This window comes from Apium graveolens, chromosome 9 (assembly GCF_009905375.1).
Source record: "Apium graveolens cultivar Ventura chromosome 9, ASM990537v1, whole genome shotgun sequence".
Taxonomy (NCBI): domain Eukaryota; kingdom Viridiplantae; phylum Streptophyta; class Magnoliopsida; order Apiales; family Apiaceae; genus Apium; species Apium graveolens.
Window position 1 is genome coordinate 242,461,318 of NC_133655.1, and position 72,089 is coordinate 242,533,406.

The following is a 72,089-nucleotide window of genomic DNA, read 5'->3' on the forward strand; positions in this document are numbered from 1 at the left end:
GATTTGGTGGGAAATAACTGATTGGAGGCATTCAAAATCAGGGAACCACTTGTAACCGCTGGCAGTTGCTTCTGCTGGGGCTGTGGGGCTGCGTTGGCAGTTGGTTTTGTTGGGGATGTGTGGATCAGACTCCTATATAGAAATAGATAGGCATTATGAGAATGTAATCGATGCATGTAGGCTTGTATGCACTAAATATGTATCCATATGTTAGGTCGTAGGGAAAAGTTTGTAAACGTATGTTGGGTTGTATTATTATGCTAGGAAGTAGCACAAGTCTGTAAGCATAATCGATTTGTATCCTTATATTATTGGTCAATAGGTGGTTGGGCATTTAGGCTCGTAATCTGTTGTGTCTTACATTTGCTTGCTAATTAGACACACTTAGCACACACGATTAGTTCCTGTTGTGCGTTAGTTCAATATCATATTCGATGTGCTTGGGTTTGCTGGAGTGCTGGTGCTGTCGGGGCTGTTGGGGGCTGCTGGGCGACAACCTCTCGGAAGGCTGACTGCTTGGGCGCCTAGGTCAGCGACCGAGTAGGCCGCATGGATCAGAGAATTCAAAGTTGAAAATCTAACCCCGTGACAAGTGGTATCAGAGCTGCGTTGATCAGTTCGGGATTTGAGATGATGGCTGGATCATGTGGGAGAAAAGTGGATTTTGGTGGGTTTCAAAAAGTTCTAGGCGAGTCCATGGTCAGTAATTTGGTTCTATTGATAAGGAAATGCAGGGCCATGAAGTATGATCTGGGTGAATTTAAAAATGCTATTGGAGATCAGTTTGATACCATAGAGAGAAAGTTCGAGGAGATCTCTTTTCGAGTTGGGATGTTGGCTGATCGTTGGTTAAGCGAAGTAGAACGAATTGAGTTTTAACTGAAGTTATCAAGGCGGGATGCTGGAGACATTTTGGTGGGTGATGATGGAGATCATTCTAGGCTTGAAACTTCTATTCAAGGTGGGGAAAGTACAAGGATTGCACAAAAGTCGTCTCTCTTTGGTGGAGGCTTATCTGATTTTTGAGGCAGTCATGGCGACTGTGGCACAGCGTGGGGGTGTTAGCGTCAAGGTTCAGCGACGGGGGCTGGACTATGTTACAGATTTGGGGACAAGTTTTGGAAACACTAACCATGGTTATGTGATGTGCAGATCGGTGGTGGCTGATTTGTTTATGGTGATTGGCGTGCATCATGGGTATATGATTCTTCCGGGGACATGTCTTGTTAAGGAAGAGCGCTGATCTTGGGTTTTGGTTATGTTGGCTTTTGGATAGTTAGCATTGTTGGGCTATTTTAGCCTATGGTCGCTCATATGGATTGAAGTGACTTGGAGGAACATGATCATGGTTGAAACATATTCATGATTTGAGATGGCTGAGTTCCTATTGGTTTGAGAAGGGTAAGAAGAAAATGCAGAAGTTGTGGGTTGTTCAAGTGTTGGTCGGCCACATGGTTTGTGGGATCATATTATTGTTGGCGACGCATCTCTACAAGGCAGCAAACTTGGTATTTTTCTGGAGGGAGCCTAAGTCAATGTCTCCAAGGGTGGGAGACGCTTCTGGAACTAAGTCAGAATGGTATTGGGTGTATAGGCGATGGTGCGACTATACATGGTCATCTGAGATTTTGGTGACTAAAGGGGAGAAACCTTGGAGGTTAATCTAATCAACTCAGGATAGCTGACTGGGTTTGGCAGTGGCAGGAACCGTAGACGCATTTGCAGCCTTGGTTCATAGGCGTTGGTTTCGCTACTAGGGGAGACGGACTTCTCAGAGTTGTTGCTGATATGATGAGGACATCAAACTCAGGAGGTGTAGGAGGGTTTGTAAGACCCTTAGGCTGGATTTCATTTTGGGATCGAGATTCACTTGGCGGTGACACGGACTATTCGCCAGGCGGGGACTCAGATTGAGTGCCAGGCGGCGACACTGGACTAGTCGCCAGGAGGGGACTTCGATTGGGCGCCGAGTGGCGACACGGACTAGTCGCCAGGCGGAAACATAGACTTGAGCTGCTGTGTTTATGTGGGATTGCTGGTTGGTCTAAATGTGGGTGACTCTTAGCTAGGAGCTAAGTTGGGAGTCCAAATGACTAAGGCATGATCAAATCTGTAGGCACATGTATGGCGCATTGGGCTGAGATATATGTATGCATTATATATATGCATAAGTGCTGGAATATGCACTAGTGTGTTGCTGGAATAACCACCTTACAGTTGGGGCTCAAGGATTTGGTGGGAAATAACTGATTGGAGGCATTCGAAATCAGGGAACCGCTTGTAACCGCCGGAAGTTGCTTCTGCTGGGGCTGTGTGGGCTGCGTGGGCAGTTGATTTTGTTGGGGCTGTATAGATCTGACTCCTATATATAAATAGATAGACATTGTGAGAATGTAATCGATACATGTAGGCTTGTATGCACTTAACATGTATCCATATGTGAGGCAGTAGGGAAAAGTTTGTAAATATATGTTGGGTTGTATTATTATGCTAGGCAGTAGCACAAGTCTGTAAGCATAATCGAGTTTTATCCTTATATTGTTGGTCAATAGAAGGTTGGGCATTCAGGCTCGTAATCTGTTGTGTCTTACATTTGCTTGGTAATTAGACACACTTAGCACACACGATTGGTTCCTGTTGTGCATTTGTTCAATATCATATTCGCTGTGCTCGGGTTTGCTGGGGTTGCTGGTGCTGTCGGGGCTGCTGGGGGCTGCTGGGCGACAACCTCTCGGAAGGCTGACTGCTTGGATGCCTAGGTCGGCGACCGAGTAGGCGGCACAAATAGAAGAATTTAAGGTTAAAAATCTGACCCCGTGACAGATACCTTTCTATCTATACTAAATTATAATAGACGAAACATTAAAATTTTGGTAGTTGGTTGGTCGGTACTTGGTGAAATTACTTAATTACCCTTATTTAATTATTTCAATTCTAATTATTGGGTCCATCAATTTTAATTTTAATTGATATTGAAGTCAACGCTTCGCCCTTATTCTTTCTCTAAAGTCAAGACGAGGAATATCCGTCATCTCACTTTCGCTAGCATCTCCCTCACTCTGAGAACGGTGAACAGCTGCCCAAAAGAAAAACCGCCTGGAAGTCCGAGGACCTTTAGTACTGTACTCGACCCCCGAACCAGCAGCCTTCGTGCCAAGCAAGACCGCCTCTGATCCCCTATTGTGCTACTGCCTTGACCTAGGAGTCTTTCCTCACATCGGATTCTGAACTGGAAATGGAAGCTTTCAATATTGCTTGGTACCCTTTTCTTGCTACTGCTTTGCCTTTGAAGAAAACTAAAACGGAGGCGCCCGAGAAAGAGCCATAAAGGCAAGGCGCTATGTCATTTCTCTTGGCGCGATATAAAAGACGACTTTTAAGAGTCACTTAGCCCCTTGACTTCTTCTCTAAAAAAAGACGCTGTGCGGGCAAGTCGATCAAAGTAAGAGCAGGGAGGGGATGTTTACAGTTTCCCCTAATATCCTCCCTTTACCACATCATGGGGGTTTACAGGAGATCCCAGAGGCTCGCTCGGAAAGCTGTTACTTGGTGCTTGCTGTCTACTTCGCGAGCCTTCACTGTCCAGTTCTGTAACTTCCCTGCCTGAACGCCTGAACGCCCCGTTCTCGGTCAAGCCGCATGAAGGGCCGTTAGCTAGGCCATTTTCAATAAGGACGTTTAGGCTTGACTAATAAGATAGAAAGGTTTCAGGGTAAGAGAAAGAGTAGTGATAGTAGAGCGGTCGACCTAAATGAGAGGCGGTACGGATAAGTCATATACGCGGTCGGGGGTCCCATCCCTTTTACAGGGAATGGTTTTTTCCTGTGCGCCCAGGTCCAAAGCCCTCTAAAACAAATACCAGAGAAAGAAACTTTGGTACGATGACAATATCAAAGAATTCATCAAATCTACGAGCCAATCTGAGCTCGCTTCTTGCTATGGGACCCGCGTGAGTGCCCGCATCTTGCCTACCTTCGTAAAATAAGAGCACCTGGCTCTTCCCATTCACAATGCGTTAGAAATTTGGGTTAAGATATCCAGAAGAACTGGTAGCCCAATAGAGTCTAAAGCTGCTGGGTGTTCTTTTATTCACCTTCAAAGATTCGTTAAATCTACTTCCTAGAAAACTGGCTACCCGGCCATCCTTCGTTTGACATATTGAACCAAAATAAGACCTCATATTAACATCTTGATACACTGATTTACCATAATAATAAATATTTAGTACTCCTTGAGCTAATCCCTCATTATTTTCATGCATTAAGCTCATGAATACGTTTATTTACCCCATAAAGGAACGGGAGTTGTTGAGAGGTTCCATATTACCGAGCCGACAACTAGTCTTTACAACCTTGTACTATTATTAATTCGCACCAACTAGCTAATCAGACGCGAGCCCCTCCTCGGGCGACTCAATGTTGAAATGTTCCGACCGAGGTTATTGTTAGGGTTGTATGGGAGGTTGCCTGTATGTGTGATACGTGTATCCATGGGATAGCTTTCATCTAATGCCTTTGTTTGGTCCAGACTCCCGATCAGAATTAAGGAAGCCGATGTCGACTGCTCGCCGAGTGCTGATGCTTTCATGCTTCTAGGCGGCGGGATTTCGCTTCTTTCTATAAGTCTAAGAGCCGGAGACAAAACCCCGACGCGAGTCGGGCCGGGTCTCGATTCATAAAGATGAAGGGCCAAAAAGTATAAATAGGGGGTTACAAATTTCCCATCTCATTGGGGTCTCTCTATTAAAGATTAGTGAAAACATTCTCTCTTACTTACGATATTATTCAGTGAAATCCGGGAATCATCCCTTTTTAAGAGCCTTCGAGTGAACTCTTGGACTGGCTGAAAGGGAAAGGGGAAACTATACAAGGCATTTTTCATGCCCTTCTTAAAGAGATAACCACGTAGAGGGTAAACCTTATACCTTAAAGTGCGAGCATATTTGAACTATACCACTACGCTCGAACAGTTGAGCGGCCGCCAGCTAGCAACCTTTCTTCTTCTTTTAAGAGCTCAGAGCGTACATATGAGCTAATCTTCGATTTAATCATAATAGCAGTTTCTCCGTTCCCCAAGATTTAAAAACTGCCTGCTCCCCGAAACTGCCAGCTAGATTAGCTGCATTAGCCACAACCAGTGTAATTCGCCTTCGGCATCGCTCTCTCCAGGAGGTTGGCCGCCCCCGAAAGCAACATCCGTTAGCCATAACCAGTGTGCTTCGCCTTCGGCATCCGGCAAGGGCACTCAATAGACTAAATACCAAAGGAAAGGCGCTTTCCCTCAACTAGAGAGTTACCAAAATACGAAGTTATCTTCTCCTTTCGTTCTCAAAAGAAGAGTTTGAGGTTTTCGCAGAAAGACCCCTTGGTTCTGGTAAACGGACCTGTAACTCTATGCCAACATCCCTCTCATCGTCTCTAGGGTTATTCCTATACCATCGTACTACCCGCCAGGGTCTTTGTTAAGGAAGCGGCTCCCAGCTCACACTATGGTGGAGGAGGTGCCGTGAAGATCTAAGAGTGTGAGCAGTACGAGCTGAAAGGTCATCAACCTGTTATCCCCGGTATACCTTTGATCCATTGAGCGAGAGCCCTTCCACACGGGACTCCCGGATCACTATGGCCGACTTTCGTCTTTGTTCGACCAGTCGGACTCACTCCGATATCATCGAATCCTTGTATCTATCTACAAAGGCAAGGGAGAGCTCTTTAACCAAAATCGGGGGAAAAAAGCCTAGCGCGCAGAAAACAGAGAAGAAGCAGGGGCCAAGCAATCCACCGATTCGGCGAGTTGAGAGAGATTGGGTTTCTTGGACAAGTGTTCCAACGAACCTAAGTACCCTTTTTCTTTATCATTCGGAAGTCTGTCTTGTCTTATCAACCAGATATCTTCTCGCTGAAAGTTCCATTTTAAAAAAGAGGTTTTCAAGCAGTAGCTTCTGGTCTTTGACATCAAAAAAGAAGGTTGACCAATTTACGATGTCTCCGTCGCTGGCCCTTGCCGGTGGAGAATAACTGATGTTGCTTTCGGGGAGGATGCCCTCAGTGCTAGAAGGTGGTGGCAACACTTTCCGTTCCCCAAGATTTAAAAACTGCTATCCGTCGCCGAAGCGCGTCTAAAGGAAAGGCCAAAGAGCGATTTATGAGCTGCTTCAATCAATGTTAAGTCTGACTACGAGGCTACTTAGCCCGCAACTGACTACTTATTGAAAGACCGAACAGGAAATGAAAAGTCGTACTATTTATGATTGGTCGCTTCGCTAAGAATGACTTAGGGTCTAACTTCCTTTATTACTTTACCAATTTCAATTCTATTTTATATCGAACTCTATATCATTATAATTTATATTAAATTAAACTTCTTCTACTAATTTATATTTTAATTCATGTTGAGTTCCATATTATTCTAATTTGTTACTTTGTGCTAAATTAATAAGCAAACTAAATATAATTATTAAGATTTAGTTGATATGTCATGTGAATCGAACTAAGATAAAATAATAATACTATCAGTCCTCCTAAAAAAAGTATACAAATGAACTTAGATAAACAAAATAATATATTTTATTTATCCAGGATAAAAAATACATTATACAATTGATTCAGACTAACACAAAACTAAAATAAAAATACAATTCGACCAATAAAAATAAAATAATATATACTAATTATTCAGTCTAAAACAAAATTATATTATTGATCCACACTTAAAATAATCAAAATTAAACTAAAAATAATTAGTTTGATTTGATCGATGTATTGGGCATCAGGCTAAAATAAAATAATATAAACCACTGATCCGAGATAAATCAAAATAATATTATACTAAGTATAATTCGTATCCTATTGATGTGAACTAAAAATCATATTTTAATTAAAACAAAAATATTATTTTTTTTAAAAAATACACATAGATTTATTAATAAAATTATATCGTTCAATAAATAATATTGTCTTTTTCAAATATCTTTTATAAAATGAATGTTAATCGATTAAGTAATCAACATGCTAAAATAATTTTTTTAAGGTCCCAACATAACGAAAATATTATATTTTTATCCTCAATAAAATAATAATTTCGTTATAATCACATTTACCTCCTTACCAATGCTATCATTTTGAATAAGTTTAAATATTCTAAAAAGTTATGAACATATACATCTCCTAATATATTTATTATGAAGTCATATCATTTAAAGTTCATGAACATAATTCAAAATTGAATTCATTTTTTTTAAATTATATAATATTATGAAAAAATCTGCGCGATCGTGCATCGCAAGGTACATAATAAAGGCTACGGGAAGAAAATAGAAAAGATACTAATACATCCAATAACACTCTAAAAAATGCAAGCAGTCCACCAAATCAGGTCCCAGACAGCAGAGCATCTCCAATGAAACCAATAGCAAGCTTCGTACCCATAGTTCCAAAAGCCTTCTCAATCTCTGTCATCTTCTCCATTTGAAGAGTTTGCAGATCTTGCAATTTAGTTTTTGCATCATCAACACGAGCCTGCAAATCTTTTAATTCAATTTTAGCAGTGTTAATATAAAGGTCAATTGCATGAAGCTCAGGAATTAGGGGCTTCGAGAACCGAAGGTGTTCAATATAGTTTCAGTCGGTTTACCACCCAACTAACATCAAATCCCTGATTCCGCAAGTATGCATATACATCCTTGTACCTAATAATCATCTCGGAATCAACCTCAGTCATAGATATTTTGGTGAAGTCGTTCAATGAGGTGCACAATATGACGCCCTCCAAACCCGGGTCAGAAGTTTGGAGTCTACAACACATTCACAATATATAAACCTGTACATAAAATATTAATTGCAATGACCCTGATTCATATAACCACAGATCGTAACAGGTTAAAGTATGAAAACAAGCCACAATCATAATCTTTATTACAACGTACCAAATCCCACCTAATTTAACTTACAATTGATAATAAAATCATTCTTACAATCTGACTATCTTTCTACCGCATGAAGCTTCTGCTAGCTCGATTCAACTCAACTGGAACCTTAGCCCGCACTTTGGACTGAGGAACTTCACTATCGTCCATATTCTTTTCAACTGTAAAATATATAAAAGAATCGCAAGGGTGATCTAACTAGCTCAGCAAGTCATAATAGTGATAACTGAGGTTAAACAATGATCAAATGAGATGATTCAAAGGAATCAAGTTTCTTTTTAACTCATCATTAGAATTGGATATTCATTTTAAGTTTTTAAAAAAAATCAAGGTTAGGTTGCTGATCAGTCACGCACTAACCCCGAGAAAGCACACATCACTGCTCTAATTACTGGATCCAAGGCACACATTGGCCTAACTTGACCATTGGTATGGTCTGACCACGAATCTGGTCTACATATATAAAAACTATCCAATCCTAAAGTAGTTCAATATGATAACAATATGATTCAATAACACAAGATCATAATCGATGATGTTAAACATTTGCATAAAAACGTAAGAAAACTCACGGATATCTCAAGGATATATCAGGGTATGTATAAGAAACGGTTTTGAGTTTGCACAAGGGTCAGGTATCAAACCAGTAATGATTTTTCAGGATATGGTTCTTTGATGTTACTAAGAATGATTGGAGTATAAAAGTTTCTGTGTTTTCAAACCATTTTCTTCTGGTGTTTGGTAGTTAAACATTTGGGAAATAGTATCATATTTGTGTGGTTTAGTGTCTGAGGATCAACAAAGGATGGTTTATAAAGAACAAGGCTTACGGCTCAAGATCAAGAAAAAAATCAGGGATTCAAGGGTAAATAATTTAATGCACTTGCAATGTAAAAAGAGCTATTATGAATAAGAGCGTCATTTTATGAAACAGTTCGAAAATAATTGCGATATATCTTGAGGAAAAGTTTGGAAGTACTTGCCTTACAAGGCTTTTACAACTACTACTGATCAATTCTGGGCCAACTCTGCCGCTTAGGCTTTTACGTCCAACCACTAGATCCCATTGGATTTGACTTCGACACTCAGGTCTTTCTGTTGAAACTCTACTGAGCTCGTCGACTGACCACTATGTTAACTTTAGTCCATCGTCCACTTTCAGGTTCCCGACTATAACCTACAGGGTTGAAATACCCTGTGTTAGACGTCCAGGTATGCTTGACATATCCTCGATACTAATTCTTACCCAACGATATTCAAATCCGACTCATAATTATAAATATTGTAATAACATATGCAACAAATAGGGTTCACATCTTAAAGATTGGTTTGGTGTTCGTTTTCGGAAAATACATATACTCTTTATTTTATGAAATCAGGGTTATCGATTAGGCAAAATATTTCATCACATCATGTAACAAAATTCGTATAAACACATACACAAACATATATATATATATATATATATAGTCACTCGACATTCCGATAATCATCGAATACGTTCCCTTATTTACGTAATTCAGTTTTCCGGAAATCGGGCAGCACCTCCTTTGTTTATTGGGCTACCCGTCGAACACAATATCGACGTCAAATCAATTCACAACAACTATAATGACAATCCAAATCACAATCCAATTGCACGAATCCCAATCACCGATATTATTTAACTATTACTCTTATTCGCATTTTATATTTTTATTCGTATTAGGACTCAGAATAAATTCATTACCGTCCACCCTCGGCTCGCCGAGGCTCATCGCCGACGGCGGTAAAATTTACGGGTACCCGATTAATTCCGGGTTTCCAACGTAGATTCTACCGATTAAATTAATAATAATTCCTGTATGATCTTATTATTTATTTCACAAAGGCCGTCAAAATTCGATCCTGCAAAACATAAGAACTCAACTTAACATATTAACGAACCGAGAACCCCACACGTTCCTTTCAACAACAAGATTACAGAGACAATATAGCAGCCGAATACACACCCACATCAACGCGCGGCACAAGCAGATGCTTGCACACACACACACACAGTCACGCTTGCACATGTATACACACAAAAAACACACACTTAAGCACATATAGATACACATGATATACATACATATAAAACGGAAATGGTAGGAACAGTAATGGCCGGAAAAGCGGCGATGTCAGCCGGGAAACAAGAGTCCGGCGACGGAAATCACCACGAACAGGAAAGGAAAAAGGGGAAAGATGATTGAAAGAAAGAAAATAGAGGATGACATGAAGATTAGACAAATAACCGAGAGGGAGAGATCAAAGGAGATTGAGAGAGTCGAGAGATGTAGAGAGATTGATGTTGTTGAATAAACAGGGGTGGGTTAATTGATTGTTATATTTTTTCCTTTTAACTAACACGTGTAACAACTAAAAACGCAGCCCACTCCTAGATTGTCACGTGTTTAAATAGATAAATATGAATTTTGAGGCCCGGTTTATCTACGAATCCAGTAATTAACGAACCGGGTCGAACTTTAAACAAATTCAGAAAATTACAAAAATAGTCTTAAAATGTTACAAATATCCCGAAGTTTATAAAAAAATTATTTTCGTAATTTTAAAATAAATGTTGAAATACAATTTATACCTGCTTTTATCAATTAAACGAATCAACGTGCAGGTGAAATTAATCCCAAAAATTCCCAAAATAATTTTAAAATTCTCGAAATATTCCCAACTTCAATAAATATGAGTTTCATAATTTTTGAGGAATTCTGAAATTAAATACAGATTTTACAAGTAAATATAATCAGAAAATCACACAGGGTTAAATAATTAATGAAATATTGATTTCTAAATTTTATAAAATCCCAAAAATAAATATTGTAATTGTAAAATCACAAAAACAATTTTAGAGACATTCCAAATATTTATGCAAATAAATTTACACTAAATTCACTTTTAAAAGTGCAAATAATTCAATATACTCAATAATTAACTACACGAACCACCGTGTACACCATAAATCACACATAAATAATAATAAAATAACATCGAGCTGATAAAAACTATACACATACTTTATTTATTTAACACTTCCACAATTACATATTTAAATAATTTTTTTTAAAAAAAAATAAACGGGTCGTTATATCCTTCCCCCCTTAAAAAGATTTTGTCCTCAGAATTTGGTCTTATTACACAAGTGCGGATATTTGTCAAGCATATCTGACTCTAGTTTCCAAGTAGATTCTTCTACTTGAGGATTCAAACGTATTCACTATAGATATATGTTCATTTGCAAGGACATGCCTTTAACGATCAAGAGTTTAGATCGATCACTCTATACAGAATAAATTTGGACAAAAGTCTCTTTGGCTCCTAATTCATTACTTAATTCGAATCAAATACTTATCACCTTAACCCTGACACACAGACTACATCATATGTACATACTGTTGTAACGGTAATATCAACTCATAAACAACTCTATCTATATTTATCCATACCTTTGAATGGTTCACTAATTTAGGACTTAACCTGTCCCTTCTTCTCAAACTCATCCATCCTCTTTCAAGGTGAAACTTGTACTAACACTACTGGTCCTATTTCTATACTCATATGTTCTCTCGATACCATTGCGCCTTCTTTCTTTGTTTACTCCGAGCTGCTGCAATCAATATCACCACATTCTTGGTGTGCCAATTTAACTTAGAATTCGACAACTTTCTTTCTCCCACTTTATCTTAATAAAAATGGGAACCTATACTCGCGTCCACATGAAGCTTGATACAGGGGCATTCCAAAGCTGACATTGCTGATAAATGATTGTTCCAGTGTTTCCTTAAAACTCCACCTTTCAACATATTTTACCTTTCCTGAATCACTTTCGTACTTTGACTCTCTATTCAAGGATGATAGGCGGTACTCGTTTTCAACTTGGTTTCCAAACATTTAAACATCTCTTACTCTTTCCAATTCGTCTACTAACTCCTCGGTGGTCTTATTTATATCCAATCCTTTCTGTCGACATAAGGCATCTGTTACTATACAGCTGTGTTTAGGTAGTTGTTAATGGATTAATTCAAAATCTTTTGTTAACCTCGGTCAAAATTTTAGTCTTGAAGACTCAACGTATAGTTGCTTTCCTTCTGATCTTCGGAGAAAATCTTTGGGCATTCCATGAAGGCTTTCTTATTCTTTGAATAACTAAGGATGTTATCAATAAATTCAATTTGCTTACCCAAGTACTCCTTATACACCACGTTCCTTAATTCCTTGTAGCCACCTGATACACTTATCATTTCACATAATATCATCAAAGCTTGCTATGCTCTTAACTCACTTCAATCGTAATCTCTGATATGTTCTCAGGTCAGATCTTAAGTTAATCCCCGAGATTTAACACACTTCTTGGATTAGGTTTCATAGGCAATCCATTCTTTATAGAGTCTCACTTCTCCATATTCGTTGTTTTGTTAAACTCTCGATAATCAGTACATATTCTTATAATTTCATTCCTTTCTCCATGAACATTACTGGTACCTTTCACGATTCACTTCTTGTAAAACCATTCCCTGGGTCTGCCTTATCCATTAGGCCTTCAATAGTTCACCTTAATTCTTTGATGTGTCCATCACTTTCTAATCCATTTTGAAATACCCTTCTTATACCTGGTTATCGCTGTTTTTATTTTATTTGCATATATTTTGGCATCACTTCAGTAGAGTATATACTTTATACTATGAATTCCCTATGGCATCTCATTTCCTAATTCTTCTACTTGTAACTTCCAAGTGCTGGAAGAGAACCTGGGGATATCGTGATCGTTCTCCTGGACGTATAAATTTCCTCTCACTACTGCTAACATCGTGATCCATTATCTTCTCTCGACATCTCCTTATCCTTCCCTTAACAACTTTGATTGAAAGGTCATAGTATCCGTCCTTGCTCTTTTTGGATTATAAACTCTGACTTCCAATTCCGACTTTTAAAATTCCATAGATAATTCTTTCGGTATAGTCTCTATGTCCGTTATTGCTTTCCTCTATCTTTGCTTTTCCTCGTGAATATATATTTCAACCTCTTATAGCCCGTATAGATCTTACACCTTTCTCCATACATATCATGTTTCCCAAATCTTTCAAAACGAATATTATTACTGTTAATCCCAAATTATGGGTAGGATACTTCTGCTCATAAGGTTTCGGTTGTCTGGATGCATATACAATAACTCTATTGTGTTGCATCAACACACATCCTATTCCCTAATGAGAAGCATCACTATCAACTATCAAACCTCCTTGATACTTTTAAATTGATAAAACAGGTGCTGAAACCATTCTTTCATTTAACTCCGCAAAACTTTCCTTTCATCCTTCTCCACTTCACAAAACTTCTTGCTTTTCCTGGTTAGCTTCGTCCAAGATATTGTAACTTTCACGAAATCCTGCACCAATTTCCAATAGTAACCGACCCATGATAAAACTTCTTACTTTTGTTGGTGTTTCTGGTCTCTTTTCATTCATAGTAATTTTAACTTCTGCTGAATCTCTTTTGATCTTCTCTACATTGACTATCTATGCTAAGAACTATATTTCATACATCTTCTTTCTTCTCCAACTTCCCAGTCATCATTAAACGCTTTGCATGGTCCTCCATTAACTTTAAGTATCACAACTATAGCTTACTCAAATATTCCTTAAAGGTATTGTCCATCCAGTTCAAATATTGCTGGTATATTGGTTAATATAGATGACAATATGAGAACAATACTTAGTTCTAAAAATTATCCTTGATACATCCATAGGTTTAGTCTTCAATTAGTGAAATATCAAATCTTAAATCAGTCTTATAAAAGTACTTTGCTTCCTTCGTTTGATCAAGCAAATCATTGGGTCAAGGTAACAGATACTTGTTCTTGATAGTAAACTTGTTGAGCTCTTGCTAGTCAACACATAATCACATACTTCCATCTTTCTTATTAACATTTAATACCGGTGCACCTTATGGGGTACCCTAGGTCTAGTCGCTTCTTCTTCTAGCATTTCTTGAATTCACTTTGTTAACTTCTTCACTTTAACTCGCGCCATTCTATGCGGGGCCTTGGACACTGGCTTCATTTCAGGTGCCAAATCAGTCACAAACTCAATTTCTATATCCGAAGGAAATGTTGATAACTCATCCAAAAACATATCTTGAAACTCCTTAATTACTATAAAATCTTCATACTTTGTTTGCTTCCGATTTTTATGTATTCCATAATCACCATAATGCTCATATCTTGATCACCGTAATCATTATTAACAAATTCATTACCTTCTTTCATCTTTTGAACCTCCTCACCTTCCCATTTGGCATTCTCAGAATTATCTTTTCGTCACGACGGTCTGTCTGGACATCACACTTTAGTAGTCAACCCATTCCTTAGAACAATATCAAATCTTCTTATCTTCCAGGATATCGATTATGTACAACTTATTGCCAGGAATCTCAATTTCTCCATTGGTATTTACTTATTTAACAATTACACGTTCTTGACTTGCTAATCCTTTAATCACAATCTTGTCAATTCAGCAGGGTAATTCATCTTATCAACAAAACTTTGAGATAAACAATTAAATGTCTCTCACATCTTTTAATCTTTTAACGCATAAGGTATTCACCCTAATCATCCATGTCATCACGTACGTATTCTGAATAACATATTTCACAAGAAAATCGCATATTCTTGTTCTCGAAAATGTATTCCTTATTGGAGTAGATTTCCTTGACTCTTAGTGGATCCTTCACTGGGCTAGTGATTTGCAATCCTCGTCATGTGCCCGTGTTTCCTTTCCATGCATAAGAGGTAGATGGAACTTCGTCCGCTTGGCTAAGGATACGTTGATTTCTACTTGAAAACCTCTTGCAAAGAACAACAGTACAATGAAATGACTAGAAGGATTCAAAATTCACAGAAATTAGGGTTGAAAAGAAAGAAGAAGTAATGATTTGAATATGAATGAGACAACCACATTGGTACTTAAGATGGCCAGTCTTTCGTACCATATGGCATACATCACATGATTAGGTGGCGTCCCACCCGATTCTTCGTCATTCTGACAAAGTGTCTCACCATAACACTGTTTGTCCCAATCAGAAAGCAAAACTTGAGGGAAGCAAATAAATTTTTCTTTTTGATATCATCATAAGGAATTAAGAAAAGAAGTTTATACATTTTTAGGAATTGAATAGGAATATATGCTGTAATATTGAAGGCAAAAATGATACCATTGGTCACCATCCACATTTCATTTGTATTCATTCTTTCGAGCTCGTTCGATCATATCCCAATTGTGTCATATAACTACTTTAGAAAGTCCGTTGAAATGTCATTGCAAACCAAGCATTATAATGAATTCTTACCTGCTAAGTTTCGCATCTTTAACATCGCACTTACACGTATAATATCTTAACAATTCGATCATAACGACGTTCCTATCAGGTAACTTCAAGATTCCTCTTTTAATTTAGAATAACCACGTACCATTCGATATAACGATCTTTTTTTGCTAATAATATTATGCTTTTAGAGAGGTCTAGAAATCTTTCCAATCTTCTTCGATCACGCCATGACTTTTGTTAAATCAATGAGTTCTTCGAACTCTGATAGTCCTAGTAATTGAATATATAGTTACTCCGTATGCTGATTCTGTTGTAAATTTTATCGAACAATACTTGCATTTTACTGTTAGGAATAAACAACTTCTTCATAATCATAGGTTACTTCGTTCTCGATATTAGTAATACTAAGTCTGAAACAGCATCCTTCCAGGTAATCTGGGCTTTCTAAAAACAAGAAACTCAAATAGTAACTTAACAACCAATATTTAAAAATCATTTTATTCAAAAAGGCTTTTAGAAATTTGTAAAGGAAAATCTTTTTTGAAAACTTATTTAAAAGTTTGGAAAATCACAAACCTGGTTGTCCTTACTATATGAGTTGGTTGTTGTCCTTCCAACCTATAATAAGATACCATATTAAAGAAATAATTATATAAAAATTCATTCACTCCAATCTACCTTTTCTCCTTCATCGGGTCCATTTGCCTTCCTTAATCGACGAAACTTCAATTGTCGTTGCATGATATCTTATTCGTAGCTTCATGTCAAAGCTTCCATACTGGTAATACTCCCGACATTACCATTGCAATAGTTAAGTAAAACAGGCTATCCAATAGTCAATAAGTCTATTTCATAGAACAAAGTTTGCTCATATCACTTCACATTACTACTTTACATATCGCATTTATCATATCATCATCATTTAATTTTACAAAAATCCCAGGTTTATACTTTTCTCTCTTACTCTTTCAAAATTCATCTAGTTCATCCCATACTTATTCACGGGTGGCTTAGTCACTAAGGGCTTCTTTTAACCCGATAACAGCTATCCTCTAAAACACTTAAATCTCATCTCTAAACTTCATCTCACCTCTATTTATAACTCAAGCGCTCACCATTTACTGTAGCTCTCGAATCCATCCTTGTAGATACAATCGCTTCATAGGACAAGTTCTAAACTGGGGGTATGGAACAGGATGTAGGGTAAACTAAAGAGATACACTCACAGCCGAATATCCAATAAAACAAGAATAAACAGATAAAAGTTCTTGAATAGGTAATCTCACATCAAGAGGTGAAAAATTAGCGTAGAATAGCTCGAAGAAGTGCAATCGTTATACCAGAAGGTAGTACCATTAATGCTAGTGAAGGAACAAGGTGCAAATACAATTTGGGAGAAGGTGACGATCCTCGAACGGAAAGCTCCAAATGATCTAATGACACCGGGGAATCAAGATCTGCCATTGTCTTTGTCTGGAAATCACGTCGCAAGTTGAGAATCCCGAATCGCAATACGAATTGTGCCGGAGACCTACTATACCATAGCACTCAACCTCACAACGTCTTATCTTTCTATTTCCTATTCCTAATCCTAACCCTCTACCCAATCCCGACAATCTAGGCTTGTTTCAGTGACTTATAACCTGTAGCTCTGATACCAACCTGTGACGCCCTCCAAACCCGGGTTAGAAGTTTGGAGTCTACAACACATTCACAATATATAAACCTGTACATAAAATATTAATTGTAATGACCCTGATTCACATAACCACGGATCGCAACAGGTTAAAGTATGAAAACAATCCACAATCATAATCTTTATTACAACGTACCAAATCCCAACTAATTTAACTTACAATTGATAATAAAATCATTCTTACAATCTGACTATCTTTCTACCGCATGAAGCTTCTGCTAGCTCGATTCAACTCAACTGGAACCTTAGCCCGCACTTTGGACTGAGGAACTTCACTATCGTCCATATTCTTTTCAACTGTAAAATATATAAAAGAATCGCAAGGGTGAGCTAACTAGCTCAGCAAGTCATAATAGTGATAACTGAGGTTAAACAATGATCAAATGAGATGATTCAAAGGAATCAAGTTTCTATTTAACTCATCATTAGAATTGGATATTCATTTTAAGTTTTTTTTAAAAAATCAAGGTTAGGCTGCTGATCAGTCACGCACTAACCCCGAGCAAGCACACAACACTGCTCTAATTACTGGATCCAAGGCACACATTGGCCTAACTTGACCATTGGTATGGTCTGACCACGAATCTGGTCCACATATATAAAAAATATCCAATCCTAAAGCAGTTCAATATGATAACAATATGATTCAATAACACAAGATCATAATCGATGATGTTAAACATTTGCATAAAAATGTAAGAAAACTCATGGATATCTCAAGGGTATATCAGGGTATGTATAAGAAACGGTTTTCAGTTTGCACAAGGGTCAGGTATCAAACCAGTAATGATTTTTCAGGATATGGTTCTTTGATGTTACTAAGAATGATTGGAGTATAAAAGTTTCTGTGTTTTCAAACCATTTTCTTCTGGTGTTTGGTGTTTGGTAGTTAAACATTTGGGAAATAGTATCATATTTGTGTGGTTTAGTGTCTGAGGATCAGCAAAGGATGGTTAATAAAGAACAAGGCTTACGGCTCAAGATCAAGAAAAAAATCAGGGATTCAAGGGTAAATAATTTAATGCACTTGCAATATAAACAAGAGCTATTATGAATAAGAGCGTTATTTAATGAAACAGTTCGAAAATAATTGCGATATATCTTGAGGAAAAGTTTGGAAGTACTTACCTTATAAGGCTTTTACAACTACTACTGATCAATTCTGGGCCAACTCTGCCGCTTAGGCTTTTACGTCCAACCACTAGATCCCATTGGATTCGACTTCGATACTCAGGTCTTTCTGTTGAAACTCTACTGAGCTCGTCGACTGACCACTATGTTAACTTTAGTCCATCGTCCACTTTCAGGTTCCTGACTATAACCTACAGGGTTGAAATACCCTATGTTAGACGTCCAGGTATGCTTGACATATCCTCGATACTAATTCTTACCCAACGATATTCAAATCCGACTCATAATTATGAATATTGTAATAACATACGCAACAAATAGGGTTCACATCTTAAAGATTGGTTTGGTGTTCGTTTTCAGAAAATACATATACTCTTTATTTAATGAAATAAGGGTTATCGATTAGGCGAAATATTTCATCACATGATGTAACAAAATTTGTATAAACACATACACACATATATATATATAGTCACTCGACATCCCGATAATCATCGGATACGTTCCCTTATTTACGTAATTCAGTTTCCCGGAAATCGGGCAGCACCTCCTTTGTTTATTGGGCTACCCGTCGAACACAATATCGACGTCAAATCAATTCACAACAACTATAATGACAATCCAAATCACAATCCAATTGCACGAATCCCAATCACTGATATTATTTAACTATTACTCTTATTTGCATTTTATATTTTTATTCGTATTAGGACTCAGAATAAATAATCACCGTCCACCATCGGCTCGCCGAGGCTCATCGCCGACGGCGGTAAAATTTACGGGTACCCGATTAATTCCGGGTTTCCAACGTAGATTATACAGATTAAATTAATAATAATTCCCGTATGATCTTATTGTTTATTTCACAAAGGCCGTCAAAATTCGATCCTGCAAAACATAAGAATTCAACTTAACATATTAACGAACCGAGAACCCCACACGTTCCTTTCAACAACAAGATTACAGAGACAATACAGCAGCCGAATACACACCCACATCAACGCGCGGCACAAGCAGATGCTTGCACACACACACACACACAGAGTCACGCTTGCACATGTATACACACACAAAACACACATTTAAGCACATATAGATACACAGGATATACATACATATAAAACGGAAATGGTAGGAACAACAATGGCCGGAAAAACGGCGATGTCAGCCGAGAAACAAGAGTCCGGCGACGGAAATCACCACGAACAGGAAAGGGAAAAGGGGAAAGATGATTGAAAGAAAGAAAATAGAGGATGACATGAAGATTAGACAAATAACCGAGAGGGAGAGATCGAAGGAGATTGAGAGAGTCGAGAGATGTAGAGAGATTGATGTTGCTGAATAAACAGGGGTGGGTTAATTGATTGTTATTTCTTTTTTTTTCCTTTTAACTAACACGTGTAACAACCAAAAACGCAGCCCACTCCTAGACTGTCACGTGTTTAAACAGATAAATATAAATTTTGAGGCCCGGTGTATCTACGGATCCAGAAATTAACGAACCGGGTCGAACTTTAAACAAATTCAGAAAATTACAAAAATAGTCTTAAAATGTTACAAATATCCCGAAGTTTATAAAAACATTATTATCGTAATTTTAAAATAAATTTTGAAACACAATTTATACCCGCTTTTATCAATTAAACGAATCAACGTGCAGGTGAAATTAATCCCAAAAATTCCCAAAATAATTTTAAAATTCTCGAAATATTCCCAACTTATATAAATATGAGTTTCATAATTTTTGAGGAATTATGGAATTAAATACAGATTTTACAAGTAAATATAATCAGAAAATCACACAGGGTTAAATAATTAATGAAATATTGATTTCTAAATTTTATAAAATCCCAAAAATAAATATTGTAATTGTAAAATCACAAAAACAATTTTAGAGACATTCCAAATATTTATGCCAATAAATTTGCACTAAATTCACTTTTAAAAGTGCAAATAATTCAATATACTCAATAATTAACTACACGAACCACCTTGTACACCATAAATCACACATAAATAATAATAAAACAACATCGAGCTGACAAAAACTATACACATACTTTATTTATTTAACACTTCCACAATTACATATTTAAATAATTTTTTTTAATAAAATACACGGGTCATTATACACAACATATTCAAATTCATTATACATAACTTCTTGCTTTTAGAGCTCAAGTGCTCAAAGGTTTCCGGGTACTTGAGCATAATTTTGTCGAGTAGGTGTTCAAACTCCGAGTTAACCACGTGGCCCTGCCATATTCCAAAATCTAAATTTTTTTAGAAGAGCTACCCCCCATCACGCTTGTCCCTTCTTCAACTAAGGAATTAATTTGGTTAACCCTGTTAACATCTACTAGAGGATTTTCCACCACATGACGTTCTTGCACCATCATGTCCCCAGTGTCAGAGCACAAACCTTTATTCATATGTTGACAATCAACCAGCTCCTTCGTGGCCGAAGGCTCTTGTATCTGTTAGAATTTCAAACTCGTTGGAATTTGCAATAGTAATAACAGTTGGGTTGTAGATGTAGTAATATAGAGGAAAAAAATAAGCGCAGCAGCAGGCTTGAATAAACCCAGGAAATATGGTAGGCTATAATATATTAAGTTATCTACATGCATGCAACATGATAAGTCAAACAGTTATTAAGGTGTTCACAGCAGCTATTTGGAAAATGGTTAAAACACCGATGAATATATAGGCTATACAGAAACAAGCAGATGAAGTCCATATCGAAGAAAACATGTTTACACAGGGATGGTGCAGGTGCATAAAAGGTATACACAAAATCAATTATGCACTATTGAATATACTCAAGTCAATCCCATGAAAGATGGTAGGCTGACCAGAAGACCAGGAGGATCACTAGAAAATTGCAAAGCCAGCTTGATAATTCAAAAGTCTCACTTGGTGGGCTAATAATATAAGGAATGATGTCAGCTAGTTTAAAGCTTATAAATAGATCTGGTCATTGGTAGTATAAATACACACCAAAAAAAGAAAACACACAGCAGTGTGAATATAGAAGTGAATCAGGAGAGAAAAAGAGAGTTGTAGCTCTAGAGAGATAGGAATCAAAAGGCTGAAGCCTAGTGAAATAATATCAAATTCTAGCTTGAAGTTGTAAAAGTAATAGGAATTGTAACTCTTATTTCTGATATTAATATTAGCGTGTGTTATCCGGTTATAAAATATCGTGTTTGTGTCTTAATATTATCAAAATATTTGATCGAGTCCATTCACGTTTCCAACAGTATCACCTCAATCTAACATGTCACGGAAACTGTTGGTGTTTGAGGAATCATATTATCTTGAAAAAAGCACATAACTTCGGTGATATATCTTTGACATAAGAAAAGGGGATCCTTATATTTTTCTCATTTTTTAAGAAACAGCTTGGAACAAAAGATAATAACAGCCACAATAACATTTAGCAAGTGAAATAGCTTCAATATTTAATTTGGAAAGAGATACTGGCTTTAAAGTATATTTTACCGTTCAAGTTTCTTGTCCCTATTCCTAAACTCCCTCAACAATGTTTAAAATGTGTTTCAATATCACATCCATTCAGATGTTAGTATGTACGCCTGAGGTGCTTGCAAGTGTAAAACATGTAGATCCCCAAAAATAAGTTCATTTTCATCAAGCATTAACAAAGTAAAGAGTAAGGTCCCTAACCTTTTGCTATGATTTTCAGTTTTGGTGGGTGGGTACATCAATCAGAGCATACTTGAACAAGCCCTAGTCTAAGAACTTGGATTAAGTACCTTTTATATTAATATTTAATATAACAGACCCTGAAATCTGAATAGTTAATTGTAAATTGTAAGAGCAAGTCCAACAATGTCCTAGTAAATGCCTTATAAATATAATATAATATTGGGTCATAGTGATTTAAGACAATTTTATTGTATATCAACTCCAACAATATGCCTTATATTTGTGCCTTATTGCTAAAATAATAATATATTTGAATTATAATAAGGAGGGAAAGTAAATGATGAGAGGAGAGAGATATGTAAAAAGGGTTAATTGAAAAAAAATGAGATAAGGCATGCTTAGTGGTGCCTTAAAAATGAGGCACATGATGAATGTCCTAGTGTTTTAAGGTACCACTAGGGCATCGTTGGAGCACCTTCTTATCCAAAGTGCTTCAAATTTTAACTTAAGACAAGTTTTTAGGGCACTCTTGAACTTACTCTAACTAAATGCTAAACAGAGACAAATATCCACATTTGGGATCCAAACCGTTCATACATTTACGTTATAAGATTTACTATATGATTAATACACTACAAGAAAAACGTCAATAGACATCGGTTATTGACTGTTGTGAAAAATGCTAAAAACCGATGTCTACGTGGGTGTAGTAAAAGGTCCCTATTTTTACATCGGTTCTGGACCGATATGAAAAATAACATTATACATCATTTCTAGATAAATAACCGATGTATTAGATATACTAAGACATCGGTTAGTAATCGATGTGAAAAACAAGAAACGATGTCAATTGTACCTATACAACAACGCTTTCATAAATTGAAACGATATATTAGACATGATAAAACATCAGTCATTAACCGATATCTGTGGTTACATATTTACCTATTATATATATAATACACATATATATATATACATTAAAATACCAAAAACTAAAATAAGTAAAATGAATCACATCTAAATAACCACAACTTTCATTATTATTATCAAACTAATACAAAGTATTCCAATATACATCATTGACAAAATCAAAAACATAATTCTCAAATCTAAACATTATGAAGTCAAAATGAAATTTTCCTACTAGTCTTCTATGTTGAAGAAGATCATATTCCACATCCTGTTACTAGATCATATGCAGACTATTCCACAGCAACCCATTATAGCAGATCACATTCCACAACAGTATATGTAGACAGTTCTATGTTGAAGCATATCATTGTCATCTTGTTACTAGAAATACCAAGAGCCTCTATTTTATGCATAATTGACGACTCTGTTACTAAAAATCATCAAATCATAATATATATGGAAAGATCAGTGCAAACTCCATTTTTGCATAATAACACAAAAAGCAACTCTGTTGAAGTAGAAATAAGTTATCCATACAATAGTACTACAGAATGTCCCAACATTGCAACATTAGACATAAAATTGTCTAGATGAGTTTCAATAATTCAATATACCCTTTAAACATTGGTTTTGAAATCAAAAGTAGCCTTCTGAAAAGGATCTTACTAGCATAAGGTGAATATTACCATAGCAGGAGAACTTTATTACTTTTATATCAGGTGTAAATAGGGAGGTAAGATAATTACCCATTCGACAATGTTGAAGCCCTTCTCAATGAATGATACATCTATGGGTCTCTTTCCACTCAGAACTACAAGAAAATACTTACAATATTCAAACAAAGAACTTATATCATGACTCAAAATAAAATGACAACTCACTCGGCTAAACGTGTGAATATTGAGTTCAAGCTTTCTACTTCACTCCCCCGTTCTATTAGTGTATCTCCAATATCCCTTTAGCCTTTAGATTGTAGCCTTTAGGACATTTGTTTGGTTATAAAAATTGTGTGCAGAAACCTTATTTCTTGTTTTATGTAAAAAAAAACGCTTCTGCATGTACTGCCAGTTGCAGATTAATAATTTTCTCAGATCCCCTGTATTTGGACTACTTTTAGACTCTTGGTACATGTATTGCACTCACATATTAAAATAACACATGATCAAAATTAATGCAAGAAAAATCACCTGAACCTTAACAATCTAACCCTGTAAGTAGAAATCACCTGAACGCTTTGCTTTCCGAACCATGTCCCGACAAGATATTCCTCTCCTGTTTCCCCAGGATATGTATAATGGAAGATATAGCAGTCTCCATCGTAAAACTTTGAATCATCAGGGTCTGAAAGAAGAGCCTTCCTTCTCCATTCACCCTCCTACCTGTCCAACCACGCAGAATATACAATTAACAAAAAAACCACTAACTATGCCCTCCATACAGTCTGTATTATACTTTTTTGTGTTAAATGTCCTTAATCTGCCTGAACTACTGGGGTTGTGAAAACATGAGTGTATCTTTATGCTGGTAGTAAGGACCGATAAATAAAGAATTAATATTGTGAGGTTTTTTTTTGTATGTGAAGGGTCGTGAGAAGAAAGATAACGAATTATTGTTCATATTGGAAAGATGAAAGAGTGTAGATAAGCATTTTAGCTGCATAAAAGATTTCCACCCTTGACGGGATAAGCGTGTGTAGTTTTTTTTATATAAACACAACTTGCGCTGCTTTGCTATTGAATACAACTACATTCTGGGACAACAATTGTACTTAGTAGTAGGTACCTGCAAGTCCCCTGTGTAATCAATATGCGGCTCAACTTCTTCCCTCACTGGTTCTTCTTCTTTCATAAGCCCCTTAACATCTACCCCTTGGCGTTTGAACATTGCTAAAAAAACATTGTAGAACATTTAAGATTAATAATAATCCAACTGGAAGTAGAATTTAAATGAGGATTAAGATACCAAAGATAGAAAACTCCATTTTTATACTATACATTATGAAAGGGGATGAGAACATAAAAATAAACTCACCAGCAACCTTGCCTCTACCATCCTCAAACTCTTTTGTCTCAGTTGCTTGAGGCCACGAATCAAATTTTGAGCGGAACGTAACAGTCTCAAATCCTTCCATCACACGAATTATATGAGTGTTTGGTCGATTATGTCACGCCCCCAACTTAAACAGCAAAATTAAATATAGCTATTACAACATTTTAAAAGAAGAATACACAACCAACTCCAAGATCTTACAGTTTAGGGTTTGGAACAGCCCAACACTACCAACTATTACATCTGATTTTAAATACCGAGTCCTCACACAAACTATTATTACTTATTCTACCTGAGCTCGAATATAAGCATCAACATCACATGTCTTACGGGCAGTCTGCTTGAATCTAACCATAACTGCTAGCTGTAATATCAGGGTAAAGCAAGAAGTGAGCCAAATGCTCAGCAAGTGCTAACAGTACGACACAAAACATAAATCGAGATATATATTAAAGAATGACAATGGAAAGACATATCCAATAATAACGAGGAATAAAACTATGGGTGATGGCATCATTTTTACTTGTATCAAAACAATTTCAAAATCATGTCTTAATCAAAATCATTTTATGACGCTAAGGATTATAGCCGGTGATCAGCCGCGAAGTAATCCCGAACCTCGCTGGGTTCTAAAACATTAATGAGAATCCCTAGGCAACTTTTAAGCCTAATATAAGTGTGGAAAGGACTCGCGTCTCAGTCCAGATCCACCATTCAAAGAAAACATTTATCCCCCTTTGGGACTGAAAAACCCATATTTTATTTATTTCAAAAACTGATGTCGAATTATGACAAAATCTCTTTTTACAGTAAACATCTTTATCAAGGGATTATAGATCAACTCGAAACACGGGGAAATGGTGCTAACTCTCAGATCCATGAATCACAAAACTAAACTCTATTAGGGTAACTGAATGGTTTTCATGTATCAAAGTTTGGACAAGGGAATTTAGTGAGGCTCTTGGATATCATGAAAGGAAGTGCCAAATTGGGCTTAAAGCAATGGTTTCTCATCAAGGTTCAAGTGCTGGATCATCAAGAATGTAAGCTTCATGAATACCAAGGGTGTTAAGGTATGAAGAAATGATTTTTAGCTCAGGATATATCAGAATTGACAAGCTTTAGGATAAGAAAGAGGGGTATCAATCAATTAGGGACAACTTTGATAAAGATCTGGCTTTCAGGTATCAAGGTAAGGTTCTATATGGGTTCAAGTATCAGGATGAGATATCATTACTTAGAAATCATTAGCATGGTAATCAAGAGGATCAACCGAGTGCTATAACAACTCTTTATTTTATCATGGCATTCGAATTACTTTAATATACTGTCATGATAAGACTTTTGAACTACTTGCAAAACATACTCGAGGGTTCATGGCATTTCTATATGATTCAAAGATAAACATAAGATACGCTTGATTCAAATATAACAACATGACTCAGGATAGTTGCAGCAATATATGAACCATTAGCAGTAAATATGAAGGTCAAGTTGAATCACTTGCCTTGAGAAAGGCTGGTCTGGTCTGACTGGTAGGAGCAACTGGAGCTTCACTCGACCTTTATGGCAAGTTTTCCCTCGTCTCGAGATCCTACATAAATAATAATAATCCTCATTATAATATATTCTCACCAACTTAACCTATTTACAACCCGAAATTAAACACGGATGGCACTTAGGCCTATACGCACTTAATTTTATATTCACTTTTAAATTACAATTGTACACACATAGCCACATAATCACATATCATATATTAATACTAAATAACACCATATATACAATAATGCAACACTAGGCTTGGATGATCTTGACTCACAACGTAAGTCACTTGGTCGCTAAACTAGACATAGTCTTCTAATTTTGGCTTCCTAACTCGATGTGCCTTTACTAAACTATCCAAAAACTATTGACCCTCACTTGTGCCTTTTGCTCTACTGACCTTATACTATCTTAAAACTATGGTGGTCGACCTAATACTCACTTCTAAGTGCTCTAAAACTATGTGATAAGTGAAAGTGCTCACTGGTGCAAATTTCAGAATGACAACTATGGTTTCTTGAGTGCATTAGACACTCTTAAACTACAAGTTTTCCTTCAAAACTTTTACACAAGACTCTCCTGACCTAAGGGCATCTCACAAACTTAATGTGGCTCAAGGGCCTGGCTTGGGCCTTCTTAGGCCTAAGCTAAAAGTCCAAGGTTCCCCTATTTTTCTGGGCAGAAAATGCCCTGACTTGAATTAACTTGTGACACATGGTTCTAACTCATATCCTATGAACTATGGTTGGAAAAACTTCTCTGACACTCCCTCTAACTAAGGCCCAACAGGGCCTAATGAGGGCCTACCCATGACATGGTCAAATCGTCCTATTTCTAAGTTGCAACAACACTGTCCCCTGCTGGACAGATTTTGTTATTCTACTTATGCACCTAACCAAATGACATGCAAACCTCCAACCAACACCTAAAACATTTTATATACTCCCAATAATAACTTCTGGTGGCTTGGGCCTCAAAGTGCACATCAATGACATGGTCAAAACTCACTCTAAACCTCAGGGTACTAAACTGATTTTCTGCAGAAACTATAACTCTCATTTCTCCAAAGTCTTGACTTGACAAACTCAACTACCAACAACCCAACACTCAAACCAAGACTTAAACATGGAAATCTACTGAAATAACTCCCTTATTCTCAAAATAACTTTGAGTGAGATCATCCTTACCTAAGGTACAATTATGGCAAAACAAAAGAGATCACATTTCTCAACTCACCAATCATTAAGTTTTTGAAACAACAGGATATGCATTTTTATAAAAGATAACCACGAATTATTACCATGCAACAAGAAGCATAAATCAATATTAACACATTATTCCTACTGAAATTAAGGCTCACTAACAAAATGTTTCCAAATGATCAAAATCTTATAACATTCTAAGAGAAATCCACATGCATGCATGTCTTCGGGTTTTGCAAACCAAAACAACATATTTTCTACATATATTCTATCATAAAATTGACATGCAAGCCTAGCATAAGCTATACCTAGATGATCACTTAGCATGCAAAGAGTTTTATTAAATTTTCACCACAAAATTCAAGTCATTATCACATAAACATGCAAAAATTGAGTTAAGCAACAAGAATAGTCTTAAGGACCATTCATTCGGCTCCCATATGGTCATGGCCGAATGAAATGGATGGGAATGGCCATTTAATCATCAAGAGTTTCCCTCTCAAGACTTGGCACTTCTCCATTCCTTGTAGTCCTCTCAAAAACAACCCTAAACTCACAAGAATCAAGGTTGTATTTTGAGTTTCACTAGAACCTTTACATGCAACCTTTAAACTTAAACTTTCTACTCAAAACTCTTTCAAATATGAATGATCATGGTATGGGAAATAACATTTACTTGTATAAAGAGTAGAATCTTGGTTGAGGAATGAAGAAAAATGGGGAGGGGTGGTTCTCGGCTAAAAGCCGAGAGTGAGGGGGGAAGGAGGGCCGAGAGGAGGGAGAAGGGAGGGAGGAGAGAGTGAGGTGTGGGTGGAGTATGAAAATGATCATGACACTTTGCTTGTTTTATGGTATTTGATTTGACAAAATTTGAGTGGAAAGGAGAATTGACAAGACTATCCCTCCACTTATACTTGGTTCATTTTGCATGCAAGGGTAAAAAAGGAAATTGGCTAGAAAAATAAGAGTTAGTGGGGTTGGAATTGTCCTCTTTGTCCTTGAAAAGAATGAGAGGGTGGTTTGCATGCAAGGGCTTTCTTGTAATTTGCTAAATATGACAACTAAAATTTATAATGATTTATTTTTATAAAATAAAATACAAGTTCAAAAATTATAAAATTTATACCATAAAATAACTTGAATTTTTAGAGACTTTATAAAATCATTTTCAAAATTTGTGAACAAAATACCTTTTAAAAGAAAAATTTTCAAATGCTTAGAATATTCCTTATAAATCAAAAATAAAGAAATTAAATAAACTCTTGCTTTGAAAAAGCATATACTACGTAAAGCAAATTTATAATGCAGAAATTTTCACTCACACAAACGTACAATCATTGAATATATTTCATTCGGCTTTAATATTATACCAAATCCATAAATAATATTTCACGAAAATACCGGTTGTAACATCCTCTCCCCCTTAAGGGATTCTGTCCCCAGAATCAAAGAGAACATATGAGGATACCGGGAACGCATAACAGACTCTAACTCCCAATTCGATTCTTCGACCTTAGGGTTCCTCCAAAGTACTTTCACTAACTTTACCTACTTATTCCTAAGACTCTTTACTTGCCAGTCGAGTATTTTGACAGGTTGCTCCATAAATGACAGGTCTACCTGAATTTCTACAGGTTCATATTCTATCACATGGCTAGCGTCAGGATTGTACTTCATAAGCAACGACACATGGAACACATTATGCACATGCTGATACCGAGGTGGTAAGGCCAACTCATAGGCCACCTTTCCCACTTGACTCAATATCTCAAAAGGACCTATGTATCTAGGTGCTAACTTCCCTTTCTTGCCAAATCTCATCAACCCTTTTCTAGGTGACACCTTCAGCAACACAGCTTCGCCAATTTGGAATTGAACATCCTTACGCGCTGGATCCGCATACTTCCTCTGTCTATCTTGAGCAGCAAGCAACCTTTTCTGAATTAACTTGACCGAGTCATGCAACTGTTGTACCAATTCCGAGCTGAGAATTCTTCCTTCTCCTACTTCATCTCAACTTGTTGGTGATCTACATTTTCGCCCATACAAAGCCTCGTATGGTGGCATGCCGATACTGGAATGATAGCTGTTGTTGTAAGAGAATTCAATCAACGGCAAATGGTCGTCCCAACTTCCTGCAAAATCGATTGCACAACTGCGCAACATGTCTTCAATTATTTGGATTGTCCTTTCACTCTGGCCATCAGTCTGCGGGTGGTACGCCGTGCTCATATTCAACTTCGTGCCAAGATATTCCTGAAATTGCTTCCAGAATCTCTAGTTAAATCGGGGATCTCTGTCTGAAACTATTGATACGGGTACTCCATGCCTTAGTACGATTTTACGCACATACAGATGAACCAACTTGTCCAGTGACGACTTCTCGTTTATTGGAAGGAAATGCGCCGACTTCATAAGACGATCAATTATAACCCATATTGCGTCATGCCCGGATTTCGTTCTCGGTAGTCCTACTATAAAGTCCATAGCGATATTTTCCCATTTCCATTCTGGAATCTTCAGGGGCTGAATTAATCCGCTTGGTCGTTGATGTTTTGCCTTCACTTTCTGACAAGTATAACACTTCGCAATCCATTCTGCCACGTCTCGCTTCATATTTGGCCACAAAAAATTCTGCTTTAAGTCCCGATACATCTTGGTACTTCCCAGGTGGATTGAAAATTTTGAATTATGGGCTTCATGGTGGATCTCATTCTTTAATTCAGGTACATGAGGAATCCATATTCTGGAAGAGAACCTTAGTATCCCTTGCTCATCCCTTTGAGTATTAATCTCCTCTCCAGATAACTGATTCTTCTCTTTCTTCATTACTTCTTCTTGACATTTCTTTATCTTTTCTACTAGTGTTGGCTGAAAGGTCATTGCACGACAAACTTCCTCAACTTTTCCGCAAGCACAAAGTTCCAGTTCAAATCTCTCGATTTCTTCAGATAACTCTTTTGATGTTATCATCATATTCAGTCTCTCCTTCTTACTCAGAGCATCGGCCACAATATTCGCCTTTCCAGGATGGTAATTTATCGAGCAGTCATAGTCCTTGATCAATTCCAGCCATCTCCTCTGCCTCATATTGAGCTCCTTCTGAGTGAAAATGTACTTTAAACTCTTGTGATCCGTGTATATTTCACACTTCTCTCCGTAGAGGTAATGTCTCCAAATCTTAAGTGCGAACACTATGGCGGCTAGTTCCAAGTCATGCGTCAGGTACTTTAACTCATGCGGTTTCAATTATCTTGACGCATATGCGATCACTTTACTGTGTTACATCAACACACAACCCAAACCCTTATGTGAAGCGTCGCTGAATATTACAAAGTTCCCTTGATCATCTGGTAGTACTAACACCGGAGTTGTTACCAATTTCTGCTTCAACTCTTGAAAGCTATCCTCACATTCTGCACTCCATTCAAACTTTTGATTCTTTCTGGTTAACTTGGTCAATGGCGTGGCGATCTTTGAGAAATCCTTGACAAATCTTCTATAGTATCCGACCAATCCTAGAAAACTTCGCACTTCCGTAGGAGTCTTTGGCCTTTCCCAACTCATAACTGCCTCAATCTTTGCCGGATCCACTTTAACTCCCTCATTTCCAATGACATGCCCCAAAAATTGAACTTCCTTTAACCAAAACTCACATTTGGTAAACTTGGCATACAACTTCTCTTGACGAAGTATTTCCAATACTATCCAGAGGTGCTGCTTATGTTCTTCTTCCGACTTAGAATAAATAAGGATGTCATCAATGAATATCACGACAAATTTGTCCAAATACTTCTTAAATACTCGATTCATCAGATCCATAAATGCGGCCGGAGCATTGGTCAATCCAAACGGCATTACTAGGAATTCATAATGCCCATATCTGGTCCTAAATGCGGTCTTGGGAATGTCTTCTTCCTTGATCTTTAATTGATGGTATCCCGATCTCAAATCGATCTTTGAAAAGCATTTTGCTCCCTTCAGCTGATCAAAAAGGTCATCTATTCTTGGTAGCGGGTAGCGGTTCTTGATCGTTACCTTATTCAATTCCCGATAATCTATGCATAGTCGCATACTCCCATCTTTCTTCTTGACAAACAGAACAGGTGCTCCCCATGACGACGTACTTGGCCGTATCACTCCCTTATCCAACAATTCTTGTAGCTGGCTCGCCAACTCTTTCATTTCTGCTGGTGCCATTCTATATGGGGCCTTTGAAACTGGTTCCGTGCCTGGAGCAAGGTTGATCTCGAACTCGATTTGTCGATCTGGTGGTAAGCCTGGTAGTTCGTCGGGAAACACATCGGGAAACTCGTTAACTACAGGAATATCTTCTATGCTGGGACTGCCTTTTTCTGAATCCACTACATAAGCTAGGAACGACTCACAACCTTTTCTAAGTAGCTTCTTAGCCTGAACAACTGTAAGAAATAGTTGCTCTTGCCTCTGCCCCTTAAATACTACCTTCTCTCCACTCTTCGTCTTTAAATACACTTTCTTGGTCTTACAATTAATCTGAGCGTTATTCTCTCCTAACCAATCCATTCCTAAAATTATGTCAAACTCTCCCAACTTGAAGAGTATCAAGTCGGCTGAAAACTTATACCCCGAAATATCGATCTCACACTTTGGACAAAATTGATTCACAGGAATCTTCTCTTGGTTCGCAATTACCACATTTACTATCTCACTCATAATCATTTTATCATATTGAAGCTTATCAACAAAAGATTCTGATATGAAAGATCTTGTTGCTCCCGAATCAATCAATACTTTAGCTTTGATATTATTGAGTAAAAGTGTACCTGCTATCACCTCAGAATTCTGAACAACATCCTTCATCTTCAGATCAAATGTCCTTGCTGTTGCTTGCGGGGTTGGTGTAGGTGGTGGAGGTAATGCCAATACCTCGGCTGGCACGCTTGCACTAGTACTTGCCACATTCATTAAAGCTTTGACTGGTCCGGTTGCCTTGCACTCCCTAGCTATGTGTCCAGTCTTCCCACACTTGTAACATGTAACTCCTGGCTTCGGTATCTTGCACTCATTTGCCAAATGTCCCTTCTGGTTGCACCTATAGCATGTCATGCTCAACTTATTACACACTCCGAGGTGCCTTCTTCCACAGTGCTTGCATTCCGGTCTCTGGAACCTGTTTTCTCCAACTTGCCCTTGGCTTGCCTGATTGTTCCCCTTCGATTCTTGCCTTTTACCCAAATTTCCTTTCTTTTGAAAATTTCCGCCCTTCTGGAATCCGATCCTCTTTACATTCCGATCTTGTGAACTTCCCACTTCAGACTTTTCTCCATAAAATGGAACCTTCCTCTTCTTGTTATCCCTTTCCTTCCTTGACTGCGTCCCATTATTCTCAATCAGAGCAGCTTTCTGTACTACTCCCGCGTAAGTTTCAAGCTCAAACATAGCCACTCTATCTCTGATCCAAGGCTCCAATCCTTGTTGAAATTTCTTAGCTTTTTCCTCCTCAGTGCTGGTATACTTCGTCACAAACCTTGACAACTCAGTAAACTTCTTCTCATACTCCAGTACAGTCATGTTCCCTTGCTTCAACTCAAGAAATTTAAGTTCCATCTGATTCTGCATGTACTTAGGGTAATACTTGTCCAGAAATAATTTCTTAAATCTCTCCCAAGAAACCTGCTGAGTGACTTCCATAGCTTTTACTGATTCCCACCAATAGATGACTTCACCCTTCAAGAAGTAAGTAGCATACGGCGTCTTCTGATCGTCTCCTAACTGTACCAACTCAAAAGCCCTTTCCATCTCCTTGATCCATGTGTTAGCTATTACTGGATCAGTGGTATCATGAAATGCAGGTGGATTCACATTCTGAAAAGCCATGAAAGTGACAATTTGTCTAGGTGGTACTGGTGGTTCAGGTGATTGGTGTGGCTCACGGTTATCTTGGTTTTCAATTCGTTGTTGAAGAGTTAGTTGTTGTTGAGCTATAGCATTGGTTTGCTGTTGCAAAGTTTCCAGTAGTCGAAGAATGTTTGGGTCTGTGGTGGATGTGGTTGTTGGGTTCTTCTTTTTGGGAGGCATGATCCAGAAATAAGAGTTATGTCAAAACAGATATGAATGATTTGAGGGTATCGCATGGCATTCTTATTTATATATGGGGTCAAGTTTCCAAATTAAGCAGATATGATGATAAAAACGTAAAATAACAGTTGAGAGCAAATGGAACAATAGCACATAATTATTGAAATTTTAAAGGTCACAATACATAGGATTAGGACAAAGTCTGATTCTAGGAATAACAGGCTTATTTTAAGGAAAGAACGGAAACAACTGGGGATTCCACAGAGTCGGATAGTACAACAACATGAAAGGTAAATGGAAAAAACTAAGGCTCCACTCCATCTGAACGGGGCTTGGTAGTCTTTTCCTCTCGAAGCGTCTTCACAATGCTCTGGAGCTCATCCGCCACCATCTGAATGACATACTGGCTGGTGCGGTCCCGGTGCGCTGGCATCTCCTCAAGCTTAGTGTTGACGTACTGAACCAAGGTCTCAAGTCTCGCAGTCATCTGCTCCTTGGGCTTCCCTTCGTAGTTTCGGCTGCCCGGATACACGTTCTTCAGTCGGTCTATCAGTCGGTCGTACTTGCCCTGAAGCATGTCGAACTCGCGCCTCAACTCAGCATACACTGTGAAAGCAATAGTGTCGTCCGAACCAGAGGATGACGAGGAATGCACCTTTTGCTGACAACCAATAAGAGGAGTATTAATAATAAATTTACTTAACCTACTCTCTCGCATATTATCTATAACCTACACACACATCCTATAACATATTTGGGCTGTCCAGGGACTCTAAACCGTAGCTCTGATACCAAAACCTGTCACGCCCCCAACTTAAATAGCAAAATTAAATATAGCTATTACAACATTTTAAAAGAAGAATACACAACCAACTCCAAGATCTTACAGTTTAGGGTTTGGAACAGCCCAACACTACCAACTATTACATCTGATTTTAAATACCGAGTCCTCACACAAACTATTATTACTTATTCTACCTGAGCTCGAACATAAGCATCAGCATCACAGGTCTTACGGGCAGTCTGCTTGAATCTAACCATAGCTGCTAGCTGTAATATCAGGGTAAAGCAAGAAGTGAGCTAAATGCTCAATAAGTGCTAACAGTACGACACAAAACATAAATCGAGATATACATTAAAGAATGACAATGGAAAGACATATCCAATGATAACGAGGAATAAAACTATGAGTGATGGCATCATTTTTACTTGTATCAAAACAATTTCAAAATCATGTCTTAATCAAAATCATTTTATGACGCTACGGATTATAGCCGGTGATCAGCCGCGGAGTAATCCCGAACCTCGCTGGGTTCTAAAACATTAATGGGAATCCCTAGGCAACTTTTAAGCCTAATATAAGTGTGGAAAGGACTCGCGTCTCAGTCCAGATCCACCATTCAAAGAAAACATTTATCCCCCTTTGGGACTGAAAAACCCACATTTTATTTATTTCAAAAACTGATGCCGAATTATGATAAAATCTCTTTTTACAGTAAACATCTTTATCAAGGGATTATAGATCAACTCGAAACACGGGGAAATGGTGCTCACTCTCAGAGCCATGAATCACAAAACTAAACTCTATTAGGGTAACTGAATGGTTTTCATGTATCAAAGTTTGGACAAAGGAATTTAGTGAGGCTATTGGATATCATGAAAGGAAGTGCCAAATTGGGCTTAAAGCAATGGTTTCTCATCAAGGTTCAAGTGCTGAATCATCAAGAATGTAAGCTTCATGAATACCAAGGGTGTTAAGGTATGAAGAAATGATTTTTAGCTCAGGATATATCAGAATTGACAAGCTTTAGGATAAGAAAGAGGGGTATCAATCAATTAGGGACAGCTTTGATAAATATCTGGCTTTCATGTATCAAGGTAAGGTTCTATATGGGTTCAAGTATCAGGATGAGATATCATTACTTAGGAATCATTAGCATGGTAATCAAGAGGATCAACCGAGTGCTATAACAACTCTTTATTTTATCATGGCATTCGAATTACTTTAATATACTGTCATGATAAGACTTTTGAACTACTTGCAGAACGTACTCGAGGGTTCATGGCATTTCTATATGATTCAAAGATAAACATAAGATACACTTGATTCAAATATAACAACATGACTCAGGATAGTTGCAGCAATGTATGAACCATTAGCAGTAAATACGAAGGTCAAGTTGAATCACTTGCCTTGAGAAAGGCTGGTCTGGTCTGACTGGTAGGAGCAAATGGAGCTTCACTCGACCTTTATGGCAAGTTTTCCCTCGTCTCGAGATCCTACATAAATAATAATAATCCTCGTTATAATATATTCTCACCAACTTAACCTATTTACAACCCGAAATTAAACACGGATGGCACTTAGGCCTATACGCACTTAATTTTATATTCACTTTTAAATTACAATTGTACACACATAGCCACATAATCACATATCATATATTAATACCAAATAACAACATATATACCATAATGCAACACTAGGCTTGGATGATCTCGACTCACAACGTAAGTCACTTGGTCGCTAAACTAGACATAGTCTTCTAATTTTGGCTTCCTAACTCGATGTGCCTTTACTAAACTATCCAAAACCTATTGACCCTCACTTGTGCCTTTTGCTTTACTGACCTTATACTATCTTACAACTATGGTGGTCGACCTAATACTCACTTCTAAGTGTTCTAAAACTATGTGATAAGTGAAATTGCTCACTGGTGCAAATTTCAGAATGACAACTATGGTTTCTTGAGTGCATTAGACACTATTAAACTACAAGTTTTCCTTCAAAACTTTTACACAAGACTCTCCTGACCTAAGGGCATCTCACAAACTTAATGTGGCTCAAGGGCCTGGCTTGGGCCTTCTTGGGCCTAAGCTAAAAGTCTAAGGTTCCCCTGTTTTTCTGGGCAGAAAATGCCCTGACTTGAATTAACTTGTGACACATGGTTCTAACTCATATCCTATGAACTATGGTTGGAAAAACGTCTCTGACACTCCCTCTAACTAAGGCCCAACAGGGCCTAATGAGGGCCTACCCATGACATGGTCAAATCTTCCTATTTCTAAGTTGCAACAAAACTGTCCCCTGCTGGACAGATTTTGTTATTCTACTTGTACACCTAACCAAATGACATGAAAACCTCCAACCAAGACCTAAAACCTTTTATATACTCCCAATAATAACTTCTGGTGGCTTGGGCCTCAAAGTGCACATCAATGACATGGTCAAAACTCACTCTAAACCTCAGGGTACTAAACTGATTTTCTGCAGAAACTATAACTCTCATTTCTCCAAAGTCTTGACTTGACAAACTCAACTACCAACAACCCAACACTCAAACCAAGACTTAAACATGGAAATCTACTGAAATAACTCCCTTATTCTCAAAATAACTTTGGGTGAGATCATCCTTACCTAAGGTACAATTATGGCAAAACAAAAGAGATCACATTTCTCAACTCACCAATCATTAAGTTTTTGAAACAACAAGATATGCATTTTTATAAAAGATAACCATGAATTATTACCATGCAACAAGAAGCATAAATCAATATTAACACATTATTCCTACTGAAATTAAGTCTCACTAACAAAATCTTTCCAAATGATCAAAATCTTATAACATTCTATGAGAAATCCACATGCATGCATGTCTTCGGGTTTTGTAACCCAAAACAACATATTTTCTACATATATTCTATCATAAAATTGATATGCAAGCCTAGAATAAGCTATACCTAGATGATCACTTATCATGCAAAGAGTTTTATCAAATTTTCACCACAAAATTCAAGTCATTATCACATAAACATGCAAAAATTGAGTTAAGCAACAAGAATAGTCTTAAGGACCATTCATTCGGCTCCCATATGGTCATGGCCGAATGAAATGGATGGGAATGGCCATTTAATCATCAAGAGTTTCCCTCTCAAGACTTGGCGCTTCTCCATTCCTTGTAGTCCTCTCAAAAACAACCCTAAACTCACAAGAATCAAGGTTGTATTTTGAGTTTCACTAGAACCTTTACATGCAACCTTTAAACTTAAACTTTCTACTCAAAACTCTTTGAAATATGAATGATCATGGTATGGGAAATAACATTTACTTGTATAAAGAGTAGAATCTTGGTTGAGGAATGAAGAAAAATGGGGAGGGGTGGTTCTCGGCTAAAAGCCGAGAGTGAGGGGGGAAGGAGGGCCGAGAGGAGGGAGAAGGGAGGGAGGAGAGAGTGAGGTGTGGGTGGAGTATGAAAATGATCATGACACTTTGCTTGTTTTATGGTATTTGATTTGACAAAATTTGAGTGGAAAGGAGAATTGAAAAGACTATCCCTCCACTTATACTTGGTTCATTTTGCATGCAAGGGTAAAAAAGGAAATTGGCTAGAAAAATAAGAGTTAGTGGGGTTGGAATTGTCCTCTTTGTCCTTGAAAAGAATGAGAGGGTGGTTTGCATGCAAGGGCTTTCTTGTAATTTGCTAAATATGACAACTAAAATTTATAATGATTTATTTTTATAAAATAAAATACAAGTTCAAAAATTATAAAATTTATACCATAAAATAACTTGAATTTTTAGAGACTTTATAAAATCATTTTCAAAATTTGTGAACAAAATACCTTTTAAAAGAAAATTTTTCCAAGGCTTAGAATATTCCTTATAAATCAAAAATAAAGAAATTAAATAAACTCTTGCTTTGAAAAATCATATACTACATAAAGCAAATTTATAATGCAGAAATTTTCACTCACACAAACGTACAATCATTGAATATATTTCATTCGGCTTTAATATTATACCAAATCTACAAATAATATTTCACGAAAATACCGGTTGTAACAGATTAATGCTTTGAAGGAATTCCTACATTATTAGATTACTGTATAATTAGTTGCTGATGAATGTAACTTCAGAATAATAATAGTAGATGTAAGATTATGTTTTTAAAGAAAAGGTAAAACAAATAACACCTCGGCAGCTCGACTTGCACTTTTTCTCTCATTAAGAGAAGTATTTTTCCCCATCCAAGCATAGATTTCCAACCAAAAGTCCAAAAGGTAGCATTTATTAGTGTCCAGCAACTCTTTTTGTCAGAGATTCAACATCTATTGCTTCAAGATTCCCTTCAGAAATACTACAAGAGAACATACCTTCGTCAATTCAGAGGGTACAAGGCTAACAATAATTCACAGAAAGCTATAGAAGACCAGTTGTGCATCAGCTATTCAACTCAATATTTAACCAAGGCAATAAATATTATACCCAGAACGAATATTTAGAACATATAATTTATGTTTCACTTCCTGTTTTTGCTTCCTTACACAGTTTAAAATGAAAGCATGAACATAATACACAATTTTACAAGTAGTGCGTAAAATATCAGAAGACTTCAGAACTGAAGTACACGATTATGTGTATTATTAATCTAAGTCAATTCGATGCTATTTCTTGACAAATATAATCATCTTAGGTTTTAGATGTATAGTTCAGACTTAAAAAAGCATAAGTTACAAAACTAGGTGGAAGAAACGGAAATAATGCGTGACATTCAAATCTAAACAACAAAGTGTACGGTGCAAAACTGAAAATTAATTTAGAAAAGACCGGAAATTAGAATAACATAAATACGAATGGATATTGCTATAGATTATTACCCAAAAAGTCTAGTGGGAAGATCATCAATAGATTGAGTATTATCCGTAACAACTTTTCTTGGCAGGGGAGCAAAACCACCAAATATGGCCCATAAATCTTCACTTTTAGCATCAGCCGTTAACTTTCCATCCTCTACATAGAACAGTCGCAACAAAGACTTAAAGATCTGGGAATATGTATGATGGCATCTCTTAGCACACACTTAAATTTAGCTTACCGATGGTAGCAATATCGCATTTTCCATCATGATAAGGATCATTGATGTACTGGACCACTTTCAGAGCTTTAGCCCTTTCTTGAATAGAGGACTTCGAACCATTGAACTGGTAAATTTTGGATTCTATGTCAAGGATAAAGACGTCGTCATGATTGAGTGAAGATCGAACAAATTCAACCTGAAAACATAATATTAAGGGCCCAGACTTAGTGAAGATTACTGGCAACAAGCCAAAATATTTAGAAAGCATCTTACTTGCCTCTTTCATATGAACAACATGTTTCCTTTACAAACGAATAAACGGGTTTTATGTTCTTCAGCTTCAACTTTTTTAAATCCAGATGCAACTCCACCTTCTCGAGGTATGATACATGGTTTAAAATAGGAAAGAAACTTCTCAGTTTCATGTCCCTGCACCTCACGGTACTGAACTGCATGCCCCTTAAAGCTATGCTTATCACTGCTGTCTTTCCTACACATTCAAATGAATAGTCTGCTCCTCCATCAAAACCCCACATCAAATTTCAAAACCCCAAATACAAAAAAAAACAAAAAACCCACATCAACAAAATAATCAAGAACCAAAATCAAGTAACCCATTTCACAAAAAGAAAGAATTAAAAACCAAAAATTGAATATTGAAAAGAAATTAGAATAACACTTACTAATTATAGCGGATTCGAGCTAGGGTTCAACCTCCTTTGCACAAATCGACCAATGTTCAACCTCCTTTACACAAATCGACCAAAACTTGTAGCTAATCGGCCATTTTAGTTGAAAGTTAGGGTTGGATTACTTTAAATCTAGGGTTCAAATTAGGGGTTTCAAACCTATAGCTCTAATTAAGGTAGTATAAGTTAGGGTTTCAATGTCGAAGGCTGAGAGTGAGTGAGTGAGAGAGAATCGGGAAAGAGAAAGAGATGAAGGAGGGAGTCGGGTGAGAGAGAAGAAAGAAGCAGCGAAATGTTTAAGGGGGGACATGTTTTTAGCAAAGAGGGGGGAAATGTTTTTGTTAAGGGGTTATTTTCTGCGTGTTTTTTTAGAAAGTAGTTTAGACATCAATTTTGATTTTAACTGATGTAAAAAACGGTCTTTAACATCGTTTTGGAACAAACCGATGTTAAAAACAATTTTAACATCGGTCCTTAATGACAAGGATGTTTATTAGGTGATGTCTATTGGTCTTTTTCTTGTAGTGATATTAGGATTTTGTGTAAATACAAGTGTAAACATCAAGGTATAAATCATCATTCCCGTTGTGTGTGTGTGTGTGGGAACAAAATCATTGACATAGTTTGAAATTATATGTATTTTAGGAAAACAAAGTGTTATTGATAATATATGTAAGTTTTTCAAGATATTTAGACATAAAACTAGCATAATATAATGCATAATGGTACCTTTATACTGTTTTGCTCATTAATCCCATATTTAAATCTGCCTATACTAAGTGAAACCTTACATCTCATCAAAATGGAAGCTAAAACTCCTACGGAAAAGACTAGTAACATGCTTAATACAACTTCTCTTTGACAAAATTACATAGACAAATGTATCTATAAATAGATTAAAAAAACAACAAATCCTTGAGCTTCATTATCAATACCCACAAATCTGCCATATATTGCCCTTCTTCTAATTACAAATCACTATATACTGATTTGAAGGAGGTAAAAGAGGTATGGATAATTAATAATAAATGCTACATGCATTGTATTCCCTATAAAACTAAGACAAAAAATGGATTGAATTATGTAGAAGGATAATAGATTCATTATATACCTTAGACAAAGTTCTGACAATGGTTGCTCTTGAAGAGGCTCCAAGTAAGTAGCTTCTACGAGCACTAGACATACTTGATTCTTTATATCCTCGTGGTAGCTTCACTCCCTTCAAGTTATAAATTGGAGAAGGAAAACTTGCAAGGAAGTTGGAAATTTCAGAAAGTGCCTAAGGCTTAAACAATTATGAGACAAAACACAAAACAAAACAGGGTGCAATTTGGACGAACATTTCAGAGTTCACCAAAAAAAATAACAAACCATTTCTTATATATTTATTTTCAAAAGTATCTGAATTTGCAGGTAGCAAGACCACTTTGAGAAAATAAACAGAAGTGACATATCAATCAAGGAAATTCACAAGTTGCAACGACTGTCTACTACATAGGTTTAGAAGGAGCAATTAAAAAGGTTGTGTTTGAAAGAAGCACTGAGAACAGTTGTAGCCTAGAAGTTCAGTCAAGTTTGGTATTTTATATGCCAATTGTTTCTTCGATGGTTTACGTGTCCAATTTGATAGACTACTTGAAGGGAAAGACTATAAATAAGCAAATGTTTAATCTTAAAACTGCAATAGATGCATGTACCATGAAAAAGTATTAACTTGGATATATAGTAAACTGGGACAGAATTGAATATGTATATCGGAGGGTCAATTCAACAATCCATAACCAAAATAACTTAACTTGAACCTAAATTTTACCAAGGACACACGTTACACAAACAAGATAAATACTATATTTAGTGAGAGAATATAAATAAATTTATAATATTATCATATAATTTTTATATATGAAGTTACCTCAATGCTGCCCAAGTCAAAAGAAATATTCTTGGCGTTACCAAGTCCTAGAAGCATATGTGCAAAGCGCAGATAATATTTTTCCTTGTATTCGCACCTCATGTGCTCAAACCATGGGCGGACTGTGGGCTGGGCTGGGGTTAGCTCTAGCCCAGATCAAAATTTTAGAGCCCATTTAATTTTTAGTATAAATTTCAAGCACTTATACATCCAGCCCGGGTAAGATTATTTGAAACCCAGTTAATAAACATAAGCAGCCCAACAAATATTCAAGAATCAGGTTTATAAAATTTGGCAGCCCACTTTAATTCAAAGAATATATTACAATAAAAAAACAAAAGCAGGGCTGCAAAAGCACTACAAAAGCACGTCTCCATGTGGGTGATTATGACTGCCTGCTTAAAAAACATAAACCCTGCTACTTTTTTTAAAAAATCCCCATCCTTCATTAAATATTAGGACTTCTTTTATTTATCAAACAGTTCTTTTCCCTGCCTAGTTTACATTTCTTTCACAAAATTAATGTAAGTTTGTTAATTATATAGTTTAACTTTGTCGATTAGTTTATTTATATGTATATATTCTCTTTTAGTTTATAATTATATAAGGTATAAATTTAATTTAAGTAGTTAATTGTGAGAACCAATTGTCAATACGTCATATTTAATTAAATTAAATAGGTTAATCTTATTAGATAAAGTGTCGGCATTTGGAATGAGTGATTGTTGCTGGAAAAAAATTTAGTTACTGGTGCTCTTTAAAATCTAAATTTGATCGGATACTAACACCCTGAAATTATATATTTAAGTATCTATGTGCTCTTTAAAATTATAGACATGGTGAATTTAAAATTATATATTTTAGTATTTACTAGCTTACAACCGTGCGATGCACGGATCACACATATTTTTTAATATTATATTATTTTTAATTTTTTGAATTCAATTCTTAATTTTGTTTATTTAAAACTTTAAATGATATGAATTCATAATAATTATATTAGTAAAAGTATATGTTCATAACTTTTTAGAACATTTAAACTTATTTAAAGTGATAACATTGGTAAAGGGGAAATATCATTATAACGAAATTATTATTTTATTGAGGGTAAAAATATAACGTTTCCATTATGTTCAGACCTTATAAATATTATTTTATCTTAGCCCGATTCACAAGATATATCAACTAAATCTTAATAATTATATTTAGTTTGCTTAAATTTAAATTAGTCCGAAGTAACAAATTAGAATAATATAGAATCAATATGAATTAAAATATAAATTGGTAGAAGAAGTTGAATTTAATACAGATTATAATGATATAGTGTTTGATATAAAATAGAATTAAAATTGGTAAGTAATAGAGGAAGTTGACTTCAATATCAATTAGAATTAGAATTGATCGACCCAATAATTAGAGTTATATAATTAAATAAGGGTAATTAAGTAATCTCAGCAAGTACCGACCGACGACCATTATATATAAACCAAACCTTAAGAATTATATTTAGTTTGTTTAAACTTAATTTAGCCCGGAGCAACAAATTAGAATGATATAGAACTCGATATGAATTAAAATTTAAATTGGCAGAAAAAGTTAAATTTAACATAAATTATAGTGATATAGAGTTCGATATAAAATAGAATTGAAATTGGTAAGTAATAAAGGAAGTTGACTTAATCTCAATTAGAATTAGAATTGATCGACCCGATAATTAGAATTAGAACAATTAAGTAAGGGTAATTAAGTAATTTCAGCAAGTACCGACCGACCGACTATCAAACTTTTAATGTTTCGTTTATTATAATATAGTATAGATGTGCTCTTTAAAATTTAGCTAGATTATAGGTTCAGTGATGATGTTGTGCAACTTTTGAGATTAAGCACATCTTTGGAACCAAAGAACAATTTCAGGTTGTTTGACATTGAGCATATTTGTACACTTGCTACTACCTTTTATCCTGTTGATTTTAGACAACAAGAGATGTACCATCTTAAACTTCAACTTGATCATTACAAGATTGATGTGGTTAACCATGCCGAATTTCAGAATTTATCTACTCTTTCTGATTTATGTCTACGACTAGTTGATACGGGAAAGGCAACACAATACAATTTAATTTATAGGTTGATTTGTCTTGTTTAACACTTCCTGTTTCTACAACAACTACAGAAAGAGTTTTTTCGACCATGAAATTAGTTAAGACTGATCTTCGAAATAAAATGAGGGAAGAGTATCTGAGAGACACTATGCTTATCAACATTGAGAGGGAGTATGCCGAAGAAATTGATCCAGATGAAGTGATAGATGAATTTTATGCCCAAAAGAATTGTCGAGCACAACTCGAATAATGTGAGTAAATGTTCTTTTATTTGTCATGGTAAACTAGTATCTTTAGTACTTATTTTTTTACATATTTTGGATTTCAATTAATAGTATAGTTGAATTTTATGATTTTCACTTTATATCTGTAGTTTACTCGCATATTATTTCACTGAATCGCGTAATTTTTTTTTACTCCAGCCCCCGTAGGTTTATAATCCAGGGTTCGCTGCCTCAAACCAACCCTGTAACTTTAAATGTACGTTCTCCAACACAGGAACCCCAAAAGTGATTAAATTTGAAATGATACCAAAAGAAGTGAAAGTGTGGAATTTTGGCGCTAAAACCACAATGTTTGGGAAAGGAATATGAGTGCGGCAGTTCTTGAGATATATGTTCCGCAATTGAGGACAAGATAGTAAAAGATCATCTTGTTGTAAAGGCAACACTCTTATAAGTACTGTGAGATTTATTAGATTAACAAGTGTAGAGAATATTTGGTCGACATCCCTGAGACTAAATAATTCAAGGTCTAGAGTTAATAAAGCTGGGAAGTTCCAAACTCTCACTCCACAATAATTAGTTAGACAAAGGGTTGTTAAATTAGGCAAACTGAAAGAGAAATATGAGAGGTCGGAATTTTCAAGAATCAGAGATGTTAAGGCAGGGAAGCATGTGAAAACTGAATTCCATAATCTAAGACATTCATTTTGAAATCCCGACACATGAAGAGTTGTTAAGACAGGTAAATCAGGTAAATCCCGCCACAGATATACATCTCCTTCAAGTTTCACTAGCAAGTTAAGCTTCTTTAAAGATTTGGAGCTGAAATTAGATAACTTATAAGGTTGTTGGAAAATATGGGTATAAGTCCCATATTGGTAAGTCATATTTAGAGCATTATGACTAAAAGATGTGTGAGATATGATGATATTCTCTTAATAATGGAAATTATTATTTTCCACTAGAATTTGGCTTAAATATTATGGCATAAATTAATTTGATTTTGTTTCAGATTAATTGATATGGTGTATGTCTTGATATATTTAATCTGATTCTGTTTCAGATTATTTATGGAATAGAGTAGCTTGCAAGTATTATACCGATTCCATAATTAATGATATTTAATTATGGAAAAGTGTAGTGCACAAGTCTATCTAACCTATATAAACACCTCTAGGGCGTTAGGGTTACACACCAAAAACACATTCGCCTCTAAACATAAAACCCTACCTCTCTCTCCTCCGATGATAATTTCTTGCTCTATTTCAAGCTCACTGAGAGTGCTGTTCTACATCACTGCAATCCATTTTATCCTGGGAGGCTTTTTTCTCGCACACGACGGTGAGGGCTAATAAGCTTTAAGGAGACAGTTCTACACTGGACCTCAGATTACATCCTTCTCTCCTCTTTTTTTGTTACTCTGTTTGTTCATTTTGTTCACACACACACACACACATATTGGTTTATTTCTGCACAGATTGTACAACAATCTTAAAGCTTATTATTTTGTTTAATCTGTGACAAACAAATCTGTCTTGCGTGTTTTTGTTTAACAAACTAATGGAGAACGTGAATAGTATGATTGGTAACGATGTGGTTGATCCCAACGCACAGATTATAACATCTGATGGGGATCACCAACCGCCGCTAAACCCTAACGCATAGGTACTGGTACCTGATGGGGGTCAGCCGCCGGTTGGACATGTTCCTTCGGGATATGTGCCTTGAGGAAGAACGCCTTGGGGACATACTGTCGTTGGATGGTTCCAGGTGCCTATTGGACAAAATACTGGTGTACAGACACCTGTTATGACTGTCCCACTTATTGCGCCTACGCATCCTGTAGTGTCTACTCATCCTGTTGTGCCTGCCGCGCACACGCTGAGAAACCTGAGAAGTTCAATGGATCAAACTTCAAGTGCTGGCAGCAAAAGATGCTATTTTATCTGACCACTCTAAACCTTGATCGATATCTCAAGGAGGAAGTACCATTGCTCACTGCTGAGAGTGATATGCAGACTGTGTATGTTGCGGATGCCTGGAAGCACACCGACTATATCTATCGGAACTATATGCTAAACTGTTTGGCTGATTCATTGTATAACATATACTGCTCGAAAATAACAGCTAAGGCCTTATGGGAATCACTTGACCATTTGTATAAAACCGAGGATGCCGGGGCAAAAACGTGGATCGTTGGTCGCTTTCTTGATTACAAAATGGCGGATTCTAAGACTGTGGTCAGTCAGGTGCAAGAACTACAAGTGATCATCCATGATATCCATTCTAAGGGGATGGTCATAAGTGAGTCCTTCCAAGTTGTTGCTGTGATTGAAAAGTTGCCGTCTGGTTGGAAAGATTTCAAGAACTACCTTAAGCACAAGCTTAAGGAGATGTCTATGGAGGATCTTATCGTTAAACTTCGTATCGAAGAATATAACAGAGGATCCGAGAGGAAAACTAATGTTGCCACTGAAAAGGCAAACATGGTGGAGCACCAGAGCTCCAAGCCCAAGAAGAACAATTTTGGGAAAGGGGGGAAGCTGGCACCCAAGGAGGAATTTTGAAGCCGTCGAAGTTTCAAGTAAAGTGCTTCAACTGTGATAAAATGGGGCATAGGTCTGCCAATTGCAAAAAGCCCAAGAAGCCCAGCAAGAAGAAGGAAGCAAACATGATGATAATGTTTCCAAGGAGATAGGTGATATATGCCTATATGCTACAATCTATGAAGTATACCTAGTTGGATCAAATCCAAGGGAATGGTGGATTGATACTGGAGCTACAAGGCATGTTTGCTCAGACAAGGTGATTTTTTCTAGCCTCAAAGTTTCTAATGCTGGTGAGAAGCTCTACATGGGGAACTCTGCAACTTCTACGATTGAAGGAGAAGGCACGGTGATTCTGAAGATGACCTCTGGAAAGAATCTGACTTTGAAGAATGTATTATTTATGCCTGATATTCACAAGAACCTGGTGTCTGGTTCTATGTTGAATAAACATGGCTTTCACATTGTAATAGAGTTAGATAAAGTTGTTTTGTCTAAAAGTGGTATGTTTGTAGGTAAGGGTTATGTAACCGATGGGCTTTTTAAGCTCAATATTATGTCCATTAAGAATGATAATGAAATGAAGAATTCTTCTGCTTACTTGCTTGAGTCTCCTAATTTATGGCATGCTAGATTAGGACATGTTAATTACAACACTTTACGAAGGTTAAGTGTAAAAGAATACATACCAAAATTAACAATTGATTTAAAACATAAGTGTCATACTTGTGTTGAGGCAAAATTAACGAGATCATCATTTAAACTGTTAGTGTTTGTGCCCTAGAGACAATACTATGATGTTTTAGTTTAAGACATTAGGATTATTAATGTTTATGTTCTATCAATTATTCCATTTATAAATTATTAATTCTTAATTTACTGTGATATAAATGTTATATTAATAAATGTCCTTGGAATATGATATGCAATTCTATATCTCTAAGTACGTGACTTAGAAATGAGATTATGAGAATAGTATCAATATTCTTAAAGATCCCTAGTCGAGTATTATTATTAAGGGACAATAATAATGCAGTAAGACTGGTGTGTTTGTTGACTGATGATCACATCTCATTGATCATAGGTATAGTGATACTAAAGTTAAAAACACAGGCAGATGTATATGTACATGGTGCTGGACATACCCAATGTGAGATTATACATGTATGTTGTGTCATAAGTAATTCTCACAGTGATAATGATGTAATGGTCCTTAGACCTGAAGTCATTATATTTCTATACGAGAATTAATATACATTGATTCCATTAAAAGTTATCATTGACCGGGTAATGATAAAAGTGGACATCGAGTATATTATGAATTGTATGAGAAATATGAATGATCTAGATGGGATTTAACCCTCCTATTTTAAGAGTGATATTATTGGCCTCTTGTGTGAGCTAGACTATGCAATGCGTGACCACGCTCAAATATTGATTTGATATGATAGTCTACTCATTGATCAAGGAAACCTGGATTAAACATTGATGCGGATGACACATTACATGCCTCTAGTTTAATCTATAATATTTGGTTAAATGGATTATATTACATTGTAAATTATTCACGAAAGGTTTAATCGATCACCGATTCAATTATTATTACTTGGGTAGCAATGATGTATTACTAGATGCAGCTCATTATTTATGATTTTAAATTAGATTTAAAATTTGTTGCCAATGTAATAATAACCTATAGGGTCACACACAAAGAATGCTTGAATGATTTAATTTAAATTGGATTTAAATTATAGTAAAGTAATTCAAATTATTTATAATATTAATTAAGTATGACTTAATTAATTAGATAAATATTGATATTCAAATTTACTAATATAAATTATGAAATTCATTTATTGAATAATTAAGTGTGACTTAATTATTATACAAATAGGAATTTTGAATTAATTATAACTCCTAATTAGTTAAGGGTTATAATTCTTTTTTTACTCTCTATATAATATCTTTTGTGTGGTTGATTTTGTAAGAAATACTTTTACTAAAACCCTAACCACCAAGGGAGAAGATGGAGAGAGCAAGAAGAAACGAGTTTGTGCTAGTACACATTCAATCCTTGCGTTCAAGTATTCGTGTGGATACCGATAGAGCGTAGATTGTGGCGCCCTCCAAACCCGGGTCAGAAGTTTGGGGTCCACACACACAATACCTTATTTATAACCTGTTTATAACAATAATAAAGATAATAATATCCAGTGATGCTACTTACCAACTACCACGAATCACAACAGGTTAAAGTATGTACACAAGCCACACACACACACTTATATTACAAACGTCCAAATCCCAACTATTCAAACTCAGAACTGAATATTAAACATTATTACAAACTTTTACAAACTTAAACTATCTCAAAAAGCTGTCCCCTAGCTTAACTTGATCAACCTGGACCCCTAGCTCTCGCACTGGATTGGGGATCCTCGCTACCAACTGGTTCCTTCTTAATTGGAAAAGAACATGAACAACATCGCACAAATGAGCTAACTAGCTCAGCAAGTCACAATGACAAGACTGAGAATAATGATTATCAAGTAAAAAGGGTTAAGGTGTTAAGTGAACAATGATTAATGATTTAGAATTGGATATTATATTTTCATTTTAAAAACCAAGGTTAGGCTGCTGATCAGTCACGCACTAACCCCGAGCAAGGCACACAGCTCTGCTCTAATTACTGGATCTAAGGCACACATTGGCCTAACTTGACCACCAATCTGGTATGACCACGAATCTGGTCCACAATTTTATAAAATAATCCAATTCTAACATAATAACAGAATAATCAATGTAAAGCAATAAACAAAATCATAAACAACATTGGATGTTCAATAATGAGATGGTTTGAATCTTCATAAAGGAACAATATGGCAATTTCAAAGAATGGTTGTTCGGTAATGAAAGAATTGGATAACAAAGGAATCAATGTTTCAAGGTTACAAGGATTTGGTTTTTCTTCAAAGCATAGGGTACAATGGTTTGAATATGTAAGTCATTTGATTCAGTAGTTGGTATTTAGTTTGTATGTATTTGTGGAGTAGTATCGTATATCTATGGTTTGTACTCGGGTATTCAACAATCAATGGTTCAGAAAGAATAAGGTTTACGGCCCAAAGATCAACAACTGGAATCAAGGTTTAGGGTTCAGTGCTTCAAAGCACTTGCAATATAAAACAAGACTATCAATCAACTACAATATGTCTCGAGAAAGTTCAGAACACTTTCCTGGTACTAGCTTGCTATACAGCACTAACTTCCAATCACAACTGTCTTACTCCTCGACTATCTGCTTTCCTTTCCTAAGCCTTGCCTCTTCTGCTCACTTATCATAAACATCTATCAATACTCAACTCATACGATTCTAGTCGGTATACACTTCTATCTACTCTTCGTTTTACCCAAATCCGACTAACGGATTGTAAATTACGCTATGAATAAGTAAACACCGAACATATAGACCGACAGTCAAACAACAAGTCACATATAACACATAACACGTCAAACAATCAATGACATATCATTTATAAAGGAGTCTCGGGTCATAAACAAGCTTTCGGGTATTTAATATGATTTTTAAAACATTTTTCGGAATTAAAACGGGTCGTTGGATCAATTTTAAAGCAATAAACAGGGTTCGGTTGGCCACATCTGGCTTCAAAATAATTTTCTAATAATTATCGAGCCTTGAAAACAATTTAAAGTAATTTTTAAAGCTCAAAATTATTTTTCAGAATTTTTAAATCATTTTTAAATAATTAAATCTAAATAAATAATTAATTAAAATCAATTAATAATTAATTAAATCAATTAATCAATTAAGTTTTGAATTAATTGACCAATTAATCAATTAATTATTAACTAAAATTAATTAACTAATTAATTCATATTTATTTTTGAATTAAAAATAATTTTTGGAATTAAAATAATAATTTTTGGAATTTTCAGAATTTAAAAATGAATTTTTATAATTAAAATAAATAGAAAATATGATTTTTAAATAATTTATAAACAGGAATCCTAAATTTGCAAATTATGGAAAGTTCAGGGACTGAACTTCATCGTTTTCAAAACAACAGGGACTAAAGTGCAATTTTGCACTTCCCCGACGCCGGAAAACGCCCTGTCTCGTCGGAGACGGCGTTCCCAGAATCCTCACACCTCCACAAGCTCCAGATTTAATCTACACAACACCAGGAACACAACCATGCAATCAAATCATTCTAATAACCCCTGAGTTGGCCGGAAAATGGCTAAGAAACTCGCCGGTTTCCGGTGACCCGACGTAAACTTCAAAACACAACTCCCTTCGATTCAGGGATCCTCAGTTAACGAGCTATACACCAATCGATTGCAAATTTCATGAGGAACACAACGCACTATATTTCAACACTTAATAACCCCTAGAACAAAAAGCCCTAAATTTCAATTAAGAACATTCATACGGGTTATAAACCCTAATTTTAAAATTCAAAAATTAAACTCAATTTTGAACATGTTATTGAACTCCAAATCAGTCATATGACATATGAAAATCATCAGGAAAACAAGCTCTACAACTGCAAACATCAAATCATTCAAACAATCATCCGAACAAAAAATTATATTTTTAATCAAAATAATTCGAAAATAAATAAAATTACAGGAAATAAACCTTTGATTCTGCAGTGATATGAAGCACAAATTCTGATAGTATATTTCAAGAGCTTTGATTTGAGTACTCAAGTTTCACCAACGGATTCCAGTAACACCTTGAAATTGAGGTTTGATTCTCGGTAGGTTTTATGAAATTAGGGTTTTTCTTTGGAAAATTCTATAATTACTGTTTGCAAATGATTTTTGGTACAAAATAGAATCCGGTAAAGGCTATTTATAATTACGGAAAATTAGTATCCCGTTGGATCATTCCGGATATAAAATGGTACGTTTATTTATAAAAACAGATCCAAACGGTACCGATTTTCGGGATAATTATCTAAATCAGTATAATTTGTACTGCAGTCTTGGTCTCAGCACCTGGTTACACGTATTACGAGGTGATAATTATAATAGTTTAATAAAAAGATCCCGTTTATCAAAAATATGAGTTTTATTGATTTACCGAAACGAATAATGTATCGAAAATATTGCGTCCGGACCCGCGCAGGACAAACCGTACGCCGGATCGAAAAAGTCGAAACATGGAAAATGCTCGGAATATTGCAATTAGGTTATGAAGGAGTTTTCAGAAGAGTTTCGGGTTATAAAAACGTAAAAACGGGTGACGTCGGTTGGTTCCCGATTGTATAAAATAGTTTATAAATACTTCGGAAAAAGAATTTATAAAATCCATATATTTCCTATAAAATCATAAACCAACATAAAAATAAATAGGAAGATATGACAATTATCTATATTTTATTTTGGACATATAAAAATTAAAATACTCAATTGATATTATTTTTAAACATCCAAATACATATACCGCTTAACAATTAATTCACAGAATAAATACTGAACATGCATAATATTAGCAAAAATAATTACACGATATATCCCAGATATTACATCCTTCCCCCCTTAAAAGGATTCTGTCCTCAGAATCTCCTAAGAAAACAAATGAGGGTACTTTTCTCTCATGTCACTTTCTAACTCCCAGGTTGACTCTTCAACCTTTGGGTTTCTCCACAATACTCTTACTAACTTTACCACTTTATTTCTTAATACTTTCTCTCTTTCTTCTAGAATCTCTATCAGACTCTCTACATATGACAAATCTGCTTGAAGCTCTATTGGCTCGTATTCGATTACATGCCTGGAGTCTTGATTATACTTCTTAAGCATCGATACGTGAAAAATATTGTGAATGTGCTCCATGTGCGGAGGTAACGCCAACTCGTAAGCTACTTTGCCAATGCGCTTTAAAATCTCAAAAGGTCCGACATATCTTGGGCTCAGTATTTCTTTCTTTCCAAATCGTGTCAATCCTTTCTACGACGATACTTTCAGTAATACCAGATTTCCTTCTTCAAATTCCATATCTTTCCTTGATTGATCTGCATATTTCCTTTGACGGTCTTGTGCTGCTATCAATCTCTTCTGGATAACTTTAATAACTTCCTTCATCTGTTGCACCAATTCAGGTCCAAGTATTTTGCGTTCTCCTACTTCGTCCCAATATACGGGAGATCGACATTTGCGTCCATAAAGAGCTTCATAGGGTGACATCCCAATACTGGCATGATAACTGTTGTTGTAAGAAAATTCTACCAAGGGTAAATGCTCGTCCCAACTTCCTTTGAAATCAATGGTACAAACACGTAACATGTCTTCGATCGTCTGGATTGTCCTTTCGCTTTGGACATCCGTCTGTGGATGGTAAGCCGTACTCATATTCAGTCTCGTTCCCAAACATTCTTGAAATTTTTTCCAAAATCTCAAATTAAATCTCAGATCTCGATCGGATACGATAGACACAGGGACTCCATGACGAACTATGATTTCTTTCAGGTACATATGGACTAACTTGTCTAGTGAAAATCTTTCATTTATAGGCAGAAAATGAGCTGACTTGGTAAGTCTGTCCACTATAACCCAAATGGCATCATGACTGGCTTTCGTCCTTGGTAATCCGACTATGAAATCCATGGCAATATGTGAAAGGAATATGTCCTAAGTCCAATCATGTATTAGGATTTAGGAATAACTTTTATGTAATCTGTTTTGATTTCATTGATATTAATAAAGACTTGTTTTGTTTTTATTACGGGCTTTATCTATTTAAGTGTTTAAATAAGATATACCATAGTTTAGAGTAAAGCTTTTTATGGATTATGATGAGATCATAATAGTGAGACCTAAAAAGATGATAACTCTAAACTTAAATAGTTCCTGGTCATAGGATTACTAACTGGTAATTAATAATCCGCAAAGATCGGTACATACTATGCTTGCTTCATTATAAAGGATGTCTGTTCTCATAGACATTTGTGTGGTGACACTATAGCTAGTATGTAGGTGCTTATTATGGAATAAGTTCACTGAACATGACTCGCCCAGCTGAACAACTGATGGAGTTCACTCACGTGTCAGCAGTTGTTCGCTTAGTGATAGTTGTACAAGTATCCTTAGACTTGAGGTCATCATAGTCATCTTGTGTACATTGAACTATGCTTTGGTTTAGTTCTTAGTCTCCAGGGACAATTATTAGGGCTCTTCTGGGTATAGGAATTTGTACACGAAGATAGTGTATGATCAATAAAGGATCTACCCCTTCCAATGAAGGAAGCGAATGTTCAAGGCTGATCCACTTATGCTAGTTCAGGAATCTCTGGCCAGAGTGAATGAAATTAGAAAGGAGTTTCTAATTTGCATAGAACTACGCATAGTAAATGGTAAGCAAGTGATTGAATTAGATAGGCTTGACACGAGATCTATGCCTTGTATTTAATCGGGACATTGTAGGGTAGAAGGAGTTTATTGTACGGTAACTATTCACTGACAGGTTCTTGGTATTCTAAGCAGTGAATTCATATTATCCAGATAGTCGCGATATGTTGAAAAGCATCACTCACGATGTAGAATAAATGTGATTAATTAATTAATCATATTTAATAAATTAGAGAATTTATATAAATAATGATAAAATAGTTTTATTATTATTTATTTCTACTACCGGCTTAATATTGAACCTACAGGGTCACACCATAAAAAGAGAATGATTTATTGGTGGAGGAATTAATTAATAATGGCTAATAATTATTTATTTGTGAAATAAATAATTAATTGGCAAATTTAATAATTGATTAAATGAGATTTAATTGATTATAAATTAATTAAGAAAAGTTCTTAATATTATTAATTAAGGATTTAATTTTTGGAAATTAAATCAAGAGAGAGAATAATTTCTAAAGTGTTTAGAAAAAGGATTAATAATTAAAAGGTGTTTTAATTATTAATGAGAATAATAAATGGGATAATAATAATATTATTTATGGGAAAATTTCAGCTGAAAATTTTGCCTATAAATACACTATTATAGACCCTATTTTATTCTAACCCAAGAAACCCAAAAGTTTCAGAAAACCAAATTCTCTCCACCTCCTCCTCCTCCTAAAAGTCGTTTTCTTGGTGGATACCGGTGGAGTGCTTCACACTTGAGGAGCAACTGCTAAGGATCTCTGATCGTTGTCTCCGAATTATTTTTAAAGGTTAGATTCGATCCCTCGAATTTTTATTCACGATTTATATGCTTTTATTTGGATTTTGTGTGTGTAAAAGTGTTTTGACACGCCCCGCTGTGATTAAAAATCCAACAATATGCTCCCACTTCCACTCTGGAATCTCCAATGGCTGCAACAATCCACTTGGTCTCTGATGCTCTGCTTTAACTCTTTGACATGTATAACATCTGCCAACCCATTCCGCAATTTCCCTCTTCATATATGGCCACCAATAATTTTCCTTTAAATCTCTGTACATCTTGGTACTTCCTGGATGGATTGAATACCTTGAATTATGTGCTTCCTGTAAAATTTCATTTTTCAAATCCGTTACTGGTGGAATCCAAATTCTAGAAGAAAACCTAAGAATACCTTGATCGTCCTTATGGCGCCCCAAAACCCGGGTTCAGGAGTCTCGGAGGCCACGCCATCTAAACTCACACAACTCACACTACAGTATATAAATACTCACGCTTCACGACCCCACACTTATCACACACACACACACACACACTTACATGTTATTGTCTTGGAAACGAACCATCATAACTAGAGTAATTATCAACCATCAAGTGATCATTATTACAACCCAAAAGTAAACTAATCTTACCGGGGAGTGACCTTTAGGTAAGGCTAGTCTGCCGACCAAATATACGTTTCTTGTTTCTTACCTTACATAAGTCATACTTATAAATAAGCCGAACTATAAACTGAAAACTAATCCAGCTTATTCTGACTACCTGTGGTACAACACCAAACAATCTACGGAACAGCTAGCCATTTCCTACCCGTTTCCTGGCTGTGGTTCTAATGGCAGGCATCTTGATTCACTGTTGTGTTGTGTCAATTTAAGAAAACAAGTGTGAGCTATAATGCCCAACATAATTATGTATAGTATGAAAATGACTGTATAATAACATCATATATGATAATTATGTTTTATTCAAAAATAGTTTTCCTTGGTGATACATACCTTCTTATGAAAACAATTCTTTAAGGGATTTTAATATCCTGCGAATACCTTAATAGTAATCCCAGCACCTAGGCTTGGGTTATGGTATTGCATCTCAATTCCAATTGGAAGAATTAGGACACTCGTTGGAGCCACCGTATACGATGATCAGTCGTAATACGATAATAGTAACCTTTTCTACTAGTAGAAGGACGACACCTTCGTATCCCGGTTATCACCCTTGCCGTAATCGGGCTACGTGTCCCATTTTCGGGTATACACATACTTCACAAGTTCCTGAGTACACTGAGTACCTTCGCCTGCGGTACCTTTGGTAGTCCATCTACCACACATAGTACCAGAGTCTACCCCTCCCTTGTCCTTTAAAAGAATTCTATCAATCTCGAGAACTCGAACCACATCGACGTTCCCCAAGCATTTTGCTTGTTGATAGAAACAGCTTATCTCTATAATATATAAGTGTATATATATGTATATACGTACTTCCGAGAATTTCGGAGGAAGTACTAAGGATGTGAGTTGACCGTTGTCAACAGATAATTAATAAGGGGGGCAAGTTTCTCCTTGAAACTATATTCAAAATATTAAATAAGTCGGGATAATATTCACCGACGATCTGGAATTATTGGAATGATATTATGAAATCAGAAAGTATATTTTAAATCAGGATCTATGATTTTTAAATCAATATAACCCTGTAAGAATAATAATTAATTAAACAATAGTCGATAAATAATTAAACCTCGAATGGGTTTACTCTCTAAAAGAATATTTAAAATAATATTCCTCAACTAGTTTGTGTCTCCATAATTAATAATCTATAGTGATTAATCGGTTTGAAATAAATAATCGTTGGAGTATACTACTCCCATAATAAGGAATAAGTATATAGTATTTATTATTCGAATAATAAAATATAGTGAGGGAATATGATCGTTGGGAAATCGTTTTAATAAAAGTTCGAGGTGTTTTAATATTTCATAAGTGGACGATGAGTCCCTTTAAAATGTACAACTATGGACTTACAACCGTCCTATAATATCACCGGAATGATTCCCGAGTTTTATCTTAAATCCCGACCGACTTTCGGTCTTATATAATATGTCACGCTTAAAGCGAAATAATATTTCACGATATATACTTTATCGTACAACATCGCTACATTATGCAAAATTTCAACAACTACGTATCATGGCAAGCATGGTATTTATACAATGATAGTAAAACAATCCTTTCACAATACAACAGTAAAAATGGAGTTGGGTTCGTAAACTTGCCTGGGTATCTCGAGGTGGAGGATGCTGTAGGTTCCGCTCGGAAATCTATAACCATAAATACATTTCATTTCGTTAGGTTCCGTTCTAATTTACGGCAACTCACACTCATGTGCTACTTATTATGCACCCTCTCAACTTATACTACCATTATTATTCCTTTAAGTCATTATTCACATTATGGTCGCTTCATTTTTCTAAGTATCCTCATTATCGTTGTCGGCTCCGCTTATGGATTTTACGGTTTCTACTCGCGCGATCTCGGCTCCGACATTTTTATAAAATTTAAAAACCATTATTTTCACTTGAAATTTTTATGGCAGTTAGGAAACTCAATATGTTACTCTCTGTAAAAATTTCATGATTTATGAACACTTTAAGTCTATCCTTTATATTTTCAATGTTCATGATTCGTAGCAGTTTTTGTCGCGTAAATCACTTTTAGTAAAACGGTCATAACTTTTGATCCGTAAATCGGAATCAAGCGATTCAAGCGCCTAAATGATCCTTATAACATTTTATATACTAAAAAAGGTTTATTTTTCAAGAAACTACATTTTACAACTTCGGGACTTTCTGCAGAAACTTAAAGTTACAATTTGTTGGTTTTAACGAAGTTACGTTTACGATCGGGGTTTCGTTTACGCCCTAACTCTTAACACAACCACCAACAATCATCATTACATTATCAACACACAAACTCTTCTCAAGAACATAATGTTCTTGAGGCAACAACAACCAACCTTAAATCTACTTAACTTTAATCATCAAGATTTCATCAATAACACTCATTACACTAGTTTTACTACCACATACTAAATGGATCTTAAATAAAGCTGGGCCAAATATTTTTACCCTTCTTGAAAGCTTGAGATGTGTTCTTGAGGATGGTGGAGGCTTGGAAGTGCTTGGTATAATTTTTAGAACCTAAAACCACTATTGAAATCAAGAAACCAAAGAGAGGTTACTATTCATACTATTCACTAGTGAGTTTCTTGATTTTATTTCACCCATCAAACCTTGATAAAAAGAGATGAAAGAATTTTATTACCTTATTTTAATTGCTAGGAGGCTTGAGAATTAATTGGATGATTTTACAAGAGCTAGAACTTTGATATTTTGAATTGGATTTCTCCTTTTTCTCTTGAATGGCCGAATGGAACAAAGTGATGGGGGGTATTTATACTCCTCTTGGTTGCTTAGCTTGTTTGATTTGCTAGGTTGCTTCTAGGAAGATGGGGTGATATCTTGCAATTGATTTTATTCTTCCTAATATAGCATTCTAGGTTGATTCTAAGTTGCAAATCTTAGGGACAAATCTTTGTAGCTTGCTAGGTTACAAGCTAAACTACATGGTTAGCTTCCTTAGCACACTATTTTGCTAGCTAGCTTGATCATCCTATGGTTAGCTCACTATTTGATGAAGTAACCATGGTTACTTTCTTACCATGGTTTAGTTAGTGCGTTACGTTTATTTAATCGTTTACGCGTTCGCTCAGTTGCTTAAACGTTCTTCGTAATACTTACTCGTAATTGGTTCGCGAAGTAATTCCTTTCGTATTCATTCCTTATATTTTTAATTATCCTACTTGAATATAAATCCATAGGGTTTTAATCTCATAATTATATTGTGATTCCCGTAATCCTCGTTGAGTCATAAATACGGTCGTTTTTCAAAGTTCGTTTTCTTCGAAAACTAATAGCGTTTACATACACTCATTTGTTACGTATAGTCGTAATATCAACTCCGAAACTCATTTTCTCATACACTACATAGTGTGGGCTCAAAAGTTTTTCCCGTCCATCAGGGTTACTATTCATTGAAACGTTTTACAAGGTCTAAAAAATTCGAGTTATTACAGTCCTTCTGCGTGTACAATTCCTCTCCTACCAAACGATTAATATCCTGATCCATTATCTCTGCTTGACACTTTCTTATTTTCTCTAATAACTCCGGATGAAAAGTCATACTATATACTTTTGCTTCATCAGGCTTACAAATTCTAATTTCCAATTCCAGTTTCTGAAATTCCTTGTATATCTCTTTGGGTACTGATAACACATTCAACTTTTCTTTCCGACTTAACGCGTCCGCCACAACGTTTGCTTTACCGGGATGATAGTTAATCGTGCAATCGTAATCCTTGATCAACTCTAAACAACTTTTATGTCTCATATTAAGCTCCTTCTGTGTGAATATGTAGTTCAAGCTTTTGTGATCCGTATAAATCTCGCATTTCTCTCCATATAGATAATATCTCCAAATCTTTAAAGCGAATACTATAGCTGCTAGTTCCAAATCATGGGTAGGATATTTCTGTTCGTGTTGTTTCAATTGCCTTGACGCATACGCAATAACCTTATCGTGCTGCATCAGAACACACCTGAGTCCTTTATGAGAAGCATCGCTATAGATCAAAAAATTTCCTTGATTGTCTGAAAGTGACAAAACAGGTGCTATAATTAATCTTCGCTTCAATTCCTGAAAACTTTCTTCACATTTATCGTTCCATATAAATTTTTCATTCTTCTGTGTAAGCTTCGTCAATGGTGTTGCAATCCTTGAGAAATTTTGAACAAATCGACGATAAAATCCCGCTAATCCCAAGAAACTTCTTATCTCTGTTGGTGTTCTCGGTCTTTCCCAATTTGTAATTGCTTCAATCTTTGCTGGGTCCACTTTGATCCCTTCATTACTGACTATGTGTCCTAAGAACTGAACTTCTTGTAGCCAAAACTCACAATTTGAGAATTTAGCATATAACTTTTTCTTCCTTAAAATCTCCAAAGCTGTCCTCAAATGTTCTGCATGATCCTCTTCTGTCTTTGAATAAATCAAAATATCATCTATAAACACAATAACAAACTTGTCAAAGTATTCCTTGAAAATTCTGTTCATTAGGTCCATGAATGCTGCCGGGGCATTGGTCAATCCAAAAGACATCACTAAAAATTCATAATGTCTATACCTTATTCTGAAAGCTGTCTTTAGTATATCCTCTGGCTTAATCTTTAGTTGATGATATCCCGATCTCAAATCGATCTTGGAGAAGTACTTGGCTCTTTTCAGTTGGTCAAACAAATCATCAATTCTGGGTAACGGATACTTGTTCTTGATTGTAAGCTTATTGAGCTCCCAATAGTCGATGCACAGTCTCATGCTTCCATCCTTCTTCTTGACAAATAGTACCGATGCACCCTCCGGGATACACTGGGTCTGATTACTCCTTTCTCTAACAATCTTGCAATTACTTTTCTAGTTCCTTCATCTCAACGGGTGCCATTCTGTATGGAGCCTTTGATACCGGTTCCGTTCCAGGTGCTAAGTCGACCGCAAACTCAATTTCTCTGTCTGGAGGAAGTCCTGGTAACTCATCGGGAAACACGTCTGGAAATTCATTGACTACTAGAATATCTTCGAATTTTGCTGGCTCCTGACTTCTATCAATCACATAAGCAACGAAATGCTCGCATCCTTGCCGTAGTAACTTTTTAGCTTGAATCATTGTTAAGAACTTCTCTGCTTGCTTATGACCCTTAAACATTACTATCCTCCCGTCTGGCGTCTTTACCATTACCTTCTTATTTCAACAATCTATCTGGGCATCGTGCTTAGATAACCAATCCATTCCTAAGATAACGTCAAACTCTCCTAGCTTAAATGGTATCAAATCTACACAAAACTTATTACCAGAAATCTCAATCTCACAATTCCCACAAACTTGATTAACAGATATATGTTCTTGATTTGCTAATTCCACAGTCATTATTTCATTTAAATACTCAACTGAACAGTTTAACTTACTAACAAAATCCTGTGAAATAAACGATCGAGTTACTCCCGAATCTATTAACACTTTGGCACATAAAGAATTCACATTAAGCGTACCTGCCACGACATCGGTATCCTGGATAGCCTCCTTCATAGACATATCAAAAACTCTAGCCCTCAGAGTCTCATTCACAGCTGGGGTAGATCCCATAATTCTCAATGCATTACTGACTGGGGCTGGTGTCTTGCAATCCCTGCCTATATGTCCTGGCTTCCTACACTTAAAGCATGTAAATCCAATAGTTGGAACCTTAACCGCTGGATTCCGAGTAGGCTGATCCTTGTTTACTAGTTCTCTTGCTGGATGATTGCGGCACTCCCTCGAATAGTGCCCTTTCTGATTACACTTGAAACAAACCACATTCAACTTATTACAGACTCCCCATGTTGACAATCTGGAAAAGTTAACCTCAACTGATTCGGCTGATTCACATTGACTGGACGGTTGCTTTGACTTCCATCGCCTGCATTTTGCTTTCTGAAATTAAAATTTCTCCCTGGCTGAAACTTTCCCTTCTTGAAATTTGGAAACTTCCCTGGTTGTGACTGACCTTTATTCCCTTCAAACTTCCTCTTCTTACTTTCCTTTTCTTTTTGTGACACCTCACTCTCAGTTTCTGCAATTATGGCCTTCTGTACAACTCCTGCATAGGTATCCAATTCAAATATGGCTACCTTCCTTCTAATCCATGGATTTAGACCTTGCTGGAATCTCTTGGCCTTCTTCCTGTCAGTATCTACATATGACGGCACATACCTTGACAATTCTTCAAACTTACTTTCATAATCAGCTACCGACATATTTCCTTGCTTTAACTCTAAAAATTCAGCTCCATCTGATCCTGAACAAACTGGGGAAAATATTTTTCTAAAAACAATTCCTTAAACCTCCCCCAAGTAATAACATCTGTACTTTCCAATGTCTTCACAGTCTCCCACCAATAGGTGGCCTCATTCTTCAAATAATAACTTGCAAACTCCACCTTCTGTTCTTCCTTCACTTTAACTAAAGCAAACGACTTCTCTATTTCCTTTAACCAAACATTCGCTTCAATCGGATCTAAGGAACCCTTGAATTCTAGTGGGTTTACCGCCTGAAAAGTTTTGAAAGTTACCTGGGGATTGGTTTGTCTTTGTTGCTGTTGTGTCAGGTGAACTATTTGTTGGGTCAAGATTTGAAGAATCTGGGCTATTGCTGGGTCTATGGGTCCTGGGTTTGCATTCTAGTTAGTATCATCTTGGTTGTTATTGTTGTTGTTGGTTTCTTCATTCTGGGTGTTGGTGCGGGTATTTCTTCTGGGAGGCATTTTCTATAAAGAATCGAACAAGTTATTTAGCTTTTAAATCAAATCCTTTGCATAAAAGAAAAGTTTTGTAAAACAGAAATATATCTTTTTGAAAACAGTTGTAACAGTTGAACTAAGTAAATTGCATGCTTTTTTACGGAATATAAACAGTTAAGGGAATAGGGTACATGGTATCACAGGGGTATAACTGGTATAATAAATAAAGTAAAATAAAATAGGTGCAGTAATATAAATGACAATGCTGGAAATGAAAAGGTACTGATATATATATATAAATCAAAAGTTTTAGGTAGTACAAGCGTAAAGACGCTTCGGAAGTAAAAGCAAAAGGGTACAACAAACCAACTCACTAGTCAACAGATCTAGTCTATAAATACAACCCAAAAGTCTACTGATACATACTACACACTACTGTACATACTAAACAACCACAACAGCACTGATCAACATCTCCATCTTTGTGCCTCTAGCTCAGGGCAAGTCTGGTCCTCCAATCTCCTCAAGCTCCTCCAGAACCCACTTATCCCATTCTACAAGTAAATCAGGGGTAATATCCTCATGAGTAGCCTCAGCAATCCTCATAGCAGCTGCTCTCCGAAATACCTGGAGTCTCTCTCTGAGTCGCCTCTCACCACTCCCAACCTCTCTGGTACACATAATATGTAATGGCTCCTGAATCTGACCCCGTAGGAATCACTGCTCCATAAGGCAAGCCTCGAACCGATGATATGGGACATGATAGGAAGAGAACTGAAAAGGTACACCTGTAACCTAGTGACCAGTAAAACCTGAATCAGCAGGTGGGGGTCCTCTGATAGGTGGCCTCATGCCTGGGGGTGGAATAGCCTGCAGTGGTACGGGCTGCAACACAGGTGGAGGTAAAATAGCCAACACTGGTGGAACAACAGGACGTGGATCTGAAGATGGTCCTCCAACTGAGGGCTCTGAGTGATCAGCTGGTACGGAGATGAAAAAGTCGGCCATCGCTGCTATCTGAAATCATATCGCAATATAAGAATCTCGAAACACGATGTAAATCATACTAATACCTATTATACCGTAGCACTCAACCTCTCGACGTTCTATCTTTCTATTTCTTACTTCTAATCCTAACCCTCTACCCATTCCTGTCAACCTAGGCTTGTGTCAGTGACTTATAACCTGTAGCTCTGGTACCAAACCTGTGGCGCCCTCCAAACCCGGGTCAGAAGTTTGGGGTCCACATACATACATACCTTATTTATAACCTGCTTATAACAATAATAAAGATAATAATAATATGCAGTGACCCTACTTACCAACTACCACGGACCACAACAGGTTAAAGTATGTACACAAGCCACACACACACACTTATATTATAAACATCCAAATCCCAATTACTCAAACTCAGAACTGAATATTAAACATTATTATAAACTTTTACAAACTTAAACTATCTCAAAAAGTTGTCCGCTAGCTTTACTTGATCAACCTGGACCCCTAGCTCTCGCACTGGATTGGGGATCCTCGTTGCCAACTAGTTCCTTCTTAACTGGAAAAGAACATAAACAACATCGCACAAATGAGCTAACTAGCTCAGCAAGTCACAATGACAAGACTGAGAATAATGATCATCAAGTGAAAAGGGTTAAGGTGTTAAGTGAAAAATGATTAATGATTTAGAATTGGATATTATATTTTCATTTTAAAAACCAAGGTTAAGCTGCTGATCAGTCACACACTAACCCCAGGCAAGGCACACAACTCTGCTCTAATTACTGGATCCAAGGCACACATTGGCCTAACTTGACCACCAATCTGGTCTGACCACGAATCTGGTCCACAATTTTACTAAACAATCCAATTCTAACATAATAACAGAATAATCAATGTAAAGCAATAAAAAAAATCATAAACAACATTGGATGTTCAATGGTTTCAATCTTCACAAAGGAACAATATGGAAATTTCAAAGAATGGCTGTTAGGTAATGAAATAATTGGATAACAAAGGAATCAATGTTTCAAGGTTACAAGGATTTGGTTTTTCTTCAAAGCATAGGGTACAATGGTTTGAATATGTAAGTCATTTGATTCAGTGGTTGGTATTTAGTTTGTATGTATTTGTGGAGTAGTATAGTATATTTGTGGTTTGTACTCGGGTATTCAATAATCAATGGTTCAGAAAGAATAAGGTTTACGGCTCAAAGATCAACAAATGGAATCAAGGTTTAGGGTTCAGTGCTTCAAAGCACTTGCAATATAAAACAGGACTATGAATCAATTACAATATTTCTCGAGAAAGTTCAGAAAACTTGCCTGGTACTAGCTTGCTCACCAACTTCCAATCACAACCGTCTTACTCCTCGACTATCTGCTTTCCTTTCCTAAGCCTTGCCTCTTCTGCTCACATATCATAAGCATTTAGCAATACTCAACTCATATGATTCTAATAGGTATACACTTCTATCTACCCTTCATTTTACCCAAATCCGACTAACGGATTGAAAGTTACGGTATGAATAAGTAAACACCGAACATATAGACCGACAGTCAAACAACAAGTCACATATAACACGTAACACGTTAAACAATCAATGATATATCATTTATAAAGGAGTCTCGGGTCATAAACAAGCTTTCGGTTATTTAATATGATTTTTAAAACATTTTTCGGAGTTAAAACGGGTCGTTAGATCAATTTTAAAGCAATAAACAGGGTTCGGTTGGCCACATCTGGCTTCAAAATAATTTTCTAATAATTATCGAGCCTTGAAAACAATTCAAAGTAATATTTTAAAGCTCGAAATTATTTTTCTGAATTTTTAAATCATTTTTAAATAATTAAATCTAATTAAATAATTAATTAAAATCAATTAATAATTAATTAAATCAAATAATCAATTAATTTTCGAATTAATTGACCAATTAATCAATTAATTATTAACTAATTAATTCAAATTTATTTTTGAATTAGAAATAATTTTTGGAATTTAAATAATAATTTTTGGAATTTTCAGAATTTAAAAACGAATTTTTATAATTAAAATAAATAGAAAATATGATTTTTAAATAATTTATAAACATGAATCCTAAATTTGCAAGTTCTAGAAAGTTCAAGGACTGAACTTCATCATTTTCAAAACAACAGGGACTAAAGTGCAATTTTGCACCCCCGACGCCGGAAAACGCCCTGTCTCGCCAGAGACGGCGTTCCCGGAATCCTCACACCTCCAAAAACTCCAGATTTAATCTACACAACACCAAAAACACAACCATGCAATCAAATCATTCTAATAACCCCTGAGTTGGCCGGAAAATGGCCAAGAAACTCACCGGTTTCCGGTGACCCGACGTAAACTTCAAAACACAACTCCCTTCGATCAGGGATCCTCAGTTAACGAGTTATACACCAATCGATTGCAAATTTCATGAGGAACACAATCCACTATATTTCAACACCTAATAACCCCTAGAACAAAAAGCCCTAAATTTCAATTAAGAACATTCATACGGGTTATAAACCCTAATTTTAAAATTCGAAAATTAAACTCAATTTTGAACATGTTATTGAACTCCAAATCAGTCATATGACATATGAAAATCATCAGGAAAATAAGCTCTACAACATGCAAGCATCAAATCATTCAAACAATCATCCGAACAAAAATTCATATTTTTAATCAAAATAATTCGAAAATAAATAAAATTACAGAAAATAAACCTTTGATTCTGCAGTGATATGAAGCACAGATTCTGATAGTATATTTCAAGAGCTTTGATTTGAGTACTCGAGCTTCACCAACGGATTCCGGTAACATCTTGAAATTGAAGTTTGATTCTCGGTAGGTTTTATGAAATTAGGGTTTTTCTCTGGAAAATTCTATAATTACTGTTTGCAAATGATTTTTGGTACGAAATAAAATACGGTAAAGGCTATTTATAATTACGGAAAATTAGTATCCCGTTGGATCATTCCGGATATAAAATGGTACGTTTATTTATAAAAACAGGTCTAAACGGTACCAATTTTTGGGATAATTATCCAAATCAGTACAATTTGTTCTGCGGTCTTGGTCTCGGCGCCTGTTTAAACGTATTACGAGGTGATAATTGTAATAGTTTAATAAAAAGATCATGTTTATCGAAAATACGAGTTTTATTGATTTACCGAAACGAATATTGCAATTAGATTAGGATGGAGTTCTCGGAAGAGTTTCGGGTTATAAAAACTTAAAAACGGGTGACGTCGGTTGGTTCCTGATTGTATAAAATAGTTTATAAATACTTCGAAAAAAGAATTTATAAAATCTATATATTTCCTATAAAATCATAAATCAGCATAAAAATAAATAGGAAGATATGACAATTATCTATATTTTATTTTGGACATATAAAAATTAAAATACTCAATTGATATTATTTTTAAACATCCAAATACATATAGTGCTTAACAATTAATTCACAGAATAAATACTGAACATGCATAATATTAGCAAAAATAATTACACGATATATCCCAGATATTACATAGATCGCGAGAGCGGGATGCGTGTTGATTGAACAAGCTTTGGATCTCCATTAGTCAACCAATTTGTAAAGCTTCTTAAGGTAAACAATTTGATCTACAAATTAAATATCTATCTTTTGCATGGATCCTGCGGTGAGTTTCGAAAATTCTGATTTTTCACGTTTTTAATTACTGTTTTCGTTGCGTTTATATGCTCGAAACCCAACAATGGCATCAGAGCTACTTGCGAAAAGTGTTCAATTCATTTATGTGTTTGCTGGTTTTATGATGATAACATGTATACAATATTCCATGACTGTTATGTATGCGATTTTGTATGTTTTACATGTTGTTATGTTTATATATGTATGTATATATATATGTTTTGAATATATGATATTCATGAGAGTTGTATAATCATATGATAATTATATAATATGTATAGATACTAATATATACATATTTTGTGTTTGTTCTTATTATAAGAATCGTATTTGATACGATTCTGAATCGGATACAGCGGATTTGATGAAATCTGTGTCTGGTGTCCGTTTTTGGCGAACGGATACGTTATTTCATATGGAATCGAGCGTCTGAACGAAACTAATTTCTAAAGCCATCATCGACTGATCTGTAAGGCATTTGACGTCGCTTAGGCCCTATAATCTGCGATTTAATGTTATCAAATTTAATTTTGAATTTTCTGATTTTTTCAATATTTGGTTTTTATGATTAGATCATGATGGGTATGATATGTTAAGATCAGATTATGTGTTTTAACATGTTATTTTGTGTTAATTGAGCATGGTGGATGGTTATGGCTTATGACCTTAGGTTAATGATTTTGGTTTTTCAAATACGGCTTGTATGTCGTTTAATCTTGTAATTATTAAATCTCGAATGTAACTCGAGTTCTTCTTGTAAGTTCATTAGATTAGTTTTTATATTTCATTTTTGTAATGTACATGAAGACATGAATATTTGAAGATCAAGGGTAATCCCACACGGAGGCCATCCAAGGAAGCAATACAAGAAAGAAAACATGTAATAGTTAGCATGTATTTATTTTCCACCTTAGATTGACCTAGATCTTTGTCATTAGCTTGATAAAGATCATATAGGATGAAGCCATAACCAACCACATTTATTTATTGCACTTTACATATATATGCGCATATGATGAATGTATGTGTAGAGTAGTTTATAAGGATGCATGCTTAATTAGATTAATGATGTATGTATTAGATACGACACCCATGCCATGCTTGCTAAACAAGATAAAATATGTAACAACTCAAGATTTTAAAATGAACAAACGATTATGAGATTCTCGTGTTTATGAAACACGGAATAAAATACAAATTTTCTTTATTTCTGACATGGGGCAATTTTTTCAAAAGCGAGTTCTCTGAACTTGTAAGGTTGTGGGTTTTAAGCGAGATCGTTATGACTCCCTCACTACCTGGAAATCAAACCATTGACGAATATTGATTTGAAGTATTTTATTCAAGGAAAAATTGGGAATCTCTTAATGATGGGATCATGATCGTTTTAAAATTAACAAAACCCTAAAGTTAATATTAAGTTGATCGGATGCCTCCCAATAAGTCTAATGCGTTAACCCTAGATCGATAAGGAGTGGGTTCACCAAAGCAAAGTACTCCCATCTATCGTGGGAGATGTGTTAAAGTATATTGATACTTTTGACTATTAGGTTTGACTTAACTAAGTTACCAATATAGGATTGTGAACTTAGAGGCATAGAGTTTGGCGAGATTTATGAGATATATATATGAAAAAATGTTGTTTCACCAAGCTATCCAAGAGTTATATAGTTGATATAATTGACAAATGTTGTCTACCTAAATAATCATGTGTTAGGAGAAAAGCCAAAGCTGACCTAACACATGGTGAAATATGGATCTTGGATCACTAGAAAGGATATAGAAGATATTCTTTCCGAATTAATAGTTGGGGCTATTGATTTGATAAAAAATAGTGGGAGATATATATTTTGAATATATATATGTGAATAATCACTTGAACATAATTTAATGATCATCTGTAGACTAAGTCATTTTATGCACTTTAATATTGTAGATATCAAATGACCAATAACACAAATAACTTCTCTATGTAATAGTCCTTGAGAAGGACAAGCTGACATGAAATAATTTTATCAATTGACATGGGAACTTGAGGATTGTCCTCAGATTCAAGGATGTCACTCGAACCCCTCCCTTATTTCTCATAGCTGAGAATGAAACATGTGCTAGACAAAATGCTTACCAGAAGCAAATTGATTATGCAACTGATGTTTCATGTCTCATGCTTGTAATTATGAGTGCTGAGCTTTGGAAGCAACAAGAGCATAATGATGCTTATGATATGATTGAGCACCTTCAAAAGATGTTTAAAGGATAGGCTCGTTAGAAAGATTTGACAATAATAAGACACCATACTTTTGCATTAATGGGAGAATCATATCCGGTTGGACCACATGTTCTAAAGGTGATAGGCATATGTACCTTGATATTTTGGGTTTCAAGAATGGTCTAGAGATTCGGCTTGATTTGATCAAATGATCTTTGAACAAATTCTATTCTCAGTTTGTTAAGAACAATAGGAATGAGATAGATAGAACACTCACTGAGTTGTTAAGCATGTTTAGAACTGCTGAAAATAACACGGTAAATGCATGAATTATGTCCATATTGATGATGTACAATGGAATGCAAATGGGAAAGGAAAGTGGACATGCAAGGTGAAGATTTGATCTTATTTGGTGCCAAACCAAAGTCCAATCCCAAAGGGCTTTTGAAGCCTAATAGTGGTGTTGCTAAAGGAGATGATTGTCATTTCTGTGGAAATAACTGGATGAATGGAAGTTAAATTGTCGAGCTTATTTGGAAGATCTAAAGAAGAAGACTAGAAATGGCCAAGCTTCAGGTATAGAGTTAAAATTGGAGCAAAAGTTGTTGCTCTAGTTGAAGGAACTCAGATACCTAATTTTGCCCATAAGGCGAGATTGAGAACTTGATAAATTGTTATTACGTGCCTGCTTTAGAGGATACATTAAGTAAATTTCTTGTCAGAATAAGAAAGGTTTTTATTTTAATTAAATAAACAATAGTTGTTTATTCTATTTCAATGATAAGACTTATAATGTTGCACAATTAGTTAATAATTTATATGTTCTAAGATGACTCAAATCAAACATTACCTCTAGCATTGTTGTTAAGCCATATTAATGAGAAACGCATTTTTGAGTTACATATAGATGGATACTTGGATAAGTTTTATTTTGAATCATACGGAAGAAGCGAACTTTGTCTCATTGGAAAAATGACTAAAACTTCTTTTACCTGATCAGGTGAAAGGGCCACCGAATGATTATGACTTATACATATTGATGTATGTGGTCGAATGTGTATGATGGCAAGGGGGCTTATACTACTTCATAACATTTATTGATGATTTCAGTAGATACGGATATATGGTTCTTATGAAGAACAAATCCGATTCTTTTGAAATGTTCAAAGAATATAAGGCCGAAGTAGAAAAAAATAAGGGAAAAATATAAAAGTTTTACGATCAGATCATGGAGGAGAATACCTAAACCTCAATTTCAAGAGTTTCTTGAAGGAATGTGATAGTGTATCATAGCTTACTCCTTCTAGAACACCTCAATGGAATAGAGATTCTAAGAGGAGAAATCGTACCTTGTTGGACATAGTGCGATCGATGATGAGTCAAGCGAATCTTCCATTCAGTTTCTAGGGTTGTGCTCTAGAAATAGATGCATATACACTTAACCAAGTTCCGACTAAAGCGGTTCAAAATACTCCGTATGAGATATAGAGTGATGAATGTCATAGCATGTCATTTATGAAAATTTGGGGACGTGAAGCGTTTGTAAAACGTTTAGCCTTTGACAAGCTTGGACCAAAATTAGATAGATGCTATTTTGTGGGATATCTAAGTGAGACTAGGGTATAGTTTTATATTCCTTTTGAGAATAAAGTGTTTGTTGCTCGGGCCGCTGTATTATTTGAGGAAGAACTACTTTCTTAGAAAATCAGTGGGAGGATAATACATCTCGATGAAGATCGAGAACCACATGATAACATTGAACCAGAGTCAGAATAAGATCAGGATGTACATCAAAATGCTGAAAGTAATCCTATTTAGGAAACACAGGTTATTCGTAGATCTAGTAGGATTCACCATGAGTCCGGGAGAAATTATGGATTTCTTTTGACTCAAGATGGTGATGTGATGCTTACAGATAAGGATAAGCCTCACACCTACCAAGATGCTATGAACATTCTAGACTCTGAGAGATGGCTGGAGGCCAAGAAATCCGTGATGAAATCCATGTATCAAAATAAAGTATTGACTTTAGTTGATCCCCTCGAAGGGGTAAAACCTATAGGGTGCAAGTGGGTTTTCAAGAAGAAAACTGATATGGATGGTAAAGTACAGACCTATAAAGTACGACTAGTGGCACAAGGTTTCAAACAAATTCATGGTATAGACTATGATGAGACTTTTTCACCGGTTACTATGGTCAACTCCATCAGGATTTTGTTAGCAATAGTTGCTTACTTTGACTATGAGATTTGGAAAATGGATGTCAAAATTGCTTTCTTATATGGGAGCCTTGAAGAGGATGTATATATGATATAACCTGAGGGTTTTGTCGATCCAACGTTTGCTAAGATAGTTTGTAATTGCTTCTATCTATCTATAGATTGAAGCATATATGATACAACCTGAGGGTTTTGTCGATACAAAGTTTGCTAAGATATTTTGTAAGTTGCTTTTATCTATTTATAGATTGAAGCAAGCCTCAAGGAGAATGAATATTTATTTTGATAAAATGGTCAAAGAGTTTGGCTTTATTCAAAACAAAGATGAACCATGTGTTTGCAAGAAGGTTAGTGGGAGCTATGTGAGATTTTTAGTATTATATGTAGATGACATATAACAGATATGGAATGACATACCTTCTCTACAGGCTGTTAAGACTTGGTTGAGAAATAATTTCTCAATGAAAGACTTAGGCGGTGCTACCTATATATTAGGGATCAAGATCTATAGAGATAGATTGAAGAGATTAATCAA

The 72,089-nt window shown here is 35.8% G+C and overlaps 1 protein-coding gene across 1 annotated transcript; it reads right to left on the bottom strand.

Annotated features, from left to right (window-relative positions):
• Positions 1–39,198: 39,198 nt before the first annotated feature.
• LOC141686102 (villin-4-like) lies at positions 39,199–39,900 on the bottom strand. Its single transcript, XM_074491159.1, has 3 exons — positions 39,715–39,900; positions 39,421–39,598; positions 39,199–39,335 (listed from the first exon to the last, which is right to left on the bottom strand). Exons 1-3 carry the CDS (start codon positions 39,898–39,900, stop codon positions 39,199–39,201), a joined length of 501 nt encoding a protein of 166 aa, XP_074347260.1.
• Between the last annotated feature and the right edge of the window lie 32,189 nt (positions 39,901–72,089).

Bases quoted from the DNA above. Each gene is read 5' to 3' on its own strand.
- LOC141686102 (XM_074491159.1), bottom strand. From the start codon at position 39,900: ATGTGTAGGAAAGACAGCAGTGATAAGCATAGCTTTAAGGGGCATGCA. The intron at 39,599-39,714 runs GTTTGTAAAGGA...TTATGTTTTCAG, and splicing joins AACATAAAACCCGTTTATTC to GTTGAATTTGTTCGATCTTC. The intron at 39,336-39,420 runs GTAAGCTAAATT...TGTTCTATGTAG, and splicing joins ATGCGATATTGCTACCATCG to AGGATGGAAAGTTAACGGCT.